The sequence below is a fragment of the Salvia hispanica genome, chromosome 6 (genome assembly GCF_029641045.1).
Source record: "Salvia hispanica isolate PSC_SH4W2 chromosome 6, Shi_PSC_v1, whole genome shotgun sequence".
Classification (NCBI taxonomy): Eukaryota; Viridiplantae; Streptophyta; class Magnoliopsida; order Lamiales; family Lamiaceae; genus Salvia; species Salvia hispanica.
Genome location: NC_142697.1, coordinates 34,467,243 through 34,528,190, shown reverse-complemented (window position 1 = coordinate 34,528,190; position 60,948 = coordinate 34,467,243). Strand labels below are relative to the sequence as shown.

The 60,948-nt window shown below is 36.7% G+C and overlaps 4 protein-coding genes, 2 long non-coding RNA genes, 1 other non-coding gene and 1 pseudogene across 10 annotated transcripts; 3 read left to right on the top strand and 5 right to left on the bottom strand.

Moving 5' to 3' along the window:
- Window positions 1-2,549: 2,549 nt before the first annotated feature.
- On the bottom strand, window positions 2,550-4,264 carry LOC125203381 (uncharacterized). 2 transcript variants are annotated; one of them, XR_007173351.2, is made up of 3 exons: window positions 3,494-4,259; window positions 2,950-3,024; window positions 2,550-2,859 (listed from the first exon to the last, which is right to left on the bottom strand). It is a non-coding gene; the product is annotated as an uncharacterized LOC125203381 (long non-coding RNA). The 2 variants fall into 2 exon arrangements; XR_016132482.1 differs by having other exon boundaries at window positions 2,950-4,264.
- Window positions 4,265-13,695: 9,431 nt separating this feature from the next.
- On the top strand, window positions 13,696-17,605 carry LOC125208399 (uncharacterized). Of its 2 annotated transcripts, none has more exons than XR_016132672.1 (3): window positions 13,696-14,100; window positions 16,696-16,805; window positions 16,984-17,605. It is a non-coding gene; the product is annotated as an uncharacterized LOC125208399 (long non-coding RNA). The 2 variants fall into 2 exon arrangements; XR_007174106.2 differs by lacking the exon at window positions 13,696-14,100 and adding an exon at window positions 16,165-16,544.
- Window positions 17,606-24,892: 7,287 nt separating this feature from the next.
- On the top strand, window positions 24,893-27,527 carry LOC148923681 (uncharacterized). Its single transcript, XM_089061809.1, has 2 exons — window positions 24,893-25,621; window positions 25,949-27,527. The coding sequence occupies exons 1-2, from the start codon at window positions 24,913-24,915 to the stop codon at window positions 27,358-27,360; spliced, it is 2,121 nt and encodes a 706-aa protein (XP_088917935.1). The 5' UTR covers window positions 24,893-24,912; the 3' UTR covers window positions 27,361-27,527.
- Window positions 27,528-27,970: 443 nt separating this feature from the next.
- Window positions 27,971-29,080, top strand: LOC125206687 (F-box protein At3g07870-like). Its single transcript, XM_048105926.2, has one exon. It carries the CDS (start codon window positions 27,971-27,973, stop codon window positions 29,078-29,080), a length of 1,110 nt encoding a protein of 369 aa, XP_047961883.1.
- A 1,571-nt stretch (window positions 29,081-30,651) lies between these two features.
- LOC125203820 (F-box protein CPR1-like) lies at window positions 30,652-33,168 on the bottom strand (annotated as a pseudogene). Its single transcript, XR_016132938.1, has 3 exons — window positions 33,085-33,168; window positions 31,314-32,555; window positions 30,652-31,119 (listed from the first exon to the last, which is right to left on the bottom strand). The product of XR_016132938.1 is annotated as an F-box protein CPR1-like (transcript).
- A 951-nt stretch (window positions 33,169-34,119) lies between these two features.
- On the bottom strand, window positions 34,120-37,656 carry LOC125204183 (Pentatricopeptide repeat (PPR) superfamily protein). Its single transcript, XM_048102755.2, has 2 exons — window positions 34,909-37,656; window positions 34,120-34,567 (listed from the first exon to the last, which is right to left on the bottom strand). Exon 1 carries the CDS (start codon window positions 37,518-37,520, stop codon window positions 35,091-35,093), a length of 2,430 nt encoding a protein of 809 aa, XP_047958712.1. The 5' UTR covers window positions 37,521-37,656; the 3' UTR covers window positions 34,120-34,567; window positions 34,909-35,090.
- A 6,969-nt stretch (window positions 37,657-44,625) lies between these two features.
- LOC125205725 (uncharacterized) lies at window positions 44,626-46,328 on the bottom strand. The gene is made up of 2 exons (XM_048104808.2): window positions 45,533-46,328; window positions 44,626-45,456 (listed from the first exon to the last, which is right to left on the bottom strand). Exons 1-2 carry the CDS (start codon window positions 45,890-45,892, stop codon window positions 44,854-44,856), a joined length of 963 nt encoding a protein of 320 aa, XP_047960765.1. The 5' UTR covers window positions 45,893-46,328; the 3' UTR covers window positions 44,626-44,853.
- A 12,079-nt stretch (window positions 46,329-58,407) lies between these two features.
- On the bottom strand, window positions 58,408-58,480 carry TRNAR-UCU (transfer RNA arginine (anticodon UCU)). The gene has a single exon. It is a non-coding gene; the product is annotated as a tRNA-Arg (tRNA).
- Between the last annotated feature and the right edge of the window lie 2,468 nt (window positions 58,481-60,948).

The window sequence follows — 60,948 nt, the reverse complement described above, 5'->3', positions numbered from 1 at the left end:
GATGATGTGCTCATCTACTCGAAGAACGAGAAGGAACACAAGGAAAATCTGAGGACCACTTTGGAGACGTTAAGAGCCGAAAAGCTTTATGTTAAGTCTAGCAAATGTGAGTTCTGGCTTGACGAAGTGAACTTCCTTGGACACATAGTGACGACAGAAGGGATCCGAGTGGACCCTGCAAAGGTGGAAGCAGTACAACTTTGGCAGTCACCAACGACACCTAATGAAATTCAGAGTTTCTTAGGTTTGGCTGGATACTACCGAAGGTTTATTGAGGAATTTTGTAAAATAGCAAGACCAATTGGACACCGGAATGTGAAGCAAGCTTTCAGCTGTTAAAAGAAAAGTTGACCACCGCACCAGTCCTAGCCGTGCCAGAACCGGGAACATGTTATGTGGTGTATACAGATGCATCAAAGGTCGGACTCGGATGCTTGCTGATGCAGAATGGCAAGGTGATTGCATATGCATCACGCCAGTTGAGGTCGCACGAGTTGAACTACCCAACGCACGACTTGGAATTGGCAGCAGTGGTACATGCCTCGAAGATTTGGAGACATCACCTCTACGGAGTTTGATGTGATATCTTCACGGACCACAAGAGCCTCAAGTACTTCTTCGAGCAGAAAGATTTGAACATGCGGCAACGCAAATGGCTCGAATTAGTAAAGGATTAAGATTGTGGTATAAAGTACCATCTAGGCAAGGCGAATGTAGTGACAGATGCCTTGAGCAGAAAAGCCGCGCCCCAATTGGCCACTTTCCTCACATAGAATGAGGAGCTCATACGTGAGTTTTCTAAGTTGCGATTGGAAGTAGTAAGAGCATCGGAGACGGTGGAAAGTAAGATCGCCACCTTGGTGATCGAACTAGACCTAAGGGCCAGAATCGTTGAGGCTCAAAGGAGTGATGAAGCATTGGAAAAAAAAATCCGTCTTAAAGTGGGGACGGGGAAAGAGGTGAGTTACCGCGAAGAGGCAGATAACGCCCTCACTTTTGAGGGAAGATTGTGTGTGCCCAATGACATGAGGCACTCAGAAATGAAATCATAAGTGAAGCACATGAAACACCATATGCTGCCCACCCTGGAGGCACAAAAATGTACCAAGATATGAAGAAACAATTCTGGTGGGATGGCATGAAGATGAGCATAGCGCCATTGGTAGAAAGATGTCTAGCATGTCAACAAGTGAAGGCTCTATATCAACGAACCTATGGGAAGTTGCAACCCCTAAAGATTCCCGAGTGGAAATGGGAGTACATTGCGATGGATTTCGTGACAGGATTTCTAAAGTCGCAATGAAGAAACACTGCTATTTGGGTGATTATAGATCGCCTCACCAAAAGTGCTCACTTTATAACAGTTCGTATCACTTATGGATCGGACAAGTTGGCTCAAATCTATGTACAAGAGATCATACGCCTACATGGAGTACCAGTGATGTTCACTCCAGCCCGTGGTTCAAAATTCACTTATAGATTTTGGATAAGCCTGCAGCGATGGCTAGGCACTCGATTGGATTTCAGTACCGCTTTCCATCCACAGACTGGTGGGCAGTCTGAAAGGACGATCCAGACCTTGGATGATATCTTAAGACCTGTAGTGCTCAACCGTGGTGGAAGCTGGGAGCCAACGTTACCACTCATAGAATTTTCCTACAACAACAGTTATCACACGACCATAAAAATAGCCCGTATGAAGCATTGTACAGAAAGAAATGTAGATCACCACTTTATTGGGATGAAGTCGGTGAGATAAATATTCTTGGACCGGATTCTGTGGAGGAGATGATAAAGATTGTCCGACAGATCCGTGGGAGAACAAAGAAGCTCAAGATAAACAAAAGTCGTATGCAGGTATTCGCAGAACCGACCTACAGTTCAAGACTAGAGATAAAGTTTTTCTGAAGGTATCCCCATCAAAAGGGATAACAAAGTTCGGTGTTAAAGGCAAGCTAAGGCCACGTTTCATTGGACCTTACGAAATTCTAGAAGAAGTTTGTCATGTAGCTTATAGATTGGCGCTACCACCGAGCTTGGCAATGTACACAATGTTTTTCATGTGTCACAATTAAGGAAGTATGAGTTCGACCCCAAACACGTAGTTCACCAAGAAGAAATGGTGTTAGAACCAGATTTAAGTTATGAAGAAAAGCCAGAAGCAATCTTAGACCGGAAGGTAAAAGAGTTGAGAAATAAATCTATTGTAATGATAAAAGTTCTATGGAAGCATCATGGTCACGAGGAAGCTACATGGGAGAAGGAAGACAAGATGAAGGAAAAGTGTCCCCAGTAATTCGAGTGACATAAGCAAATTTCGGGACGAAATTTTGTAAAAGAGGGAAGAATGTAATACCCGCTCTTTTATTTGCTTAAGTTTTAAGAGTTCTACCGAACATTGGAGAAAAAAAAGTCACTCTCTTGTTACGTTGAAATACATGAGAACTCAGTGCTTTGTGAATACTTAAGTGTTGACAGTTTGCAGAGTAAAAATATAATGAGAGTCGAACGAACCAAAACAATTTCGTATATTTATGAAACATAGCAAACGCCAAGAAAGAATACGAAGATCTCATTCCCAAGCGAGAAAGTGTTCGCATACATCTAAAACAATCCATTAACTTACATGGTTAAATACATGTGGATTTATGAGTTTAAGAAAAAAGGATTTATGGATGCTATTACAAAATTCACAAGTGTGGGCCAAGAGCTTAAGGAATTATATTGCTGTATAGTTGCATTCTTGGGTTTCCTCTTTAGGCCCAAACCCTTAGCTCCCCCTATGTTCAAAATCAGTCAACTTATGAGCAGCTTATGTTCAAAATCAGTCAACTTATGAGCAGCTTTTCTTCCCATCACCTGTAATATGAAAACAAGAGCAATTAAGTCTTTGGAAGTAGTAAAACAAACGAATGCCCTAAGTAAAAGAAAGGGGCAGCAAAACTTTACAAGTTTGATAGAAAGACAGCATGCCAAAAGAGGCAAAGGCAGCCTGCACTCTCCTCTTCCCTCCACAGTCCACACCTGCAAGATCACACAAGGCCCATAAATGCAAGAGTACTTAAGCTCAGGCAACACACCAAATTGCAGTTAAAGTTGCTGCAGGATCAAAAAAAAGGAGGATTTGCTGCAGGAAAATAACAAAGAAATACAGCAGCTCCAATTAAGACTTCATGAGTACACACTCAGCCTATAAATTGCCCTCCACCCCACCTATGAACACTCTCCTACACATCATAAGAAATTTCCAGGAACATAGCAAGATTTAGAGTAAGAGAGCTTGAGTTCTAGGAGCAGAAATCAAAGACAGTAACTACAATCAAGAGGTAACACTCCTTCCTCCATATGATAGAAACATGAAAGCATGAACACTTGAGAATAAGTAGGCACATCATATTAGGATTTCAAAATCATAAGTAGTTCTCACAAAGGGAAAACTCTAAGGAACAGCATGCTAAGTCCTAAATGAGATCAGTAATCACTTCTTCCTCACCTTTCATGTTTTATCCGTAGAAGTATAAAACTTAAACCACAATCTGCCCAAGCATGCTCATTTTAGAATGAAACTTAAAGCTCCCTCAACATCACAACAGATATACCACTGCAACTTTTGACAGCAGACAGTGAGTTCAAAAGAAAGGTGCTAACTTTACATAATAAGCAAACCCCAATCCAAATAAGTGTACTACTGCCTCCCAACTCACCCCTTAACTTAAGAAAATAAAGGAAACTAAGGAAGAGAGGTTAAGCACTTAGCTACTGCCCGACGAAGCGGCGTGGCTCACGAGCGGTGGCGGCATCAAGCACGCCGGCGGAGGCTGCCGGCGAGGTCTCAGCAGCGCGGCAACGGCGGAAAGGGCAACAGTACTGCACCGCTGTGTAGTAGCCGAGAGAGAAAACGGAGGGAGGCGATGCCTCCTTTTTCCGGGCAGCGCTGAATGCGAGGCAACGGTGAGCCGATGAACGGATGAACGGGCCGGCGTCGACCAGACGCCGTGAACCACCGTCGAAGCAGATGTTGCTCCGGTAGTAGGGAGAAAAGGCGGCGGAGCTGGCCGCGTGACAGCGACGACACCAGCTCGTCGTCGTTCCAGAGCTGACGGTTGACTGTTGCGACGGAAGAAATCGGTGAGAGAGAGAAGAGGTGCCGTTGAGTTTAGATTTGAGAATTATGAATTTGAGAAGAAGAAGTGAATTGGGAGTTGGGGATTTGAAATGGAATTGGGGAGTTTGTGAGTTGAATTTGTGAAGAGAAAGAGGGAGATAGACCGATGGAAGTGAGAAGTATATGTTTTGGGCCTTATCCTATAAATTGTATTTGGGCCTCTTAAATTAAGAGTTTGGGTCAAAGAATTAAATGAATGAGTGGGCTGCATTTATCTTAACCCTTGGGCCACATAAGGATTTAACTAAGTAAGAATATGGCCAAATTAATTGATCAGTCAATGATGATTAGGTGAATTAATTGATCAGTCAATGATGATTAGGTGATGGTTCGCTAAGTAATTTCCGAGACGATAGATTAATTTCCGGATTTATCTAATTTCATGAATAATGAATATATGGAGATTAAGGTGTTTTTGAGTTAAGAGAGGAATTTCTTACCCCTCCCTAATAAATTAAATCTTTCAATTTAATTAATGATCAAGGATCCTAGAACTTTTTCTAGAAAAATAAGAAAAATAATAAAATGAGCACGCGCTTATGATGCATTCACGTCTAAGTTTTTCTTGACTTCTTAAAGTCTAATTAAAGTATTACTTTATTTCTAAAGAGACGTCTTCGCACGTCATTTAAGACCAAGTCAAGGAATTTTCCGAAAAAGACTTAAGCTATCGAGGTGGACATTTCTTTCAAAATGTGAACTTGCATTTTAGCATGATTATGTGAAAATTACGCTATTTATGTTTTTGTCATGCCATTTTATGTTTTATGGATTACCTATCTGTTTGGTTATGCCAATTATGTTTAATCGAATTCGGGTTCCAGTAGGGCCAAATCCTACTCGGACTAGTGTACACATATGGGGATCGTGAGCTAGCTTTTAAGTTGGCCGGTCCAGTGACCGTCGTGGAATGTGGCCACATTCCCGGTTCACATACGTTTCAGATATGGTATTTATGTTATGTGATTGCGCAATTAACTTTACGAACAAAAGAAACTTTGGTGACTCGGGCCTTTTAAGTTAAAACTCCGTGTTCACTCAACTGGCTGACAAAACTTTTACGAAAATTATGTTTCGGCAATGTGCCCACTGAGTATATCAAATACTCAGCCCTGCATGTTTCTTTCCTAATGTGCAGGTTGAACGTGAACGAGGAGGCGAAGGTGTTGGGAAATGATCATTAATAAGTAATTAGGTAGCCCAAGATAGTATGTATTCATACATACTATTTTGTCTTGGACTCTTCCCCTACAGTAGAACTATGTTCTAGGAACGTATGAATTCAGTCTTGATACTCTGACTTTCTTTTGACTATGTACCCATTCGCTTTCGAAACTATTACTATGAGTTGAATTATTTCTCTTATGCCTATTTCATGATTGATGAGATTATTTTAGTCGCGAAATAGGTACGCTCACTAGTACTAGGGAGTTGTGGTCGTGACAGAGTGGTATTAGAGCAACGTTCTTTCGCACTGGACCCAAGAACCTTCTTTCAAACCTTAGTCTAGAATGATAGTACTAGACTAGAATATGACTAAAATAGAAAGCTTAAAGGGACCCAACACCTTGACTCGTCACTTTCAACCGCAGCGATGAGGTAAGAAAGAAGTTCTTACAAGAAAATTTTCAGTTATTCATGAAAGAACTTGATAAAAGGAAAAATGATTTCTTTATGAAGATATTTTGAAAATATTCAAGGTTTTCAAGGAAAAGCATGTTAATTCCAATTTTCCTACGAACTATGGAATTCAAGTTTAAAATGTTAAGTATAAGGATGTCTTTTACTAACATTATTTTCTCTATTACTTTACTTCTTTAACATTACTTCTTTAACATTACTTTTGATTCATCGATATTGCAATTATTGTATTTATGGACGATTCCTACATAGGCCAAGCCGCCGCTCTAGCGAGAGTTTTGGATGTCAAAACAGAAACGTCTCATTTAACTTGGGACAAGAGGGTATTTATATGGTATTAAAGTAGAAAACGTACTCTGAAAGATCTTCTAAAAGGAATGATTTAAAAAAGCAACGATAAGAAGGAGGGTCCTCTTATAATCCAAAATTAACACTAAATCATACATCCTTAGCTTTTTAGATACATGGATGAGGTTAAACCTCACGAATTTCAATAAATAGTAGACAAAATATTAATAAAGGGGTAAGATCGTCCTTTAATTATCATATTATAATTTTCGTAGTTTATTTTATATCAACATAGTGTATGACAAATATCAGCACAATGACATGAGTATTTTAACATAAGTACACAAAAATATCAACACATTTTTATTGAGATTTTACATGCATTAAATTGAAATTTTTTAATGCATTTGTTGATGTTCATCAATATATACGAAAACTGAAATAAAAATTACTCCATCCGTCCCACTTTAGGAGTCCCCGTTAAGTTCGGCACGAGTTTTAAGAAATGTAAAGGAAGGTTGGTGAAAAAGATAGTGGAATGTGGTTCCTACTTTTTATATTAATTTTATAATAAAATGTGAGTGGAAAAAGGTTAGTGGAATGTGGGGCCTAATATTATTTATGGAATATTCCTACCGGGACTCCTAAAGTGGGACACCCAAAAATGATAAACCGGGACTCCTAAAGTGGGACGGAGACAGTATCAAATTTCATAATTCGAACGTCTCGAAACATATACAATTGAGATCTCGTTAGTTTCCTTATAAAATTATCTTTAGTTTGAGAAATTTTTATGCAAAAAAATAATTTAAATCGAGAGAGTTACATAAATTTAAAGTTTTGAGATGATTTTGAAGAGAGAGAAAGTAGTTAATTTTAATTGATATTAATATCCTTTAAATTTATTTAACTATTATTTAAATTTATAATATAATCCATTTGACATTATCTCAACCACTAGATCTTAATCTAATGGTTAAGAATTGGTGTTAATTTTGAATCGTTCATTAGTTAGCAATTGATCATAAGGATATATCAAGCTACAAAATCACTTTTATGTTGTGTGTTTTTTAGATTAATTTTTAGGTTTCACGTTATCAATTTTTTATTTTTATTTAAGCTTCTCTTATATATTTTTGCAATTTTATAAATTCCAAATAGTCTCTCTATTTAAAACCCTAATTCTTGTTCACAGAATAAACGCTGCTCTGTCGCTTCTTCTACGTGTGTTTGAGTTCTCAATTAGTGGGGCATGATTTCTTCCAAATTCTGCCATCAGAATTAACAACCGACATCCTCTCCCGACTCCCTCTCCAAAGCGCTGCAGTAAGTAAATGCGTTTGCAAATCATGGCTCAATCTTCTCGATTCCGGTGATTTCGAACTAAAAATAAAACCCCCACCGCCCTAGTTTGCTTGAAGACGGTGGAGACGAACCCAACTCGCTGCACGATTTTCGAACTTGAAGACGAAGTCGATTTGGAGAGCCACACTCTTCACTACGTTCGGCTCACAGATTTCGATATCCCTCACGGAAGAACACCAATAGGATGTACGGCTGCTAATAGATGGCTTCTTCTGTACCCAAGCCCACAGGATCATGAAACTCTGGTTTACATATGCAATCCTCTCACTCGCAAATATATCGTGCTCTCTGATAAAGATGCCGGAGACGATAAAAGAGATAAAAGTAAGTCCCAGGAGGCGGAATCCCGTCGACAACTCAAGCTTTAAACAAAGTATTAAAATAAAACAAAAAGAAACTAAATTCATATATTCATTGATTCGATGAATGAAAGGAATAACAATGACACCTATTTATAATGCTAAATACCCTAACTTAAGTAACAAGAAAATATCCTAAAATTAGCTAATTAATAAAGATATGGGGATCTTCATATAGATATGCACGTATCAACTCCCCCGCGGTTAAAATTCACCTTGTCCTCAAGGTGGATTTATACTAGTACTAACTTAATGACAAGACAACTAAGATATGGAAAAGATATGCAATCCTTAAATTATCTAACTAAATAATGCAACCAAATAATAATAAAATATTTAATGTATCAACTCCCCCACGGTTGAATCCACCTTGTCTCAAGGTGGAAACCAAAAAGGCACGCAAAACGTCGATAACAGAACAGAAGCTTTGCGAGGCATCCCTCCGGGATCAAATGGGCACAGAACAAGTGAATTTATCCCTTTGTACAACTTTGCAACCGAAACGAGTAAATCGAGAGTGAATGGTGAATTACGCCTACCCATATCAGTAACACACTTAAACGTAATATCTGATAACGCAATCAAATCTTCAAGCTAAGGTTCATACAACTCTAAAGAATATATATCCCCTGTTCTTACGGTGTATAACAAGAAACGATCATCTGCCATAGTTGATGACTTTGGCTTCTTGACGTTGATGACTTGACCTTCATCTTTAATCTCGGACTCGCCCACATCAACAACTCCCGAGATTACAACGGAAACATTCGAGCTCCCATCCAAGTTCCATTTGTTATCCAAATTGTTTAATCCAATTCCAATGATATAGGGGTTGCACGGCGGAGAGATCACGGCTGGGGGAGGCGGGACAATAGACAGTGTTGTTGTTGCTGAGAAGGAGGGCTGCTGCGGTGATGGCGGCGGTGCAGCAGCGGCAAGCAGTGGAGCTGCTGAGCATCGGTGACTCTGCAGCGGCGGTATTTGCCGAAAGGGTTGGTATTCCTGTTGCTGACGATATTCGGCATGAGAATTACGTGGCTGAGAGTATGAATCTAATCCATGGTTGATCAGGTGCAGCAAATGGTCGGGGAGCGGCAGCGGACGTAGGGGGCGATATTCCAGTTGCCATAGATGATAATAAGCGTCGGAAAAATGCCGATGTACGTGTTGATCCAGTTGCACTATAAGGTGGGTTCGAGGGCAGGTGGCAGGTGGACTGGAATTGTGGTTGTACGGAGGCGTACAACGAGGTTCCGTCGGGTGGGTCAGGTACTCGGCACAACGGAGGGAGCGTTGCTGCTACCCTGCGCTCATGCTCATCCAATCGGGTCTCCAACCGGGCGAGCCAAGCGTTGATATACTCAAACGTTGCGGCTGTTGACTTCTGTTACAAGCCTTCGGATGCTTGCGATATCTCCGGCCATGAACGAAGATTGACTTCGGCCATGAGTTCGAATATGAAAGCACCAATTTGATAAGGGTATTTCCCTTATCAAGATGCCGAAGACGATAAAAGAGATAAAAGAGAAGTCCCGGGAGGCGGAATCCCGTCGACAACTCAAGCTTTAAACAAAGTACTAAAATAAACCAGAAAGAAACTAAATTCATATATTCATTGATTCGATGAATGAAAGGAATAACAATGACAACTATTTATAATGCTAAATACTCTAACTTAAGTAACAAGAAAATATCCTAAACATATATAGAAAAGATATGATAAATCACTAATTAACTAATTAATAAAGATATGGGGATCTTCATATAGATATGCACGTATCACTCTCTCCTCCCGAGGCATGCACCTTACTTAAATACTGGTTTACCTTTAATTTTTGTGGGAGCAAAATAAGTCGACAGTATAAGGTGGTGTGTATTGGTCGGGCCAATAAATTCCACTCTTTTGAAGTATACACCCTTGGAACAAGAATATGGAGGCGCATTGAAATTGGCGCTGCTTCCGGCTTCAGATATTCTTATAATGTACAAGTTGAATGTAATAACAACCTACATTGAACACTATATAGTTCGGTTAAACCCTACTTTCAGATTTGTGGTTTTGATGTTGAAACTGAATGTTTTAGCATCTTCTCTCCTCCTCCCGCTCTTCTTATAGATAGAATTGACAAGTTCACTGTTTTGAAGGACTGTCTATGTTTTTGTTATACATGGGGCTATGAAATTGTCATGTGGCTTATGACAGAATAGCAAGTTGAGGAATCTTATAGAGTACAAGTTGAGTACAATTGGTTTGGACATGGATAGAGCTTGGGTTTATCCTATCAAAGTTTTTCAAGATGGCAATATTTTGATGTTGATGAAGATATGGCAACATTGGCTCATCTACTATTCCAGCAAGACAAAAACTACTAAACAAGTAGGTATGTTTAAAGATGCAAATGCATGGTGTTACCCTACCTTTGCAATGGTTTTCACTCCTAGCCTTTTATCACTAAAGAGTTTCAGATTCGAGAATGTGAATGAAGGGATGGGGTTTTGCACGTGTGTCATGGGCACGTGTCCCTCCTTTCAACAAGACTTATAGTTTCCCACTTTTGCAACAAATATTACTAAGTATAAGCGGCAAGAGACCATGGACCTACTCGAGATTGTTTCTACCTCACGGGGTTGGTGTTAGCAACCATGCCTTGAGCATTGGAGTATGGAACTACTAGAGTGGGAAACTTAAACTAAACTAAGCAAGCATGAAATGAAATGTAATCCCGACGTCGGAGTTGTCAATTCCTCCGCCGAGACTACAGAGCTAATCTACATGAAAGTAAATAAATCATCAACATGAAAGTAAATCAAAGCAGTAAGAAAGCCAGGATCCACCATCGGAGTCGTCAATTCCTCTGCCGAAACCATTAAATCTAACTAGGAAGCATGGCGCGAGGAAGCTTCTAAGATGGAGGCGTCAATTCCACCGTTGAAACAACCCACTCACCGTAATTCTACACTAGAGTCTGCAAAACAAGAAATGAAAGCGTCATAAAACTAGAAATAAACTGAGATCAACGACGAAGTCTTCAATTCCTCCGATGAAACTTGAGATCTAACTACAACATCTCAAAAGCGGTAAAGAAAGCGAGGATCCGACATCGGAGTCGTCAATTTCTCTGCCGATGCCGTTAAATCTAACTAGAAAGCGAGGTGTGAAAGAGCTTCTAAGATGGAAACGTCAATTCCATCGTCGAATCATCCAACGCACTGTAAACCTGCACTAAAGTATGGAAAACATGAAATTAAATATAATCCCGAAGTCGGAGTCGTCAATTCCACCATCGAAACTACGGAGCTAAACATGGGTCTAACATCTAAACTACCAATTGCGAAAAGCATCCAACAAATATAAGTAAATAGCATCATCAACATGAAAATAAACAAAAGCTTCAATAAATTGGAAATAAACGAGGTCCAACGCCGGAGTCGTCAATTCCTTCGTCGAACCCATTAAATCTAACTACAAAGCGAGGAGGTGAAGGAGCTTCTAAGATGGAGGCGTCAATTCCACCGTCAAAACGACCAACACCCATGTAAATCTACACTAAAGTCTTGAAAACATGAAATTAAATGTAATCCCGACGTCGAAGTCGTCAATTCCTCCGTCGGGACTATGGAACTAAGCTAAACTAAGCTAATAGAGCTTCCTATCTAAACTACTGTAGTGTTGGGCCACCTTTCTTTACTGTAGAAAACTTCTATTTATAGAGCGGCTTCAGTCTTCAACCCTAAGGTAACTTTTCGTCTGATTTGACCATTTTATCCTTGCAGTAATTTAGGCTTGATCAGTTCATGTCTTCATGTGGTGACCTGATCAGCTCATGTCTTTAAGTGTTGGCTTGATTCAGCTCATGCCTTCATTTGATCAACTTATTGGCCGCCTGGTATTGTCAATTCACCTTCGCTCACTTGATCAGCTTGCACCATGTGCTTGATCCAACTTGATCAATTTAGCATGGCTGTCTGGCATTGCCATCCCATCTAGGCTCTCTTGATCAGCGTGTCTCCAACTGATCAATTTGTCCTCATATTTGGCCATTTTTTTCTCCTTTTCCGAGTTGATCAAGTTAATCATGCACTTGTGGCTTTTTTAATTTTTAGCCCCTGCACACTTAAATTCACCACTTTTTTTCACACATTATCAACCCGTTTAGTGTATAAACACCCATAAAACCATGCATGAAACGAGTCTCATTAGTGAACTCATTCTAAATCATAATGTTGTCATTTGTTTGTGTTCACGTACAAGGTTTTTCTACTGTTTGGTTTTTCGGCTTTGGCCTTATCATGTCAGCCCCAGACACACTATATGGCGAGCCTAGCTAGTATATAACTCATTATTTATATTTTACTTCTTCCGTTCCACTCGAAGTGATATATTTTGCTTTTTTGAATGTCTCATACACATTTCCTAAGAAGGAAACATTATTAATTTTCTTACTTTATTATCTTAACACTAAACTCATTAAACAAAATTACATACAATCACGTGCCGAATATGTTTCACTTAAAGTTAGACGGAAGGAGTATGTCATGATGATCCACTTATTTTATCTATCTCACTTAAGTTATTACTTATCGCTTCTACTTCTTGAACCTTGAGGCCTATTCTATTGATGTAGGAGTATTATGTTTCTAATTCTTATTCATAGTCTACTCTCTGAATAACCGTGCAATTTAATGTCAATACAATTTGTGGGATTTTATCTATTTGTCTTCTTAAAGAGGAATTGTTTAATGGACGAATTCAAAATTAGGAAAGTAAATCAACACAAAAATCAACAAGAAATAAATCTTCAAATATGAGAAGTAATCCTGAGATAATTTATATGCTGGTGAAAATAATTTTACGAGATAATGGACTTCCCAATCTTGATCTCTATGAGGATTTTGACTTCAATGTTGTGTTGTGATCTTGTCGATCGGACTAGTATATAGTAGGATGTTATCTATAAATGACAAAACACATCTAGAAGTCCTTGGACTAATATATTTTGTTTCATTGGTCATTCTATTAATTTTTGTTTCATTTCATTATGTCCTTTTACAATTTTTTGTTTCATAAGCCTTTATGCAATACACTTTAATTTAAGAGGTTTTTATACTTTTATATTTAATTTGTTTCAGTCTTTATTTCAGAGACTATAATTTATTAAACTTTTTTGTGTTAATTAAATTATATATTTATTTTTCTCCTATTATTTTGATGATGAAAAGAAATTTAGCTATAGTTCATATGATGATGAAAAGAAATTTAGCTTTTATTTTGTACTTATAGACGTGTTTGCTTTAGAGATAACTCATCCGAAGATGAGATTGCTAACTTGTTGATGAATATATGGAGACGAGAAATCGTAAAGAAAAGAATATGTGATTAGCAAAAGTGAGAATTATAGGACTGAGTTTTATGAAGTAGTTTGACCAATCTGATTTTGGGGTGAGTTCTCTCTCTTTTACTATTCTAGCAAGACGAGAACTATTTTGGGGATCGAAATGTTTTTCAATGCTAATTCAGTCCTTCATACCTCGAGTTTTCCCTCCCTCACGAGTTTTGGAATGGAGAATGTTACCGAATCATGAGTAAGCTTAATTGAAAAAGTGAGTAATTGAACCAAAAACGTCAGCCGTTTTATGGCATCATTGTCCCTGCTGTGTTTCCGCTACAACAGAGATCCACGATAGATGATGACGTGGAGTTTAATTTTTTAAAACTCCACTTATTAAATAGTAATAACATAAAATGACGTCGTTTTAATTTTCACCTAAAAGATAAAGTTTCTTTTTTGCATTTAAGAATTTAAAAATAAAAAATAAGACAGTATAAAAGGTGATGCATAGAACCCTAATTCATCTTCTTCTCCCCTTTGTCTGAACGGCAGAATTCTACAAAAAATGGAGCTTGAATTCTTCACAAATCTATCATCAGATATGCCAATCAACATCCTAAATCTGCCATCAGATATGACAATCAACATCCTATCGCGGCTCTCTACCCGAGAAATCGCAATCAGCAAATGCGTATGCAAACCATGGCTCAATCTGATCGAGTCCAACGACATCGTCAAATCCAAAATCAAAACCGCATCTTCCCTAGTTCATTTCACGGCCTCAGCTCGATGCACAATTTTCGAAATTGAAGATGAAGACGAAGCCGATTTGGATATCCATGATCTTCACTACCATCCGCTCACTGATTTGGTGATCCCTCACGGAAACAGAGAATCAATGGAAGCTACCTATGCTAATGATTGCTTCTTCTCAACCCATCAACAACAAAAGGTATTCCTCTTTACATATGCAATCCGATGACTCGTGAATATGCTGAGCTCTCTTACCCTCTTTATATCCCGGAGCGTGAGTTAAAATTTGGATTCGGTGTGAGCAAAATAAGTGGGGAGTATAAGGTGGTCTGCATCAATGCGGAAATTGGTTTCGACACTCATTATGTATACACCCTCGGAACAGGAAAATGGAGGCGCATTGAAGCCGGGGTTGCTTCTGGTTACCTATTTTGGGCTCAACCTCTTTTATGTAATCACAACCTCCATTGGACGGTAATAGATATGTGGCATAACAATTCTATTTGTGGTTTTGACGTTGAAACAGAACGTTTTAGCATCTTCTCTTTTCCTCCTAATGGGTATGAATTTGGGGATTTGTGTGTTTTGAGCGACCGCCTATGTTATTGTTATAGTGTGGATGAGGATTTCATCATATGGATGATGAAGGAATACCAAGTTGAGGAATCTTGGACCGTAGAGTACAAGTTGAGTCCATATTGTGATTTTGATTGGAATTATATGCTTGTTGAGCCAATCAAACTTTTCAAAGATGGTGACATGTTGATGTTGCTGGAAAAAAGTCGTCTCATCTACTATTCCAACAAGACAGAGATTTTGGAATTTGTGGATATGTTCAAGGATTTAGATGCGAACGATTTAGTCATTCCCCTGATTTTCAATCCTAGCCTTTCCTCACTCAAAAATTTTGGATTTAAGAATGTAATCTCGTTTTAGTTCATAATTCTAGTCTACATTAGTGTGTTTGTGTCTATGGCTTCTTTGTCTTTGTAGTTTAGTGTTTAGGTTTACCCTTATTGTGTCAATCCAACACACACTATGTAGAAATTAGAGAAAAGTATTTGAGCTAAAGTTTCTCTGTCGTTGAGTAAGGACTCAAACTTGGATTGATGGGCCAAGAAGCAAAGGCTTGGCAAATATCAGTTCAAGGTGGTGAATCATATGTCGGCACGTTGTGTTGTGATATCCATTCGAGGTGGTAAATCTCTAAGGTGTGTGATGAATTATAGTCCGCAACCATCCCATCCGTCCGTCGAATCAACAAGAGGTTCGTGGAGGATGAGAAGATCAAGGATGATGAGATTTGCTAGACTCTCATGCTTATTTACTTTTCATTATTAGCTTTGCAGCATCTTTTGTTAAGGGAGTTATAAGGATGATTAGATTTGCAAGACTTTCTTCAATATTTAGTACTATTATTTTTCATTAATATCTTTGCAGTATCTTTTACTCCCCCGTCCGTGAAAAGTATGAACTATTTCCTTTTTAGTCTATTTCTGAAAAGTATGAAATTTCTAACTTTGTATACTTTTTCCTTGAACGAGATGGAACTCATTCTCCACTTACAAAACTTTTAAAACTTTTTCTATCTCTATCTCTATCTCTTTCTTACTTTTCTAATTATACATTCAAATCCGTGCCGAACCAAATATTCATACTTTTCAGGACGGACAGAGTATTAAGTAATAAGGATTCGTTTTGATGGCCTACTTTATTTAAATTATTATGAACACTTCTATAAGGATAGACTCGGAGGTTTGGAGGGGCATTTAGGAAAAGTTCATTTGTAATCAGGGCAAACCGTAGGCCTTAGTGAGAGGATTATTAGGCATTTTCGGAGGATTGTCTTAGGCCTCTCCTATGACTTCTTTTTGAGTTAAATTCTACTCCCTCCGTCCCAACTAAGTTGAGTCGTATTCTTTTTTGGGATATCCCAACTAAGTTGAGTTATTTTCTTTTTAAAAAAAAAAAAACAAAACATCCCATCACTATTACTTTATTCCACCATCTACTTTACTCTCTCTTTATCTTTCCAACTTTATTCCTCTCTCCTACATTTCAACACAATTTCATAATCTCCGTGCCCAAAAGATTTGTCTCTACTTAGTTGGGATGGAGGGAGTAGTTCTTATTTTCCAATTTGCTATGTCTCAGTTAGTTTTGTGTCAACCGCCTTTACTCCATATCAGATCGGGGTTTGGCAGAAGAACTTTATAAGTTTCCAAAAATTGAAGATACAGTTCATGAAATCGAATTACAATTCTTTTTGGAAAGATATCAATTGGTAGAACCCTCAATAAAGGATATGTATGAGTCACTCACATATTCTTTTGAATTATATGTATCCGCGAGCAATCAAAATATTTTCTATCGGCTTGTTTTTCCATATATATGGAATATCAACCTGCCCCCATCTGTCCTCCTCCTCCTGAGGATAGGTTTGGTTTCAATAAAGCCCTATTCACATCATTATGTTCAAGCAATAAAGCGGAACTGTCTGGCGTTGCATATTAGAACTCATTAAAGCCCTATTCGCATCATTATGTTCAGTAAAAGGGATGAGGGAAGCTTCAATAGAAAAATATTGGAAGGGGAAATACTTCGAAGATGAAACGCAACTCCTTTGGAAATATTACCAGAATGGTATTTCTTTCTCGTATTTCAAATACTTCGAATATTGACTACACCCCTAAGTCTGAGCTTCGTGGTACTCTTACCGAGTAACATGTCAGATCCAGGGCATCTTCTTTGAGTTAAATTCTAGTTCTTATTTTCCCATTTTTCTATGTCTCAGTTAGTTTTGTGTCAACCGCCTTTACTCCATATCAGTTGGTGCGGTGAATGTGGATCTAGGCATAATGAACACTCGCAACACCGAACAATGACTCGATGGATGAGATCCAGGTAGTGATCTTCATACTCCCTTGAGATTATTTTCATTATTACGAAGATTGTTGAAGATTACTTTCAATTTGAGGACTCGTTTCCTTATTTATTTTCTTTCCTAGAATGGAGTTCGTAGGAGTCCTATAAATAGCTTCTCTTTTTTTGGGATGATCAGTTAATGAATTTTAATTTGAAGGTCGCGCCACAAAGGACTCGAACCTGCCTCAGACATTAACCTCTCTACCGTTTGGCCAACTCACACACACAATAGCTTCTCTTTATATTAACTAGATACCTCGAAAAATAAAGTGTTTAGTTGCAGTTATTGTGTTCAGTTTTTCTCTATATTCGTTGTTTCTTTTGTTGAATTGTCTTTACTCCATATCAATGCTTACGGTGAGCGATGGATTCTACTCGCTCTTTTGAAACATACTCGAATGACATGCTATTGTGCGTGGAAGGATTGGAGAAGGCAGTGTCGGAGCTAAACGCCAAGTTCTACCATTAATAACAAGTTCAATGCTAGTGTTGGAGATTCGTGCACCACACACTAATATACAACAACATGATCTATTGCATGTGGAGGATGTTCAACATTCATCACAACCCTTCATGCAGGAGATACAAGCAATTCATAAACTATAGGCCTAAGTGGGAGGATTATTAGACCTCTTCGGATGATTATTCATCTTTTAAGTTTGAATTCCAATTGTTTTGTTTTTTGTTTTTTTTTTCATTATTTCATTAGTTGAACTACCTTTACTTCATAGTATCAAGTTTTTATCGTGTCAGACTAGTATGTATATCGTGCAGTTCATGTATGGAAATAAAATTATTTCTACAAACGTACCAAAATAATAAAATGACTATTCTCACTATCTCATATATATATAAAATTGTAGTACTCCCTCCGTCCCACTTAAGATTGACACGTTTTCCTTTTTAGTTTGTCCCAACTAAGATGACACATTTCCTTTTTTGGTAACTTTTTATCTCCAATTAATACACTCAACCACTTTTTCTCACTTCTATTAAAATATTCATCTTTCTTTATCTCTCTACTTTAATACTTACACCAACCTTCTCTCTCCAATTAAACACTTTAACCAATAACTCCTAAAATCTTGTGCCGGCTAAGCAATGTGTCATCTTAGCCGGGACGGAGGGAGTACTACATAATTTTAGATGATATTGGTTAGTTTATTTAATTAAAGAGAAAAAAAAGTTCATTGGATGTACTAATGAAGTTAGATGGAATGAATAGAGAAAATGTGTCGAATGTATTTGTATTAAGTTATTTTATTACTCCCTCCGTCCCACAAAAGATGTCACACTTGTGGGACGGCACGGGATTTAAGGACGTTTTGTTTTGTGTGTTAAATGGAGAGAGAAAATATAATTTTTATATTCATGTGAGAGAACTTTTTTCAAAAATGGAAATGTGACATTTTTTGTGGGACAAACTAAAAAGGAAAGTGTGACATCTTTTGTGGAACGGAAGAAGTACTTTTCAAAAGAGTACATGACATATTCTTAGGCATACTAAAAAAGAAAAACATATTATCTAAAATGTGATCAATGAAATATTCCTTTGGTACAAAGTAGGTATTTTGATGTGAATCAAATTCCAATCGCTGAGTAAATGATGAATCATCTTTTAAAACAAATTATAGGTAGTTTATATTAGTCTTTGCATCCTTTATTAGGAGTTTCGGTTTACCATTTTAGTTCGTCCACAATTAGAAGTTTCAGTACATGATTATTAGACCTCCACATTCCACTAACTAATTTCATTTACATTTTATTATAAAACTACTCTCTCCGTCCCCAAAAAAATATGCACTTTGGGTTCGGCATGAGTTTTAATGCAAAATTAGTAAAGTAAGAGAGATTTGGAGAGAAAAAGTAATTAAAGTAGGAGAGATTTAGAGAAATTGGGTCTCACCTCATTAGAGAGAATAAAGTTTCTAAAATTAGAAAGTATATATTCTCGTGAGATGAGGGAGTATTATATAAAAATGTCCCCATATTCCACAGCAGTGTCGGATCCAGGTGGGGTCGGCCCGCTGTCCCCGGAGAATCGCCGGATTATACCCTCCCTCAGCTGCCGACCCCACGCCGCCAAACTTCCGCCCCAGCTTATAACCAGTCGCCGATTTGTGCAGAGAAGGACGAAAGAAGAGATTCTAATATGGGCTGCCTTTTACTTATTAAACCTACTAGTAATTGAATTGCCCAATAGGAGTACATATTAACCTATTATTCTATTTAATATACCGAGAAGAATGCTGTATGCCCGCATGTACGAATTGTATAACATTAACAGCAATAAAAAAACCATTTATTCCATACCATTAATTTATTTGGAAGAAATTTCAGAGGTTCTGTGCAAGAAGTTCGAAGGAATATTTTAGCAATTGGCAATTTGGTTTGAGGGATTTCATTCAAGTTTTAAGTTAGTCATTTTTTCAGTTTTCTCATTTAAGTAGCAGTTAACACTATTAAATTGATCATCATTTAAGTAGATATTGCAAATTTGCAATTGTTTTGCAGCTTTGCTTAATTAATTGCTTTGGAGTTTTGGTTATTCATTTATTTTGTTTACCTTGTCCAACAATCCGAGATTAGATTAAATTAGATTAGAAAGTTTTTGTAGTATATGAAAAATGATTAAATATAAAGTCTAAATTTGTGTTGCTTCATTCCCAATGAAAAGATTTTGAGCCGTTTTCAGAAAATGGATACTCGAAGAAGCCAACTATCTCGCATAACATAAAATTGTGGTATATATATTTTTATGTATTTTTGTTTAGAAATATTTATTAAAATATTATATTTATAATCTTGTTTGGTTCGACTCCACGATTTTTTATTCTTGGATCCGCCATTGTTCCACAGTTCCTTTCACCCACTTCTATTTGTAATTCTTAAAATTCGTGCCGAATTCAATTGTCTTAATATCAGACGAAGAGAGCATTATATATATACTCCATGTACTTTTTAGATACCCATCTAACTAAATGAATTATAATGCTTGAGCTGAAAAGGTGAGATCATATTTCTCCCAACTTTATCGTGTCAGGCTAGTATGTATATCGTGCAATTTAAAGTTTCATTTGTTTTTCTCCATTTTAAATTAAGGGACTCGTTATTCACCTAATTCATTACACCCATATCCTATTATAAAATCAATATATAAAAGATTTTCACTAAATCATTTTCCACTTTTCTTCACAGAGTTAAACAATTTCCTAAAACCCATATCGAGTTAAAATGGGACTATAAATGGTGGGCGGATGGAGTAGTTCACTTACCATCGAATGGGGTTTCAAATTTTAAAGTATATAAGGGTCCGTTTGTTACACGGAATCAGAATTGAATTGGAACTGGAATTCTATGGAATTGAATTGGTTAATTCCAAATCCTTTGTTTAGCAAAATGAAATAATTGATATGGAATTGAATTTAAAAATTTGCACTCACACACACTACACACATTGCACAATCATTAAATACACACATACACTCACTAAAATCACACTACGCGCGCACTAAATCACATAGATCAATTCAAAAAGATCCTTATCAGAGAATGTGTGTTGTGTGTGTAAGAATGTGCGTGTGCATAATGTGTGTAAGAATGTGTGCAGTGTGTGTAAAAATGTGTGCAGTATATGTGTGCAGAGTGTGTGCAGTGTGGTGTAAGTAGAATGTGTACAGGAAGTGTAGTTTAATAAATATTTGAAATCCCCCTACTTTTGATATGGAATTCAAATTGTGAAATTGGAGAAGAATTTTTATGATACCAAACATTGAATTTGGAATTGGAGGTTCCAATTTCAATTCCCTACGTCTATTTCCATACACCGAACGGAGCCTAAAAGGATTTAAAAAACGAATAAAATAGTGATTAGAAGAAGCCCTAATTCCTAATTCAAAAACACACACAGCTATGCCGCGGCTATCATTCCTTCTTCAATCAGTGATTCAATCCATCAATGGCGCGGCATGATTTCTTCACTAATCTACCATCAGAACTCACCACCAACATACTCTCACGTCTCCCTCTCCGAAGCATTTCAATCAGCAAATGCGTCTGCAAACCATGGCGCAATCTCCTCAGCTCCCTCGATTTCGCCAAATCCCTCCTTTCCAAATCCCAAAACCCACCCCTCCTAGCTTGCTTGATGCCGGCGAGGGCGCACGATAAGTTCGGCTCTACTCGCTGCAGAGTTTTCGAAATTGAAGAGGAATTCCAAGTCGAAGACGAAGAAGACCAATTAAAATCAAATTCAAAATCAAAATCAAAATCTCGACCAAGAGGAACACGACGATGAAGACGATGCCCAATTTCAAAATCAAAATCAAAATTTCCATGAACTTCACTACAATCGCCTCACTGATTTCGATACCCCTCGGAAAATCGGTGCCAGTATCAATGGTAGGTATTCCAGCTAGTGGATTGTTTCTTCTATACTCAGAGTTAGCGCATCCTGACATCCCTCTTTTTATATGGAATCCTCTCACTCGTGAATACATCAACCTCTGCTGCCCCAATCAATCCATTTCGTTTAATTTTATGCTTAGTTTTGGATTTGGTGTGAGCAAAATTAGCGGGCAATATAAGGTCGTTTGCATCAATCGCGACGTCTCTGCTCATCACGTATCCACCCTCGGAACGGGAGCATGGAGGCGTGTTGAAGCCGGCCCTGCCTCTGGTTTCGGATTCAAATGAGATGGACGGGTTGTGTGTAATGGAAACCTCCGTTGGACTGTGTATGATTCCACTCGGCCCTTGTTGATATGTGGTTTCGACGTTGAAACGGAATGTTTTAGCATCTTCTCTGCTCCTGCTGCTGCTGTAGATGAGCGTCTAGCTGTGGAGTTGAGTGTTTTGAGCGACTGTCTGTGTGTTTCTTACGTGTGGGACAATGAAATTGTCATCTGGTCGATGGAGGAATACCGAGTCGAGGAATCTTGGACCATAGAGTATAGGTTGAGTACTAATGGTTTTAATTTTGATTTTGCTATTCGCGATAAAATGGAGTCTGTCTATCCTATCAAAGTTTTCAACGATGGTGACGTTTTGATGTTGATGGTGGCGAGCGATATTAACTTCTACAACAGAAAGAGGCGTCTCATCTACTACTCCAGCAAGACAGGTACTATTCAACAGCTCGGTATGATCAATGAACAGCTCGGTACGATTGGGTCAAACGGTATGGATGTGGAGCAACACCGTACGATCGAGGATGTGTATGTAGGGAATCACCTTACCCGTGCCATGATTTTTACTCCAGCCCTTCTCTCGCTAAAGAGTTTCGGAATTGAGAATGTGATCTCATTCTAGTTCATAATGTTAGTCTAAGTTTGTGTTTTGTCGTTAGCTGGTCGTGTTTGTCTCAAAGGTTTGACTTTACCCGTGCCAACCCAACACGTGCTATATGCCACTGTTAGCTAGTAGTAGTATATAACTTGTACGGTGCTTTCTAACTCTATGTAATCTCTGTAACCTCGTTCTAGTTGATATTAACCAACTTATAATTTTTGTTGTTGTCGTGTCGTGTTAACACAACTTAAATTTCAATGTTATGAGTTCATGTTTGTATTTAATGTTTTCTTATTATATGGTGTTTGGGTTTGATCTTATCATGTTTTGTCGTTAATCCTGTCGCGCCTATAAAAGAAAATGGACTGATTTTATGTGGATGTACCAAATATGAACTGTTGTAGTCTATTGTCTATAATCTCGCTCTAGTTTATATTGTTAAATCGCTTTGTTGTCTTAATTTTACTTGATGCGTTCGTGTTAAAGGTTTTCTTTATTGTGCGGTGCTCGGATTACTGTCTTTGAAAGTTGTCGGACTCAATTTTGTGGATGCACCAAAAATATAGAAGATGAACTATAACTTTTAGAAAGGAAGGACTTGTATAGTAACAAAAAATCCTTATCTTTGCTTAAATGAGTTTCAAGTTTTAGTATTTTAAAAATTGAATACGCTGGTTCGACTAGTTAGATGGCGAACCGGCGCTGTTTGACACGATCATGACATAAAAATTGTTGATTAAGTTATTATATTTTCTCTAAACTAAATCAGTGCTCTAATGTGTTTCTTATATTCCAATAAATTTTAAAATATTTTATTCAAACTAAATAAGTGTACCAATATATTTCTTATATTACAAAATTCTTGTGATAGCAATGTTAAATGTATTTCTTATATTCCAACAAATTTTAAAATATTTTATTCAAACTAAATAAGTGTACCAATATATTTCTTATATTACAAAATTCTTGTGATAAGTTTGCTGTTCACATAATGAAATTTTTTATGTAGATTCATATGTAATTCTTCGACCCCTCGCGGTCTACTTTCTATTAATAACTTTGCGAATCCCATAATGATTATGACCTGGATCAAATCGATTTTTGTTCGAATCCCTCCTTTTATTTTAATGAATTTTTTAATTGTCCAGTAACGAATATAATTCGATGAAAGAAAGTTAAGAAAAAATAATATAAATGGAATCAATAGCTGTAATGAACATCAATCTAAACATTAATATATTTTCGTCAACCTAAAACAAGTGCTTCAATGTATTTTTTATATTCCAACAAACTTTAATATATTGCTCATTTTTTTTGTAATTATATTAAAAGACATAACTAAATTAGTGCTCTAAACATTTCTTATAATACACACCCTTCATCCCCAAAAAATAGACAAAGTTGTATATGGCACGATTTTTAATTAAGAGAGAAATTGAAAAAAGTAAGTAAGAAAGAGGGAAAAGGTAGTAAAAGTAGTGTCGTGGAATGTGGGGTCCACATTATTAATGGTGTGTAATTGGTTAAAAACTTTCTATATTTAGACTTTGTCTAATTTTGGGAAATGGTCCAAAATGATAAGATTAATTAGTCTATATTTTTGGGACGGATAGAGTATTAACTAACACCTGCGGATCCCGGGGGCAAGAGGAGACAACCGCCCCCTTCCCGGCCGTCCGGAAAGCCTAAATATCCCTTATAATCGAGCTGGAAATAGCAAAATCGCCGCTCCGTACATGGAAAAATATGAGTTTTCAACAAATGTTGTACTTCCTCCGTTCCATAGTAATAGAGTCATTTTATCATTTTGGTACGTTCCATAGTAATAGAGTCATTTCCCTTTTTAGTAAAAGTCAACCCATTTTTTCACACCTACTTTACTCTCTCTTACTTTATTCTCCATTCATCTCTCTACCTTTTTCATTTTCCACTTTATTCTCCATTTACTTAACTCACCTAACACAATTTTTCTTAATCTCCGTGCTGAAAAGAAACGCCTCCGTTACTATGGAACAGAGGGAGTATTAAAGTTAGTAGCCTAGGGGTTGTGTTGTTAGACTTTTAACCAGTCGTCCATGGAACAACTCTCATTAAAAGCATTTTTTCTCCTTTTAACCTTTTTTTCTTTATTTTATCAATTCATATGACTTCTTATTGCCAAATCAATTATCAAACCATTGAAATACTTTTTGAATCTATATTTTTATTAGTTTACACATTATTTTGTTATACTATATGTATTACTAGTATAAAGTACTTATTTTATGTAACTTTTATTGCATCTTATTACTTGTATATCAAAATAAACATTTGAAATATTTATGGAGTATAAATATTTGTTATTTAGTGTAGCATTACGTTTTTTTACTTTTATATTTTTAATTAATATATTATTTAAGTTTATTCTTAAAAAATTATATTATTTTTTTAATATTTAATTCCGTCCCTCTATAGTTAGTTTTCGGATCCGCCACTGTTAACTACTAAGTTCTCCATATAGTATTTCCCGTCCTATATTAAGTAAGTGTTTCATATATCTCATTAAAGATTACTATTATTAGTCAAAAAGGTTGCAATTATCAACCCACGGTCTCACACGCATTATACGTGTTTTTTCCCTTTCTAGTTTTGCTGATGTGAAAAACATGGCAGAAAACACATGCTCACACACACCTACTGTTATGAGATTCAAATTATTATAGGGATGGAAATATATATATATACATAATTAATACCCTCCATGGCTTGATTCATTATACCAACAACCTCATCAAAATAGCAATTTAGTAGCATTTTCATGGCCACCTTTTTCTTGTTTCTTTTGCAATTCATGCTTTTAATTACAATAAACATCCTCTTCATGCTCACCTCATCTGCACCACTAACCGATTTCACCACCGATCGAGATGCTCTTCTCGCGTTCAAAAAAGGCATTACTGTCGACACAAGTGGCGTGTTGAGCAAGAAATGGCTCACCAACACTTCCATCTGTCACTGGGCCGGCATCTCGTGTGGAATCAAACACCAAAGAGTCACAGCCCTCGATCTCTCCAACTTCGGCCTCCATGGAAGCCTCCCCCCACATCTCGGAAACCTAACCTTTCTCCAGTCCTTGGACGTCAGCTCCAACAATTTCACAGGCGTCTTACCAGCTGAGCTGTCTAAACTACGCCGTTTGAAGCTAGTAAACGCGACATGTAACAACTTCAGTGGAGAAATACCGAGAGGTATCCTTACAAACATGTCGGTATTGGAATATATTGATCTGAGGTTTAACAACCTATCGGGCGCTCTCCCAAGAGATATATGCAATAACACTCCGAAACTGAAGGGATTATCTCTCATTACGAATCAAATATCTGGAAAAATTCCAAGGAGTATACACAAGTGCAGCAAGATGGAGGAGTTGAGCTTGTCGACGAATATGTTCAACGGAAACATACCAACCGAAGTTGGGAATCTTACCATGCTTACACTTTTATCTATAGATGATAATGATCTCCAAGGTAACTATAATGAAATGGAGCTCTCACATTGATTTAACTATTCTACTAATTAACTTCATTTTTCCATATTTTGATAGGAAGTATTCCGCCTTCTATCTTCAACGTTTCGCGTTTGAAATTCATATATCTCGATGGCAATAAACTGTCTGGAAGCATACCCAAAAATTTGGATAATTTACTCAAACTCCAAGTGTTGTGTCTTAGCAACAACAACTTAACAGGTGCGATCGAGGAACAACTTATATCTATATCTTGATCACACTTAGTTTTCTGTTAAGTCAATATTATCCAACCTTATTCACAGTTATAACATACTATTATTCACAGGCGAAATTCCAACCTCAATCACGAACGCTTCTCAGCTTGTTTTTATACAGATGAGCTGTAACTCATTCGTTGGTACCATCCCCGACTTTGGTAATCTAAGACAGCTGCGATTCCTTAGTCTACGGGAAAATAATCTGACTGGATTGGGATTTCTCTCTTCTTTTACAAACTGCCCTAATTTGAATGTCTTGCATATTACTAACAATCCGATGATGAATAGTACCCTTCCATCTTCCTTCGGAAATTTGTCTACTTCACTTATCAGCTTTTCAGCATCTAACTGCAGCATCAGAGGGAAAATTCCTGCTGCAATTGGAAATTTGAGGAATTTGGTGATTTTGGATTTATCCAACAATCAACTCACAGGATCCATCCCAACTACATTTTCGATACGTTGTAGCCTTCAGTCACTCTACTTAAATGTTAACAAGTTGGAAGGATCATTACCCCGTTCCCTTTCCAATTGTCGATGTCTGCAGCTTCTTAATTTTGGAAACAACAGAATACAAGACACTTTTCCGGTTTGGACGGGAAATCTCACTTATCTTCGAGTCCTCATATTGGCATCCAACAACTTCAGCGGTAACATTTCTCCTCTCGCTCCCAAGGCTACAGTTCCATTCCCTAAGCTGCAAGTTTTTGATATATCTCATAACGCATTCGTTGGCAATCTTCCCCACGGATATATTACGAATTTCAAAGTGATGATGGATGTACAAGAGAATCATCGAGGAGAACAAGTTCAGATTCCGAGTTATACAAAGTCATTCGTGTTGAGAGTGAAAGGTTATGATCGAGAATATACGAAAATTCTGAAAACATTCACAACAATCGACATGTCATTCAACAGATTCTCCGGCAGTATCCCAAACACCATTGGAAATCTGAATTCCTTGATACATCTGAATCTGTGTCACAATTGCCTCACAGGAGGTATACCTGCATCTCTTGGAAACTTGACAGAACTCGAGTCGCTGGACCTGTCTTCAAACCGATTGGAAGGGGAAATTCCAGCGGAGCTAACAAAGCTCACGTTTCTTGCTGTGATGAACCTTTCCATGAATAATCTTTCAGGGATGATACCTCAATCCAATGGCCAGTTTTCCACATTCGAAAATACATCATATGTTGGGAATTCTGGACTATGTGGATTTCCTTTATCACGAAAATGCAAAGGGCCTTCGCCTCCAGTGATGATGGAAGAAGATGATGATGACGACTATGGTATTCTAGAGGGATTCTGTTGGCAGGCTGTTGTTTCCGGATATGGATGTGGATTCGTAATCGGTGCGATTGTTGGTTATCTGATTCTTGGGTATGGAAGGCCTAAATGGTTGTTGGATTGGCTCTATGGATTTTACAAGATAAAGATGAGAAGAAGCCATAGAAGAAATGTGGCACCACAAAGATAACAAGGTTGAGCTTCAAAGTAGTATATATATTTTACATTATTGCTGTTTGCTTAACCTTTCTTTGCATGTTATGTTGAACTTACTAAGTGATGTTGTAGATTTAAGACTATATAGAATATACCAGTTGAGTTTTGCTTCGTTATACTCCATAAATGGACAATTATGTGCTTAATAGTCATGAATTTGAGCACGAAAAATTATTTGTGGATGCACCACACCCTTATTCCTTAGAGCATAACTAAAATATAATCTCATTCCTTGATTAAAATACGAAAAATTATTATTCAATTTAATGGCTATTATTATATGTTCATAATATAATCATCATTTTATGGTAGTCATCAATTTCAATTTTGACTAGATAAGTTATATTAATAAATTTTTTTTAAAAATAAACAACATATTCAATTTGACTAGAAGTGAATATATAGAATATCCTATTTTATATTACAATATAAATCTACCATATAGAATGCTGTAAATAACAATATTTCTAAAAAAATTATTTCACCATAAAATAGAAAATGTAATACAAAAATAAATGGAAAATATAGAAAAAAACAGAAGTCTGTTTGTCGTCTTATTTGAACAGCAGAAACTCTCTTCATTAATGGAGCAAGATTTCTTCACAAATCTACCATTAGATATCAACACTAACATCCTCTCACGTCTCCCTCTTCGAAGCATTGCAATCAGCAAGTGCGTTTGCAAGCCGTGGCTCAATCTGCTCGAGTCCAACGATTTCGAAATCAAAACCCCACCCGCCCTGGCTCGCGTGACGTCGAATAATTGGTTGTCACATTGCATGATTTTCGAAATTGAAGACGAAGAAGAAGCCGATCTGGACAGCCATGACCTTCACTACAATCGGCTCACAGATTCGAAAATATATCACGGGTCATCAATAGCAGGTGTCGCTGCTAATGGATCGCTTCTTCTATTGGTTGTTGTAACCACATACTCAAATCCTACATGTTGTCTTCACATATGCAATCCGATCACTCGTAAATATGTCTACCTCGACTTGCCTGAGGCATACACTTGTTATTTGAGTTTTGGATTTGGTTTGAGCAAAATAAGCGGGCAATATAAGGTGGTATGTATCAATACTTTCTCTGGATCCCATCATGTATACACCCTCGGAACAGGAACGTGGAGGCGCCTGGAAGATGGCGCTCCTTCTGGTTTTAATCTCCCTTCTATTACGGCACAATCTGCATTAAATGGCAACCCACATTGGACCTTACGTGATCCGAAGCAAAGAATGTGGATTTGTGGGTTTGATGTTGAAACGGAATGTTTTAGCATATTCTCTACTCCTCCTCCCATAGATGGACGTGGTCGTCTAAACGGGAAGTTGGCTGCTTTGAGGGACTGCCTCTGTTATTCATACACATGGGACGATGAAATTGTCATCTGGTTGATGAAGGAATACCAAGTCGAGGAATCTTGGACCATAGAGTACAAGTTGAGTACTACTAGGTTTGGTTTTGATAAGACTAAAATTCTTTATGTTATTCCTATCAAAATTTTCAAAGATGGTGACATTTTGATGTTGATGAATAGCAACCAGCTCATCTACTACTCCAACAAGACGAGAACTACTCAAAAGATTGATATGTTTAAGGATGCATCTAAAAAGTGTACCTTCGCCCTGATTTTCACTCCTAGCCTTTTATCACTCGAGAGTTTTGGGATCAAGAATGTGTTGTCGTTCTAGTTTATAATATGAGTCTACATTTGTGTGTTCGTGTTTATACATTGTGGTCATATCTAAGGCTTCATTATTTGTAGTGTTCGGGTTTGTCCTTATCGTGTAGACCAGACACTAGCTAGCATATATATTTTGGGATGTCATCTATGATTTCGTTCTAGTTCATAATGTAGTCTACATTTGTGCTTTATTATTATTTGGTCGTATTTGTGTCAAATTTATGTCTTGGTGTTCGGGTTTGGCCTTATATCCAACATTCATGATATGTCAAGGCTATCGTGGATTGTTGTCTATAAATTCGTGCTTCATAATGTTAACCTGCATTTTGTCGGTACTAAAATCGTGTCAACCCGAATTAAATTGTATTGTTATCATGTCAATGTTTGTATGAAACGTATTACTCCCTCCGTCCCATAAGAGTTGAGACAAAACTTTTGGGCACGGAGGTTAAGAATTTATATTAAATAAATAGGAGAGATCGAAAAAAGTAGACTAGATAAGAGAGAGTAAAGTAAATGATGAAATAAAAAAAGAGTGATTAGATGTTTTGTCTTTTGTTAAAAAAGGAAATGACTCAACTTTGTTGGGACGGACTAAAAAGGAATACGACTCAACTTTGTTGGGACGGAGGGAATAATATTTTTTTTCCGATTGTTAACGATTTTGAACCAAAATCACCAATTCATAATTCGAGAACAATGGCACCCGAACTTTATCACCTGAAACACAGGTCAGGCCCGATAGCCCATTTATGACATTTCCAGTTTCAAAACCTGAGTCGTGGATTGTTTCTGGGCCAAATTTACAGGAACTTTCAGGCTGGCTTCAAATGTTTCTTCTTTAACTTTAGATAAATTCTTGGAAAAGTGGTCATTTAACTCGCATTAGTTTTGGTTATCTTCGGTCTTCAAGTCAATTTTATTACTTTAAACCACAAATGCGAAATGCACAAAAGTTAAAGGTTCAATCTCGTGGTCATTTCACAATTGTCCCATTACAGTTAAAATTCTTATAAAATTTGTTAAATCTCGTGGTCATTTCACAATCGTCCCATTACAATTAAAATTCTTATAAAATTTGTTATGACTTTTGTAACTTTCGTCATTATATCTTCCCAACATGCATAATAATTACTCTCTCCGTCTCTGAAAATTCATCACTTATTTCCTTTTTCGTTCATCCCTAAATATTTGTCACCTTTCACTTTTACTATTTTTGGTAGTAGACTCTACATTCCACTAACTCATTCAACTCATAATTTATTATAAAACTAATATATAAAAATAGAACCCACGTGTCATCAACTTTTTCAACTCACTTTCTATTACATTTCTTAAAACCCGTACTAGGTCAAATGGTGTTGAATTATTAGGGACGGAGGGAGTAATAAACATCTAGAAATCAATCATTATGATGTAGAAGAATGTTAAATCAGCTCAGAAGTCAACAAAAATTATGATATCAATAACAAATTTCGTGGAATTTTAATGGTATGAAACAATTACAAAATGTACAAAAATTATAAATTAATTCGCTACTTTTAAAAGTTACGAGGTTGCCCAGAAGTCAACCAAAAGTTATAACTCAAATGGCAATTTTCCCTTAATGCATTGACCTCGTTAATTATTAATAAAAAAAATGTTATAGTTCAAATAGGAAACATGCTTCTAAATCGATTTATATATTGACAGTTTGACACCATTATCATACTCTTTTTTCTATACAACGATTGCTATATCAGAGAGAGCAAATATATATTTAGAGAGAGTCACACTAGGTTGAAATTGGCCCCAAAGTGCAAAGCAAAGACCTATTATAAGCCATTGGATCAGAAAATGGAGGGCCTAGATCGGATTATAAATGTATTATCATGGTCATTAACTCATTATGCAATGTCATTATAAGGGTGTTCATCTCAAACCATAATCTCAAGAATATTATGTACTTACCATCAGAGATTCAAACTTGAGCAGATGCTCCATGGCTCTTGTATCCATAAATCACAGATGCTTTAGCTTCAAATATTCCTAGACCAATTTCCTGCACTAAAAATATAATTGTCAGCCCGGAGCCATGGCATCCAAAGTGTATGAAACGATGTCGTTGGAATCAAATGGACGAAAAAGATATGAACTTCCATCTTATTGCAACGACATCGTCTCTTGAAGACAGTTTCTGTGTCATAATAGTAAACAAGGCTTCATAATTACATCGTATTAGAACATATAGGCATACATACCTAGATTAAGTTAAAAGCTCATAGTGATCCTCGGTGAAGGTTGGTTCTAGCTCCTTTCCAAAATTTCTCAGTGATAGAAAGCTTGGGGTGTGGAGAATTGCATTCACACGAAAATGATTTCCACTACAAGCTTCAAACATGACATCTCAATCTTCCTAATAGTTTTCGTCTTGTCAGAGTAGTAGAACAGCAGGTCTTCTTCATATTCCATCAGAATGTCACCATCTTCGAAAATTTTGATAGGCGAAACAAGCATATAGTCTCTACAAACGTCGCGGTCTTTTTTAATGACATATTCCTTTGTCCAAGATGTCTCATCCCCATACTCCCCCAAAACCCAGATGATGATTTTTTCTTCGGATGAATTATCACAAAGGCATAGGCTACCCGCCAAAGCTGACAAGCTCCCGACAGACCCTCCATTCACCAGAGAGGGATGAAAGAAGGTGCTGAAAAGCTCTGTTTCGAGATCAAAGCAAGAAATTTGTGGTGGCGTGCTTGGATCTGCCACCAACCAGTGAAGATTTCCGTTAAGAAATATCCCAATTCTGTCAAACAGTATCAGGGCAACGGGTATGACGCTTCTCCATGTTCGAGTTCCAAGAGTGTACACCTCGCAACGAGATTCGGTAAGCCTAATATTAGGCGAATCCTTTGTTTCGAATTTGTAGTCGTAGACAATCCTAACCACCTTATGTTGGCCAGTCGTTTTGGTCACTCCAAATCCATACGCGACTTTATCAGATGAAGAGCGGGGAGAGTCTATATTCGGACGAAGCTTGATAAATCGTCGTGTTATAGGGTTGCATACATAAAGTTCACAAGGTCGCTTGCCGGTCAGAAAAAGCAACCCATTAGCTGAACCCCGTATCAGTGCAGCGCGAGGGAAAACAAACTTGGTGACCGAGCTGTAGCGGAGATGATGGCGTTCAAGATCAAGCTTGTCTTCAAATTCAAAGATTTCGTACGAGTTCGTCTCCACATTAGACCGAACAACAGCCATCCCCGGGACTGACTTAGAAAGATGTAACTTGACAAACTCGCGAGTGTCGAGTAGCTTAAGCCATGATTTGCAAACACACTTGCAACGAATAACAGTTCTAGGGGGGAGCCATGACAGGATATTGATAGCGATTTCTAACAGTAAATTCACGAAGAATCCTCTCGCCATTTCAAGATTGTTCAGAGTTTAAATAGTCAGAATATCCAGATTATTGCAGTCTGCAAAATTCATCCCAATTTCTTCACCATTTCCCAAGCCGTATCAGAATGTTAATCGAGTAAATTCAACATTATGAAATCAATCTTTTACTAATGAATTTCTAGTAATTTCATCGAATCAATTTCAAACTCCAAAATCTTTGTAGCTAGGATAGGGCTTTCACTAGATATGAGATCAAAATTTGGGGGTAACATTTCTTCATTATTTAGAAGGAATTTCCAGAGTTTAGATGGTTAGAGTATCAGATTATTGCATTCTGCAAAATTTATCCCAATTTCTTCACTATTTCTCAAGCCGTATGAAATCAATTTCTGTACAGTTAAAACCTATTACTAATGAATTTCTAGTAGTTTCATCGTAGCAATTTCTAATCCAAAAGCTTTCTAGCTAGCTAGGATAGGGCTTTCAATAGATATGAAATCAACAATTTGGGGGTAACATTTGTGCACAGTCATCTTCTCACAAAACCAAAAAGAAAAAGGCAATCGACTAAAAGAATCTAAACATACAGAATCCAGAGCTGAAATGTAAGTAGCCGAGCAAATTTACCTGCTATGCCGTGAATTCAGATGGCCGATGAGTTACGGTATCGCCGATGATGTGTGACTGCTGAGTGAGTGGAAATGTCTACTTTTTCTCTTTCAGAAAAAGAAATAGGGACGTATTCAAATCCTTTTCATATCTTTTGTCCTTTTTTCTTCTTAATTCTAGCCCTACGATTTTATCATCTAACGGTTAGATTAATGTCACGTGTCATTTAATAATGCACATTTTCATTCTAATAATGCACAGCGGCTAATAATACAACATTATAGACTAATAATGCACATTTTCATTCTAATAATGCACAACGGCAAATAATGCAACATTATAGTCTAATAATGCATTGATCACAACCATCCAATTCAAGGATCCAACGACTGAGATTAAGAAGGAAATAGGACACTTAGGGTGCAAAGGAGCCTAACACACCCCAAAAGAAATATTTACAAATTAAATTAAATAATTAATAAAATACAATTTCAAAACAAAATAAAAAATAGAATAATCTCTTCATCACACCATAAGAGCATCCCAACGGGAGCAGATGGGAAGAGCACGCTCGTGCCAACGGAAGAGCTTCGTCTGCTCTAACGGACGCACATGCTTGGGCGACTGGGCTTTATTATAGCTGTTGGAAAAATGATTTTCTTAAAAAATAATTTGAGAAAATTTGGGAGAATTCAAAATATATACTGTACTATTTTTTTTACTTTCCCAAAAAATGTATCCGTTTCTTCCTACTTTAAATTTATTTTTTCATTTTTATTATCCCAAAATTTACATTTTTCATCTATAAATACCACTATTTTCACCCAATAAAATGGTAGTACAATTTAAACGATGATATGTTTGAGTAAACGCCCCGAACAAAATTGGGTTGTGATGGACGTACACCATATCAATCAAAAGCAACATCCCAGTGGCATAGAATCTTTTTAAAATTAAATTTGGAACATAAAATATGGACGGACACCATATCAATCAAAAGCACCATATCATTTTTTAAATTAAATTTGGAACATAAAATCTTTTTTGCTTCAATTGATAAAAATTTTAAACTATATATAGAAAATAAAGTTGAGCATAGCTTCAATTGGAGTAGAGACAGAGCAACTGAACCCAGTGGCATATTCATAGCAACATCCCATACAAATCAAGAAAATCTCTCACCTCTCATCATCAATCGGAATAGGAGACAAAATTTGGAGGACTCGTCCCTATGCATATTTAAAAACACACGATCCGATTGATCGTTGCGTCTTGTCTGCTTCCTTTTTTTTTTACCTTTCGCGTGCCTCATTCGTCGTTGCAAGTGCCTCCAAGCGACATTGCTCTTTCAACTTCGCTGCATCTTCCTCTCGTCTCGTTTCTTCTGCTTCCCTTATTGATTCGATCTCATCCCCTTGATTAATAGGCTCCTCATCGCCACAGAGCTCAGGTTGTGTATTCCACAGTTGCATAAAACATTGCACTTGAAGAAGTATTTGCTCTGCAATTTCAGTTACTCAATTACAATGAGGCAATTTATCATTATTTTCCTCCAAAAAGAAGAACTAAAGAAGGTAGTCTATTTAGACAAACTTCTCCTTGACATAGTTTGGCAAGAAATTATGCAACTAGCTATGCATTTCTCAGTTTCATGATCATTTAATCTATTTTATTACCGAATCGACACAATATATATTGGGATGTATTCAAATCCGAACACATCTTTGTTGCATTTCAGATCTAAGAACAATTATTAAGCCATTGGATTTGAAGATCTAATGGATACATTTTTATTGCAATTCATTCATTCTACAAAAATGCAGTTATCAGGAGTTGTTGTACCTGATGCCACGGAACATGGACGTTCGATCGCGACCAGAAGATTAGATCAACTCTGCAAGTCAAGAACTTCACTAAAAGGAGCAATGCAACAAGTAGTCTTGCTTTAGGGAATACGAGAGTTAAGGAGGTGGCAGCAATTCCTGAGATCGAGGATGGCTCGATTGCTCACCGACACATTTCCTTCACCAGTAATCACCACATGAGCATTCGCCATCCTTAAAATGATGAAACCTTTTTACATCTCTAACAATAATCTCTCTACTCTCAGCTTTCGACATGAACTTGATTGCATTGTGGCAGTCCCCACAAATACGCAGGTTCTTGAAGACTCTAATGGTGGCTTCACGAGGAAGCTTCAGGAGTCCATAAACGACCGCCAACTTCTCACTGTGAGTGGATAACGACTGCTCCTTTTGTTCCGGCACTATATCGTGCAATACATACTTAGTATCCGGAACGTATCCCAATTCCCTTAACCTCAAAACGAACTCCTCCAAATATCTATACACTTGATGAATCTCAGGGTGCACAGCATCGTCAACCAAAAACACGTGAACCTTCTTCTCAACCTCGAGCCAGCTACACCCCGGCTCCTTCTTCACTCCTCGATCCCTCATAAATTTACGGACTGTGGCAACACTATCCCACCGCCCTGCAGCAGCAAACATATTAGCCAAAAGGATATACGTGCCATCATGCTTCGGAATCATGTCAAAGAGATTTTCAGCAGCACGGACGCCTAAGTCCATGTTTCCATGAAGACGGCAGCCAGAAAGTAAAGCCTCCCAAATTTGTGACCCGGCCTCAAAAGGCATGGTCTGGATCACATTTTGAGCTTCGGTTAATCGCCCAGCTCGAGCCAACAAATCAACGAGTCGTGCATAATGATCTTCACAGGGAGTTATTCCATATACTTCCTTCATGGATTCGAAGTATTTCTTTCCTTCATCAACTAAACCGGCATGACTACAAGCAGAGAGGACCGTGAGGAACGTTATCCTATCAGGCAAAATGCGTTCTTCCAGCATCTCTTCGTATAACTCCGTTGCTTTGGCCCCATGCCCGTGTTGCCCAAGTGCTGCTATCATTGCATTCCACGACACAGAGTCGAGACACGGCATTGTGAGAAAAGCCTTGTATGCGGCATCAAGAGCACCGCATCTTGCATACATTGTTATAAGAGCATTTCCTGCTGAAAGGCTCGAGTCAAAGCCAAGTCGGATAAGCTGGCCGTGGAGCTGACGCCCTTGTTCCAAAGACGCAAGCACAGCGCAAGAGGTAATAGCGCCTGAAAATGCATAGTCGCACGGCTCAAGCCCGCAAGACTTCATCCTATTGAAAAGTTTCAAAGCTTCTTCGCCTAAGCCGTGTTGTGCTAACCCTGATATCATAACTGTCCACGCTAAAACGTTTTTCTCATACATCTCATCAAAAATGGCTTTCGCCTTGTCAATTTCCCCCACACTCACATAAGCTGACAACATCGCGTTCCATGAAACAAGATCCTTGGTGCAAGCGGCATCAAAAATGTTTCTTGCTTGGTGAACTTTACCACACTTCCAATATAAAGTGATCAAGGCATTGGTCACCGAAACCATGAAATCCGTTGGGGGTTTTGCCTCTATCCGAAGAATGTACGCATGAATCTGCTTACCATGAAGAATCAAGCTCGAATCAGCACAAGCGCTCAACACATTGGTGTAGGTAAAATCATCGTATTTAACCCCTAAAGACTGCATTTTTCTGAACATCTCAAAGACTTTCACAACCAACCCCTCTTGTACATATCCCGAAATCATAGAATTCCACGCCACCACCAAATCTTGATCCATCGAGTCAAAAAATTCTCTAGCAGCATCAAGATCTTTGTTTCTCACATACCCTGTGATCATCGTTGTCCACGACAGCTCATCCTTTACCGGCATCTCATCAAACAGTTTCCTCGCAGAGGCAAAAAGCGAAGAAGAAGACACGAAGGGAGAAAACGCACACTTGACATAAGCAGATAAGAGTGCATTTAAAACAGAAGTAACCAAACCGCAGCCGGATTTAAGCACAACGCAATGCATCTGATCGCATTGCTCCTCGCGAGTGGCTACAAGCGCCAAAGCTGCAAGCGTGCTTGTGAAAGTGAAACAGTCGGGTTCAAACCTCTTCCGCCTCATCTCACTGAAGAGACGAACGGCAGCATGGCCGTCGTTGCTATGGCAATAGCAAGCGATCATGGCATTGTAGCAGACCGTGTCTCGGATTCTCAGCGGGGTTTTCTCGAATATCTGTTTGGCCAAATTGGGGCTCCCAGAAGCAGAATATGATGCGATCATAGTGGTTCTTGCAACAATGTCTGGTTCGGGAATTTCATCGAACAGTTTCTCTGCGTAGCCCAAACGAGAGGATTTGCTGTAAATGTCAATCAAACGGTTACGAATGTGGCCGCGTGGAACGAAACCGGATGCAATCATGTGGGCATGGATTCCGGCGGCGATATGGTGGCCGGAAGGGCCGCGTTGGTGGCATAGATGAAGCTTGGCGGCGTAATTATTGGCCAAGGCACTGATATCCACCGTTTGCCGGAGTATTTGAATGGGATATACAGCTTTTGCGGCGGACATCAGTATAGCCGAAATTCTTGGAGATTCAAACGCTCAAAATCATGAATCCGGCGGCAAGGCAGCGGCGTGGTGGCTTGGTTAATAAATTTTGGAATAAATATAATTTTCAAAATTTATACACCTAAAATAAATAAAAAAAAACATAGTAACTTATTTTATTGTCAATGCAGAATATAAAGACTTTATGAATCATCTGAACTTAAATACTCATTCCATTTCTTAAAAATAAAATTTTGACAGTTTTTAAAAATAGAAATTTTTTGTTTATTAGACTATTTTTCGAAAATAGAAACACTCTATTTTTATTTTTCAATACAATTTCTAAATATTCATGTCCAAAAATTTTAACTCAATTTAATTGGGATGAAGGTAGTAATAAAACTCATGTAATATTTTATTTTCAAATAATGAAGGTAAAAATGTCAGTAATTATTCATCACTAAATTTTAGAATAAATTCTAATTCTGCTTTATTGAAAATGAAAAATACTGTACTAGACTACTAGTAGTGTACTTTCACGTTGGGCCTTTAATTTAAGTGGATTGGACCTTGACATAATTAAATAATGAATTTTCATTATAGGCTTCAATATTAATTTAAAATGGGCCAAAAACTAATTCTTTTGGGGCCAATTCTTTTTGGGCTCTCATTTAATTTATCTAGCGGACCAGTACTCTCTCACTTCTATGAAATATTGTCCAATTTTTCTATTTTAAGTACGTCTACAAAATATTGTCCATTTTATATTTTTTCATTTTTGGTAAATATATCACATTTTTTATTAACTCATACACTCATATTTTATTATAAAATTAATATATAAATATCATAATTACATTCCACTAACTTTTTCAACTCATCTCTTGCAAGTCATGGATAACATCTCGAGGGAGCAATTAAATTTAAAAAATAGGAGTATTAAATTAAATCGCAGCAGGCATAGTGTGCTTTTTATATTTAACACTTCTTCACCGACTCTATTTCACCCATCCCTCTCTCCTCTCTCTCTCTCAACAGAGCATCGAAATGGAAGTTCAATCGGGCGGCCGGAATTCATCATCGGCTCCGTCGAATAATGGAGATCGACGGAATCGGATTCGGTATGCTCACTGCAGCTGCTTCAGGCGGTGTTGTCGCTGTTTTTGCTGCTTCTATTCCTATCCTTAATCTCTGTTTTTCATGATCATCGTTCATCAGCTGTTGCTGAGATGTAAATCTTAACTCTGTAGTATTATTATGTATTTGGAGACTATTTTCTTTTGTTGGATTTGTGTGCTTCTCTCCTCTTTAAACCTTTATCTATCTATCATTAAATTGGACTTAATGGAACTGTAAAATAAATTTTAATAGAAGTGATTAATGTATTTGGAAAAAATGTTTTACCTATAAATATTGCTAATAATAATTAATTAATATTTTGATGATATTCAATTGATTTAATTATTAAAAAAATAATAATTAATTAATAGTATATTGTACTATATGGAGAAATTTTAAATTATATTAAAATAAAATTGTAAATTACTATAAGATACTCCTTCCGTCCTCAAAGAATATGCACTTTGGGATCGACATAGGTTTTAATACAAAATTGATAAAGTAAGAGAGAGATAAAGAAAAAAAGTAAATAAAGTATTGTTGGTGAAGAATGTGTCTCACGTTATTAAAGAGAACAGAGTTTCAAAATTAGAAAGTGCATACTTTTATAGAACGGACTAAAAAGAAAAAAGTGCATGTTCTTATGGGACGGACTAAAAAGGAAAGAGCGCATCCACGGAGGAAGTAATATTTTGTCCGCTAAAAAAAGATTAACATAAAGAAACTATGATTTAGGCATATGATATATTTACGTGGCAACAAAATTTGACTTAAATTGATTGCGTAACGTAAAGAAGTACTAGTAGACAAGTAGTAATAATTTTGTAAGTGTTGATTAATTTTATGATGTTTACCGATGATTTTACTTACTAGAGTGTTGATTAATTTTGTGATGTTTAATAATTATTTTACTTACCTAGAGTGTTGATTAATTTTGTGATGTTTATCAATTATTTTACTTACTAGAGTGATGATTGATTATGATATTTTAATTTTGAAAAATATCGAATGTCTAGAAAAGGACCTAAACTTAGTTGCCTCCAATCTTTTCTAGAAATCACTAGGGCCATCAAAGCCCACCTGCAGCAACCAGCCGATGGATAGGATACGGTTGAAACCGACGAATTTCCGTACAAAGGGAGTAGGAGATTTGTTTTGAGTTATAAGGAAGAATGGAAGATGAGAGATTAATGTGACGCAGATGTCTATGATTCAAATCAATACTCATCTATAAACTTCAGAAGGCCGAGCTATGTGTTGTGGTAATAGCCCTCGGGTCCTTCAATAATTTTAATCTTTTAGAAATTTAAGTTAGAATTCTAATTTTATAAACCGCGCACGAATAGGAATTCCATTTTTCTATTTTAGTCAGTCTGCAAAGAAGAGTTCCGGTTCACTTTTATCATAAATATATTCCCTTTGGCCCAACTGAGTTGAGTTACTTCTTTTTTATACTCGTTTTGAAAAAATCATGGTAGTAAATAGTTAAAGTGGATAAATAGTAAAATAAAAGCAAGAATGATGTAGATAAGACTCTTATACATGGTTCTCGCTTTTAACTTTACTATATATCCACTTTAACTATTTATTGGAGTACGATTTTTTTCAAAACGAGTGCAAAAAAAATGACTCAACTTAGTTTGGACGGGGAGTAATATGGTCTCATATTTCACTCACTCGTTTCACTCCATTTCATTTCAAACTATTATATATAAGTGAGACCCATTCCACTCATATTTCAATTAAAACTATTATATATAAGTGAGACTCATTTCAAGAAATGGGACTTCTAATGGTTAGAGAGAATATTATTTCAATAATTAAATTTGAGGATAATCACTTTGTAGCATATCATTTCTTTGGTTCTATATTAGTTCTTTAATGCTATAACTTATTGATTTTATATCAATGTTATTTCTCTTAATTTATTGTAAGATTATCAAAAAAATCATTGAAATTTTAATTTTTTTAAAAAAATTGTTAAATTTTGTTAGTTGATTTTAGTTTTTGTTTTGATTTCAAGAGAAAATGTAGATAAGTAGATTATGAAATGTCTTCTAGGTTTTATCAACATAAGAGCATCCACGATAGAAATCGGCCAGCCATAGGCCAACCGCAATAAAAATAATTCAAAACAACTACATTTACGAAATTAAATTTACGATTAAATTGCGGAATTAAATTTACGAGACATATACGGAAAAATTCATTCATATCATTAAAAAAAAAGGTACATAGATAAAAAAAAATACATTATTTTTTTCAAAAAAAGGGCTTCCACACACGAGCCCGCCACTCTCTACTCCTCGTCGTCGCCGCCGCCACCCGGGGTATCTGAGCCCGCGTCTAAACCCCCCACCAGTGCCCTCGAAGCATCCAAATCCACCCGCATGTTCTCGAGCATCAAGTAGAGGAACCTCTTCTCCGTGGGGTGGTTGCAGCCTTCCACTCTTGGAAGACCGCGAACATCCGTTCCTCCGTTTTTGCACGCGAGAATAAGGTTACGCGCGTGGGGGGGGCGGGTGCCGAGATGACCTCCTGGGGCGATAGGGGGGATCCTCCCCTCGCTGCCCGTTGCGCCCGCTTTTGGCCAACCGGGCGAGGGCGACGAGCAGAGGATGGAGGGGACGGAAACTCCTCAGCATCTGGGGGAAGGTCGTGGGATCCGCTGCTGCTGCCGCTGTAGTCGCCGGAATAGTTCAACCTCTGCTTCTACGGCCACCCAGCGTCGCACCCCGCCTGGAACTTCTCGGAGTCCTTCAACAACACATAGCATTCCCAGAAGAGGAACTCCTTATACTTCCCCGGAAAGGGGAATTGACTCTCTGCTATCCTCCGGGCGTCTTCCTCATTCTGCCCACTAGTAAGCTGGCGAAGGGCGTTGGCGTACAACCCCGAAAATCGGCCGACCGCGGCCCTGATCCGTTCCCACTCCTTCCGGCACTCCTCCCCGTTGTAGTCCTTCCCATGCGGGCAATTCCTCCTGTAGGCTGCTCTAATCTTCGCCCACATGTTGACGACCCGCTAGTTGTTCGCAACCAGCGGATCGTCGCAAACCGACAACCACGCCTTGGCCACGCCGGCGTACTCATCCTCCGTCCACTTCCTCCGCGTTGGGTGTCGTGAACAGCGGGCTGCGACGACTCGCCGACCACCTTGCCCTTCCCCTGGCCTTCTTCTTCTTCGGCGCAGCCCGACCCGCTGGAACGGGAGTGCCCGGGTCCCCGAGATCAATCCTCATCTCATGCAATGACAAAAGGTCATCGCCAGTGAACGTCTCCACTTGGGTCGACGTGTGAGGCGAAGCCATCAAAAAATCAAGAGAGGGACGATAGACCGTGTCCCCCCACCCACCCCGTTGACCCCTGCATCCCGGGATGTATACCGGGCTGCATCCCTCCCTGCCATACCGGCATCATCCCCATCATCTGCTGCTGCATCTAGGGCATACCTCCCCACCACGGCGTTACCTGCCCGCCGCTCGCCTGCACCCCGCCCGGCATCCCCCCTCCCCCCCCCCCCCCGGTTCCCCCCTGCATCCCCCCGGCGCTCCAGCCATCATCCCCATCAACTGTTGCCAAGGGACATTAAACCCTAGGCCCATCTGGCCTCATCTAGATCCCACGGGTACCGTGGGAGTATGAGAGCCGCTCGTCGCCGGACTGGACTCGTTGTTGTTGTCCATCACTCGATGTTGCTCTTGTACAGAAATTTAGAGAGAGAGAAAACTCGTTAAAACAAGTGGTGCAAATGAAAATGAAACTAAAATCGCGTATATATAGGTATTCAAAAATTTTTTTTAAAAAAAACGAAAATTGGCGCTGGCCGATCGGCACGCCACAATGGCGGCTAGCGCACCCGAATCGGCCAGCCCACGCCGATTTTCTCGCCAATTCTCGGCTGGCCGATTGCAATGGTTCGGCTAGCCGATCGGCTAGCGACGCGAATCGGCTAGCCGCTATTATGGATGCTCTAAAAATGACCGGCTCCGTTCTCCTCTAATTCCACATGCACTTTGAACAATTTAATTTAGAGGAAACCGAATGAATTCAAACTCATGTTTTTTTTTCAATTGCTTCGAAGTCGATTCCACCAATCAACTAAGTCACTATACGAGACGTAAATACTGAGCTTACCTAAGTAAAGGATAGCTAAGGAATCCTTAAGTGATGTGGATTGTGAATATCCTAAAGTCACCTATTACCGTGCACTTTTTATCATGTTCATCTTAACTCCATCCCTACAAAATGAACTAAAAATTGAGATCAAAGCCGTGGCAAAGCAAATTATTATAAAAACACAATCAAGATAAAGATTAAAGGGTTAGTTAGATTATGGAGTAATTTATAAACATGGTTTGATTGGTTTCCAAACCACCAACACAACATTGCAGTTATGATCCACAGTTGCCATGTTTTGACTCCACAATTATACCCATTTTTTTAAATAAAAATTAAGCAATGATTTAAAAAAGATTAAAACATTAATTCAAGTAGTGCATGAATTTCCGGCTAAGGGACAAAAAGCATGAGATCCGGTTTAGCAGGTGAAGAAAGTGACTCACAAAAAATCTTTTTTCATACAATACTATAATGCTGCCCTCCACAATCCCACCCCAAAAAAAGGAAGAAATTTGAAACATGACAACAAAAAAAATAGTCTTGGAATTGATGTGTGTTTCTTGTCTCTGTGTGTTTGAGAGAGAGGAATTTCATCATCAAATCCATTTAGACAAAAGCTTCACAGAGTGCAAAAAAATGAAAAATTGAATCTGATTATTTATCCCTACTGTCGAAACTCCACTTTCATCATTTTTATTCTACTGGAATTATCAGTGAATGTCACACCTACCTAAGTGTAGTAAATTGATTTTAATTTATTTTTTGAAAAAAAAAAAAGACAGCTACTTGTGGTAAAATAATGATCAAGATTTGACCTTTTTTGTCCCCTCTCCCTTGTTTGTGTAATAAGAAGCTTCCATTCCACTTTTATCACTGCTCTCTCTTTTATGGGAAACAGAAACATAAACAGAGAAGAAGCTGCTTTTTGCTTGGTTCAAATCTGCTCTCGGTTTTGTGGGCATTTCCAGCTCAACTTTCTTTCAAATTAAATTGGGAAAATTGAAGCCTCATTCTTGAATATTTAAAAATGTTGTTTATTTTTTTTGTGCAGATTTCTTAATAAGTTTTTTTCCTTTTTGGGGATGTCAATAGAAAAGGCCTATTTAGGCTTCAATCAAATCCTCTTGATTTGCACTTGGCATGGGAAATCGCACTATCGGGTCGTTTTTATGTCGACAAGCTCTAAGTCGAACACAACTTATTAACGAAATCCTTGACACAAATGTGGTTTGCTTCATTTAAACAAGAGCTATAAAAGAACATGTTAACGATATGCTAGCATCCGATACTAAGATAACGTGATAAAAATCCAACTTCACAATACACTTTACTCTCACAAGTCTACTTCTCTAAGTTTAAAAACTAATACTCAAATAAATCAAAACTAGTAGTACTAAAATCTAATATTATTATTAATTAATAAAAATAATACTTCATTCATCTATCAAAAATTAATTGATTCAACACAAGTTTAATGCAAAATAAAATATGAGAGAGATATATCAAAAAAGTATGCAAAATAGTAGGTATTGGTTAAATGTGACACGTGTATATAATTTGGAAAATAAATTCATTTTTTGTATGAAATTAATTTTGGCAGGCAGATGAATTAAAAACATGCAATTATTTTTTATGACCGAATATAGTACTAATATTAATAATAACGGACCACGAGAACTCATCGTGAAATGATCATACTAAAATAACAAGTACTATACGATAAACTTGAGACTAATCATTTACTTTTATGCATTCTATATCATGTTTTATTGTCGTATTTAAAATTGTCAGTCATTCATTGTACTCTATCAAAGCAAAAACTCCATAAAAACCAAATATTCTTGGCAAAATTTAGTAGAAATCCAAAATTTCTACTTTCAAAATAATTTTTCAACATCTTACGATATATACTAAAATACAATAAGAAACAACATAGGGGAAAATGGGTAAAAAACTAGACAAACATAAATTACAACAAGAAGCTACTAATCTAACCTACTCTTACATTTTTCATTTTCTCCTTTTCTTCTTCCCATTTCTTCAAATTAAAAATAAAAAATAAAAAAAACTACCCCTTTTCTTCACCAGATTTTTTTTCTCCTGATTTTTTTTCTCTACCTATGGCTGCATAAATCCAAGAGCTTCTTCCTCCCTTCAACAATATCATCGAAGAAATCATCAAGCTGCCCAACGATATTCTCCGTCCCACTTCTCAAATTCCCAAAATACCCCTTCAGATTCTCCACTCTCTCCCTAACCCCGATTTCCGATTCCCACTCCACGATTATCCCCTGCGCGCTCCGCTTCTCCAGCTCCGCCCTCAGCTCCTCCATCGCCGCCTTCGAGCGGCGGAATTCGTACATCAGGACCCCCGCCCGCGCCGCCGTGTTACCGATCTCCGCCGCCACCCGCCGCTGCAGCCGCGCCGTCGACACCGTGAGGCTCGATCCGAACAGGACGTCGTCGTAGCCGCTGCAATTGGGGGAATTCGATTCCGGCCAGAAATAGACCAATCCGTTGAAGAGAATCGTCAGTAGGAGCGAGCTCACATTCCTCATCGCGTAGAGGACGCCGCGGAATCCGTTGAATCCGTGCAGCCGCGGCTCGCTCGCGTCGAATTTGAGGGATAGAGGCTCGATTCGCGTCTCCGTTAGTGACCGGTTTTCCTCCTGAATCCCTACCGCCTCTCTCCTGCATCCTGAAATCGCGCGGATCAACTGTTCGACGAAATGCCGCAGTTAATAAAAATCCAATCTGTATCCATGATTTGGGTTTTTAGGGGCTGTGGATTACCTGGCGGGAGAGCTGGGGGCTCAAATGGCGATGGCTGTCGAGGGAGGAGATGATGTTTAGGCCGGCGGAGTAGTAGTTTTCCATGCCAGAAATCCCTGTTTTGAGGATTTGGCAAACCTCCCAAAGCTTGGAGCTTTCATCCATGTATTCATCAAGCCATTTCTCACCCACTGGTAAGTGGAGTTTTTGGACCAAAATGGTGAGCTGATTGTGGGAGGATCTTAGGAGGGAGAGGACTCTTTGGAGGAATTGTATTGACATGAAGTTGCTCGATAGAAAAGCTCGTTCGAGATCGTCTATGCCTCGAGTGAGGAAGTTGTAGAAGCCATTGACAGAGTTGGTTGAAGAAGCATCCATCATAGAAGGAGGGATGAAAGAAGAGGTTAGAATTTAAAAGGGGATGGAGGAGGAGAATAGTTGCAAAGATTGTGGTATTTAAATTGGTGGAGGATGAGAGAGAGAGGAGGAATGGAAGGAAGGAAAATCAAATCTTGGAAGCTCACAGGTTTCTAAGGTTGAAAAGGATTGTTGGGAGCAATGATGAGTGTTTCCTATAGAGGGGAAAGGATGATTAGTAATCTGCCATTTTCATAGTTTAATGGGAAGGAAAAAAGAAGAAAAGGGAAACTTGAGGGAGATGAAATTGTCTTTTGGAGAGAGAGGGAGAAGAAGGGCTTTGTTTTATGCAACAAAGTGGTTTATCATTATTGATTATGTGGAGATGGGAGGAAACAAAAAGGAAAAAGAAGATAAAAATTGCTAAAGTTGTGTATGTGACATTTATTTATATCTTGGCCCTTTTTTTCTAATCTTATTTATGATGTTAGATTGAGTTCATTGTGTGGTAATACCAGGTTGACTTGAATTGAAAACATTGATTAATTAGTAGTAGTACTTTAGTTAAGTAGTACTAACCTCACCTTATATTGTATTTTCTTATGTTTTACTACAAGATTTTAGTTCCCTTTTTTTCTTCCTCGAGCAACTGGAATTGTTCCTTCAATCCCCTCTATTTTCATTGAAATTTGTGGATTTTTGTTTCCTCCTAGATATAGTAGTCTTTGCCTTGTCTTTAGTTTAATTTCTTGTGTTCTTTTAAAGGGGATTTTGGAATGATGGGATTCTTTGTATTAGCATTTTGCACCTTTCTACTATGCAAGAAATCAGTCTTTTTAGGCCACCCAAACTCATTCTTACTTTCTTTTTTTAATTTGAGTTTCTTTATTTTTATTTTATTTTCATCTTCATCATATGATTCTCTCATTTTTTGGTCGTACAATGTATAATGCTCCCCCTAGAGCTTACAATGAACAAACCCACATGATTCTTGAAGCACTCCATTTGATGAGTGGCCCCCTTCACCCTTCAATCATCTTTTATGGAGGCCTATACCACCCCTTATTGCTAATGGAATTTTCACTTGATTTACATAGTAAAAGGAAAGGCATTCCCATGATATGTATATATGAGTATGCTTCTTTTTGTTAGTGTTGATAATTATACAAAGATCAATAGTGTAAGATTGATAAACATATTGGAATGAGCTACTAACTAGTGACCATCTTTGCCATACAATTGAATGTGGTGTGGAATAAAAATAGCAATATATGTGTTAGAGCACCTATTCAGATTAGCATTCAAAGATTTTTGTCAAGTTACACATAACTCGTCCTACATAAAAAAAAATATATATAATTAAAAAGAAATTAACTTTAATACTCTACTCTGTAAGCCACTACCCATATCACCAACTGATTTTGACAGAAAATTTCACTAGAGGTTGGATTTTATTCATGTATCAAGTACGTTTCAATTATTAGGACTGTACCTAATCTTCATAAAATCTAATGCAATTTAACCTAGAATCATAATTTCTAACATGATATCAGAGCAAGGCACATGCCCAAGTTGAATGTGTCATTAAAAGTGACATATATGAGAGATCGTGTTAAGATATTATCAAATAAATGACTCACATGTGAGGGAACGAGTTGAGAATTGAGATATTCACATGTAGATTGTCTCACTTTGAATATATGAAAGAAAAAGTGACCATGGTCATGGGAAACAACATTTTTCTTCCAACTTCTAGATCAAGGGTTCGAGTAACTATGGACACAAGTAAATAGCAATTGGTTAGTCTCCCCTCTAAGTATGTTTTAATAAATGGGATTTACATTTTTAACTCGGGTAAATTCTAACCAAAATTGCAATTGGTTAGTCTCCCCTCTAAGTATGTTTTAATAAATGGGATTTACACTTTTAACTCGGGTAAATTCTAACCAAAATTGCAATTGGTTAGTCTCCCCTCTAAGTATGTTTTAATAAATGGGATTTACACTTTTAACTCGGGTAAATTCTAACCAAAATTATTGTTCCGATGCTTATTCTAGCCTAGATGTCTAAGTGGGAAGTTGAGGGGAACGAGAATTCTTGAAATTTTATATGGTTGGTTTTTATTTAATTAAGAAAAATGTGACTTTTGAGAAGAGGGTGGTCGTGGGTTTTTGGAGAATGGGACATTAGAGAGGATGTTGGTCCTTTGAGATTTTGTTGGAAAGTGTATTAGTGAGAATGGTCCAATATTTAAGGCCGTTGATTTGGGTGCCCCTTTTCCTTTGCTGCCCACATCACCTGCATCTAATTATAGGATGAATCTTCTTTTAAGCCACACATGTGATGGAAGCTATAGTGAGGAATTTACATAAGTATCAAGAATAAATAAAATTTATCACAATTTTTAAGTAGTCTAGCATTTAATATATGTAATTATAGAGAAATTTTATGTTAAATACTTATTGTATTATGTTTTGTTTTATGCATCTATTCTAGTCTTTATTTCAAAATTATCCTTGATGTCATTAATTCAATAAATTATTTAAAAATTAATGCTCGATTTATTCATTTTCTCTATTATTTAAAATAAATAAATAAATAAAACAAAAATAAGCTATGATTTCTATATAATTTATAACATTAATAATGTCAATAACAGTTTTTACTTTGTTATAATAAAAGTAAAGTGTATAAATAATGCTAAACACATACTTAAAGAAAGTGATTCTTTCATAAATTATGTGACATAACATCCCTCTAAATAAATATATTAAAATTCTAATCTATTGTTAAAAGTTAAACAAGAAATATACACATATTTGGAAAAAGTACATACTTTCTAACAGTAGTAATTTATCTAATTTAAATTTTTCTCTCACTACCCCAATCAATCGAGGAGTTGGAGCATGCTTTTGGGAACAATTTTGTAATAATTCACTTTTTATTTTAAATCAATCCCATCTTCTATGTCAGACTATAAATGCATCTAGGAGTATATGATACCAAATAAACGTACAAATTATGATCTATAAAAGTTAATTTATGTTCTGAAATTAGGTGGAAGAAAAAAACTGGCCACCATCATTTTCCATCCTAATAAAGTTGCCATGCTCTATAAATTTCTTCAACAAGAATGTTTCATTTTCTTCTTAATGAACCCTAGATGGATCCAACTGTATGGTCCATATCCCCCTCATCAATGAAAATGATCTCATGCATATATATTGGATTTAATAATTGGAAAATAACATCTCATCAAAGTTACATAAGAATGTATGAATAATGCATCCAATTACTCCAACATCATATGGCTTCCATATATATTCAATTTATTTAGGTGTTCACTCTTGTGTGTGTGTAATGTACTAGCAATAACATTAAAATTCTCTCCATTGTTCAACTATCATATGGTTGTTTCAGATACCATCAGAATTCATAATTTATCAGTCATAAAATCGTCGCTCTATCAATTATGTCGGATTATGAGAAATTGTGCTCATATATTTATTATCTGTTAATATGAAAATTGCTTCTAGGGGCCACATTTATAGTGTAGATAATCATGGGAATAAAGAAATTGATTAAAATCTACTTTTTCTAAGATGATATCTCATGCGCGTGGATTAATGGGTCATGCACTATGTTTAACTACTTAAGAATAATAAAAATTCACTGATTCAGGTACATGTGTATACTAATACAAGTGCAACAAAATTTTACTGACTTATATATTACATAAATGTGTTATCTATATATGTTACATTAAACCCAATTAATTGTATTGAACAAAATGGATACGATTAAACCAAATTTCTTTTTGCACGGTACAAAAAGATCGATTGAAAAAGATGTTTTTCTAGTTTAATTTCAATTTCAGATTATTGGCATAATTGTTGCCAAGTGCCAACTAAATCAAGTGGAAGATTTTTCTAGGTTGATTTGGGGCCTCTACTTATATTTCCACACCCACTTTCTGGTCAAAAACAAGATTAAAGAGTCATCATAATGAGACAATTGTTAAAACATCATTGGCATAATTCTTTGGTATTATTCAATCATAATCACCTTTTTCTGTACTAAATTGTGCTTAATAAAATTTGCACGCCTAGTGAAAAATTATTTCATGTTTAATTTGCTGTAAAGGGCGAGTACGATGAGACATATACAGGGCTCGCGCTTGAGCATCCATAATGGTAAATAAGCCAGCCTATTTCTCCTCCTGCCACATTATCCAGCACTAAAATTCCTCATGCCACATCATCAGGACAAGCAATAGGCTAGTCATAGACTAGCCACATCATCAGCACTATTAAAAAAAATAACTAAATTTACGGAATTAAAAAAAAATACGGAATTAAATTTATGACACATAAATTCATTAATTTCTTTTTAAAAAAGTACATTAATTATAAAAAAATACATAAAACAAAAAAAACTATCGTCGTGCAGTCCTCCGCGCCCACAACTCTTCAATTAAATCCTTTTGGAGTTTAATATGAGCATCCACTTGGCGCATGTCGTCGTGTGCCTGGAGGCGGCCGATTTCATCGTGAGGTACCCCCTTCGTACGTTGGGGGTGGCCACACCGTGGCTTGGACCGGCTTCATCGTCATTGGCCCAACTAATCAGTTGTACACATTCATCTTCGACTATCATGTTGTGCATGATAATACAGACGTACATTATGAAGCAATGCAGTCGACATGCCACAAACGCGCTGGACCCCTAATTGCCGCCCATCGGGACTGGAACACACCAAATGCGCGCTCCACGTCCTTGCGCGCCGACTCCTGCCGTTCCGCAAAGTAGGCCTTCCTGTCCTCATTTGCGCATGTAATCATCTTCACAAAGACGGGCCACCTAGGGTATATCTCATCCGCCAAGTAGTAGCCCGTATCATGTCGGTTGCCGTTGGCGACAAAACTGATGGCCGGACTGACGCCCTGGCACTGCTCGTTGAAAAGGGGCGACGAGTTGAGAACGTTGAGGTCGTTGTTCGACCCGGCTACCCCAAAATACGCATGCCAAATCCACAGCCGATAATCAGCTACGGCCTCGAGGATCATAGTGGGATTCTTTCCCTTGTAGTCGGTGGTGTAGAACCCCTTCCAGGCAGCGGGACAGTTCTTCCACTCCCAATGTATACAATCTATGCTGCCTAACATCCGTGGGAACCCATGCTTCTCCCCGTGCATCTGCATCAGATCTTGACAGTCTGTCGGGGTAGGGCTTCGAAGATACGCTCCTTGAATATTTCAACGACGCCCTCACAGAAATGCTTCAGACACTTCTGGGCAGACGTCTCACCGATGTGGAGGTACTCGTCCCACATGTCTACCGCGCCTCCGTAGGCCAACTGCCTGATTGCCGATGTGCACTTTTGAATAGGGGTGTGGCCGGGTCTGTCAGCCGCATCGTTCTTGAAGCGAAAGCACTTATATCGACGCTCCAAAGCGTCAACGATACGCATAAACAACTCCCTGCGCATCCTAAAACGCCGCCTGAACAGGTTGGCGTTAAACCGCGGTTGCTCTGCGAAGTAGTCATCATATAACCGCTGATGTGCAGCTACGTGATCCCGAGCAATCACTGCTCGGCGGTGGACAACGGGTCTAGGTCGAGGTACCGCCGGCTGCATAGCCCTTTGTAGCAGCCGGTCTATCTCACTGGACGTATAGGCCTCCAATGCTTCGTCCATTTGCCGTTCGTACTCCTCATCACTACTACCACTACTACCACCCGCGTTACTCATTTCGCATTGTTGCTCTTGTATAGAAATTAAGAGAGAGAGAAAACTCGTTAAAACAAGTGGTGCAAATGAAAATGACATGAAAATCGCGTATATATAGTGTTTCAAAAATTTAATTAAAAAAAATGCGCTGGCCGATCGCTCGCCGATCGCCAGCCTACAATGGCGGCGAGCGGATCGGCCAGCGCTCGCCGAAATTTTCGCCGAAATGGCGCTCTCCGATTGCAATGGTTCGGCGAGCGGACCGGCTAGCGCCGAGAATCGGCTAGCCGGTCGCTCGCCGACCATTATGGATGCTCTTATTTTTATTAAAAAAAAATTACAGCCTATTTTTTTCATGTCTACATGCGACATAATTTATACAACCATAAACAAATGTGCATATACTTTTAGATCATCTATTAAATTCTCATCTAAATATTCCTTTTTTTTAGTAATTATCAAAGGTATTTACTAGCTGCCCAGTGACTATTTACAGCCTACTTTTTTCATGTCTACATGCAACATAATTTATACAACCATAAACAAATGTGCATATATTTTTAGATCATCTATTAAATTCTCATCTAAATATATTACACAAGTGAAGAGAAGAATACTCCTTTTCTTTTTGGTAATTACCAAGAATATTCACTGACGGCGTAGCTATTTCCCACGCTCATTTCATAGTGTTTTTCGCTTGGAAGTTGCGTTGGAGTACATTTATTTTATTGTATTTATTTTCTACCATATATCAATATGATTGTAATCAAAACTGAACCAAATTTAAATATATGACCAAGATCCTAGATGAAAAATCAACAAAATCCTTATTTTTTCCACAAATATATTTTTATTTATAAATTAAAAAATACATAATCTGTGCCCGAAATAAAGACTCATTTTACATTTAATGGGTGTTAGCAATTAAAATTTTCATATCACTTTGTTTTCTATTTTGGTATGTGGGTCCGCATTCCGATAAATCACTATGCTCATACAAACATTTCATTATAAAATTGATACTCGGTTTGTTCATCATTAGTAGTATGTAGATGACACATATTTTAATATTAGTATCAAATGAGTAAACTATAAGAAATATCAGAGAAAAAGTGATTTGTGTATTGTTAGCGAAGAATGCAGATCAAAGAACCTTTTACTAAATATAGGTGACTACTTTTTTTTATGGATAACCTCAAATAGATGAGACTAATTAATTTTCTCATTAACTTTTAATTTCTTCATATTTTAAAAAATGTGAGTCGAATCAAAGTGAGACTTTTTCTCATACAATGGTGGATGAGTATATATTCCAGGGTGAAGAAAAGGCATAATGAACAATGAGTGGCAGATCGTACTTGGTGTTTCTGCAATTGTCGTTTCAAGCAATAGTAATTTTATTCTAAAGGCTGTTACTCTCATAATACACATTGTCCATTTTGGGCATGCAATTATAGCCAAATAAAACACTTAACCATGCTTTGTTCTTGTTTCGACTCACCAAATTTTGTCACTCATGCATAAGAGAGATGTCACTAATTAACAATTGATGTAAGTATGCATATTTTGAAACTAATGATGAATCTCAATAACTAATTATATAATTATTCAAACTAAATAGAGTATCAGATCTTATGTACTACTCCATTTGTCCCAACTAAATTTAGTGATACAGACCAAACAGGAGAACTCATTCCAAAAGACTAGCCTGTTAGCAAAGAGAGTCCATTTAACCTATATAGCCCACACCAATTGCTCTCACAACTGATGTGAGAATTGAGTCCGTAACATTCGACCCTCCTTTAAGGGCCAACGTCCTCGTTGGTCACGGCTGGTTCTTTGCCAGACCACCACTCCAAGTTCTCGTTGGTCACGGCGGATTCTTTGCCCGGCCACCACTCCGTTGGTCACCACTCCGAGTCGGCCCCAAACGCACTCGTTGGTCACGGCGAGTTCGCTGCCCGACCACCACTCCGAGCCGTTTGGGCTCTCAATGAAAGCACCAATTGATACAGACCAAACAGGAGAACTCATCCCAAAAGACTAGCATGTTAGGGAAGAGAGCTCATTTAGCCTATATACCCCACACCAATTGCTCTCACAACTGATGTGGGAATTGAGTCCGTAATATTTAGTCACTTCTTTTTTGCATTCATTTTTAAAAAATCATATATGGTAAAAATATAAGCGAGAATAATGTAGATAAAACTCTTCTCTGCATTATTCTCACTTTTATTTTATATATATTCACTTTAACTACTTATTACAATTTTTTCAAAACGAACTTTCTTGGGACAGAGGGGGACAGAGGGAGTATGTTTTATCATCATAAACCCTAATCTTCTTCAACTCTTTGTTAACTTTAAGTTATTTTTATTAATTCATTTATTTCAGGTTTAAAAGTAATTTGTCAATGAGTTTTTAAGTTTTGAAGATAGCAAAGAATTTCGTTTCCGTAAATTAAAGAGCTTTTGTGTAACGAGGTATAGACGAGAGGGCTACAATTAAACAACGAGCTTAGATGAATTAATATTTTGTGGCAACATAAATTACATAAAAATTGTCCCTTTCAGTCTTTTCTAGCAAATAATTGAAAATATTGCATGGCAAAACCAATCATTGTGAGAGTGAAAAAAATGTGCAGCCTTATTCAAAGATATAATGACACAAATAGAATTTTCAATTATTTAAGCTTTATATTCATAAATGTGTAATAATTTTTATTTCTAATTGAATAGGAGTATTAAAACGTAAAATGTTATATAGCTTGATTTTACTAAGTTGGTTCATTGTTCTTTTTTTAATTTTGTACTATTACTCTGATTCTAGTTATCTTTTTGGCAATGTACATACAAAAAATTCTTATTATCATGATTGGTTTAAATCCATATTAAATAGAGGCCATGAGACCAATTGTATTTTATTGATATAAATAAATTAGTTATTATCAATAATTTATATACTGTGGAATGCAAGTTTCTAGGAAACTTGATATTGACGGAAGAATATATAGAGATTGATTCAAGGACAAGACATCATTATAAATACGTATGGAATAAAAATAATAAAAGTGCTCTCAAGAAATTATTACAATTATAAACCCAAAGAAAAGATAAGAGATATAATGATGAATTGTCAAGAGGAAAAAAAAGTAGAGCTAGAAGAATAACATTCCCATAAATTTATAAGTTCTTTTACATTTGGGCCATGATATATTTCCCCCTTTTAGGCTAGCATTAGGGTGAGTTCTTCACAATAGTCTTTTTCTAACCTTAGTTAATTAGTTAATTAGGTCCACTTTGAGATTCCTTCCCTTTATTTGTTATAATAGTATAAAATACAATCAATTTCGAATAACATCTTAGTGTATAACTAAGAGCAAATGTCACCATTTTGAAAATAAAACGGTTGTGACTAATTCTAAATGTTGCAATTGAATATAACAACTGGGGGTGATTTTGTTCATTAGTGAAATTGATTTTGTGTCATGCCAAATTCATCAATCTTGTCATGGATTGATTTTATTTTATTAATTACTATCATATTCATATGTGTCGTGACCACTTTCGTTACGTGTATAAATGAGATGCAACAAAATATAAATTAAATCAGAAGAGAATTAATAGGGTAGGCTATATAAAGGCTATAGTTCTAAAACATTAACATAAATGCATAAAAGACTTAACAAAATGCCTTGAGTAACAAGCATTTATATAATCTAGTACCACAAGTGGTTGAAGGTTTTAATGCTCTATTTAACAACTTTGAGATTCCTTTTCCATGGCGTCAAATTATTCTTGTGTATGTGGTGCACAAAATGAAATTGATGTTTCTGCAACGTCCAGGGACGGAGTTAGAAATTTATCTTAGTGGAATCAAAATTGGAAATTAGAAAATTTGAGGTCGGGCATTTGCCCTCATATCGATGAGTCGATGACAAAACTACGCACTTGAACGTAACACACTAAAAAATTAATCTTTACCGACTGATTACAACATACTACCTCCGTTCCCCAAAATTTGCTACACTTTGATCCGACACGGATTTTAAGAAATGTAATGGAAAGTGACTTGAAAAAGTTGGTAGGATGTGGGTCCTACTTTTAAAGTATTAGTTTTATAATAAAATGTGAATAGGAATGAGTTAGTGGAATATGAGATCCACTACCAAAAATGGTAAAAGTGAAGTGTATCAAATTTTCAGGGACGGACCAAAATAGTAAACTGTATCAAATTTTTAGGGACGGAGGCTGTAAAATTTAAATGTGATAGATTATTTACTCAGTTGGTAATTAAAACGTTTCAATCTAGCATATAGGTGGAGATGTCTAAATCTAGAAAAACACGCTACTATTAATGAGTATGTACGTGTTTAATAGTATATTGGATCAAAGGGGGCTCATATGATGACCACCACATATTTTTTACTTTTAGTATTTTATGAGTTATTTTTTGCAGCATAAAAATTTTATAGGCATATATGTGAAATTAGAGGGAAAAAATGAACAAATCAAGTTTTAGTGTACATATGATATGTAAATTTGAATGATAGTCATACAATTATGAGGCATTAATTAAAATAGTATTTAAAAATTATTGATGCAGTGTAAATGCCAATATAATATTGAAAATGCACACCAATAATGAGCAATATATCAATTGTCTCGAATTAAAATATTGACCGGATATAATATCTACAAAATGGAGAGGTGAAATGTCACATATATATAGGGAGGGCACTGTATCAATTTTGGCAATTTACATATGTTGATTTGATAGGGTAATGTATATGTCACAGTTTCATGAAATGATATGTCTCCAACCAATTGAATGTTGAATTTCTCCTCTCTTTAGTGGTATGGCATATGAGACGAGTCACATCCACATTATAATTACCATATATTGTATCTTGATCTACATTTTTTTACAATTATTCATTTTGGTCAATAATACAAAATCTTGGAAGGGGGCCTTTCACATTAAATTCATTATTCACTTGTTCCATGGATGTATCTTAATCCCCCCTATCTTAGAAGAATGTCGACACACGTGTGCTTAGATGGTTTGTGGCCATGACTTGTCCTTGAATTGATCACATCAAGAACAAGAAATAAGAGTCTAAAAAACAAAAATAAAAAAGTGAAGGAATAATTATATTAGTTCATTTTCTAATTCCCACATTTTTGTTGAGTTTGGGTTTATTTAAAATAAAATCTTGAGTAAATACAATGAGATGATCTTGCACAATGCCATTGATGTGTTGATGAGTGTGCTACGCAACTCTGAACTTGTTTTCGATTTCATGTGTTGATGAATTTGCTCAATATATAATGCATTGCCTGGTTTGTGGTTTGTTTATATTTTTGATGAATGTGTTTTAGTTTGTGGTTAAATAAAAATAAAATTTTTATTTTTTACCTTATTTTTGAACATTGATCTAAATTATCTTACATTGTGTTTCTTTATTTATGTATTGATGAAATATCTCAAATGGAATAGAATGGTTAATCACACTACTACAAATCTTGTACTTACTTCAAAAAAGTATAATGTGACTAGCTATCGAGCACCTTAAATGATGTCATTGTTATTTTATATACGTTATTCGCGTGTATTTCTTTCATTGGCCATTGCTAACTTTAATTTAGCTAAACACATATCCATATGATAAATCGTACACATATTATATCAATCATTTTATTTGAAAATTTAAAAGTCGATTGTAAACCATAACTCATGAGTAAAACAATGGTACTAGCCACTAGGAGTACTATTGAGTGAAATTAGATGTTTTTAATTACATTTTATTTTTATCTCTTTCAGGTTAGAACAAACTGCAAATAATATGACATGAAAGGCCGAGTAAAAATAATAAATTCATAAGTTTGTTATATGTGGTTGCAATGCTGATCAAAGCCCATGATATTTATAACTCATAGATCATGTGATTGCAATTTGATCAAGTAAATTATTGTTTTCCCAAAATTTATTAACTTTGGATTATGTGGTCCCAATATGAGTTGAATTTTTCTGCATGAATAATGGGATTTGGCCCCAAAAGGCCAAAATAATTGAACCTATTTAATAAATATGATATAAATACTATAGTAGTTAGTTATGGGCATTTCCTTCTCAAAAGTACGATATGAGCAGTTTGCCAGTAACTCGAAAGGGCCTTCTCAAAGGCTATCAAGTGTTTGTTGAAACCACAAGTTAATTTTCAATAATCATTGATGATAATTTTATTTTATTTTTACTTGAATTTTTTTTCATTTAATGCCAATCTCAGAGCTGCGTGACTATTTATTTGTCGGTGGATATTTTTATTTTTTCCTGTTACTAAATCAGTATTTTAACTAATCTATCACAGATTGAAGAAACACTACATATAATAAAATGTAGGAAGTTTAAAAATTACTCATATATAGAGAGAGGAATATATCCTATATTACTTAGGTAAACATCATATGCTATCACTTATGCTTAATCAACATTTAACATTATCTATTTTGTTTTATATATTCAGTTCAAGGATTATGTTTTCACTAACGATTTCTCATGTTCTTGTATAATCGGTTCAAACCATAATCAATATATAGTATGTTTGAACTTAAATAAAGAAAGAAGTAGATGTTCAAACGGAAAATTTCTCAAGGCCTATCGTACTTTGTCGTTACCACTATGTGCCCGCGGGTCAAATGAGAGGTATATACTGAAATAGTAAATTACCATACTATTACTAATAAAGAAAAAGAAAAATAATTCAATTTTATATTTATTGCCCATAGAATTAAAATTAATAAAAAAACACGCCCAGTGGGACTCGAACCCACAATCGCCTGATTAGAAGTCAGACGCCTTATCCATTAGGCCATGGGCGCTTTTTGTTTTCTTCCTCTTGTTTTTATTATATACTACTCCCTCAATTCCATAGTAATAGAGTCATTTTCCTATTTCGGTACATTCCATAATAATGGAGACATTTCCCTTTTTAGTAAAAGTCAACACATTTTTTCTCACTTATTTTACTCTCTCTTACTTTATTCTCTCTACATCTCTCTAACATTTTCATTTCCTACTTTACTCTTCCATTACTTAACTCACATAGCACAATTTTTCTTAATCTTCGTGCCGAAAAGAATTGTCTCCATTACTATGGAACGAAGGGAGTATATATTATTCCCTCCGTCCCACTTTAAGAGTCTCATCTGAATTCAAAAAGAAATGTAAAGAAAAGTTGATGAAAAAAATAATCCCTTCGTCCCATTAAAGATGATTCACTTTCCTTTTTAGTTTGTCCCAACTAAGATGACCGATTACTAAAAATGGAAACATCTTTCTCTCTACTTTATTCCCTATCTCTTACTTACTCTCTCCACTTCACACAAAAAATAAAGTTGCATAAATTCTCATGCCGCCCAAGAAATAGGTCATCTTCCTTGGGACGGGGGAAGTAGTAGAACTGTGGGTCATACTTTTATATATTAGTTTTATAATAAAATGTGTGAAAAAAAGATTAGCGGAATGTTGTGTCTATCACCATTTATGCATTCCAATCGGGACTCCTAAACTGGAATACCCAAATATGATAAACTGGGACTGCTAAAATAGGACGGAAGGAATATATCATATTCATAACTTCTATTTCATTTAGTTAATTATAAAGAAAATACGTTTAATACGGAGTATAAATTTAAAATAAGAATTAGATGAGAAATGTGAACTCAAACAACAACACAAATAATAAGAAGAGTAAAACGTGAAACAATTTAAGCACAAGAAAATTATGAAATGTGGACTATTAGTGAGACGTAGAGGACCACGTCTTTCGATCTGAATTTGTAATCATCAACTAGAAAGAAATAAAGATCTAAAACACCTCTCTTTTTCCAATACATATTTTAAATATTATATCAACCTTTTTTTGTTTGTGATGGAGATAACGCCAACATTTGTCGACGAAAAAAATTACTTTTGAAAGTTCACACAATACAAAAGAATAAAAGAGAAAGGAAAAATCATCAATTATCCAATAACAATGACCATGCAAGCCCAACATAGAACAAAAGCATGAGCTCATGAATGACTTGCACTTTTCATTTAATTTTGAATTAATTTAGTTACACTTTTAACATGCCCAATTTTGTCTTAAAAGTTTATTGGCCCAATAATAGAGTTACATTAAACCCAGGCCCAATATTCAATTAGAATATCAGTGAGATTACTAAGATGAAAATTTCCTATATATATATTTTAATATTAGGCTATTAATATCTTAAAAAAGTGAAAGACTAATTATATAAATATAATACTAGTAAATATATACAAATTGTTAATATTTTTTAAATAGTTCAAAATATTTGAAGCAAGAGTGTTGGCAATTGAAACATAAAATGAATGTAAAAAATATCCCACATCGGTGTACTAAAAGAGCTTAATCCACTATATAAGTCTTATGGGCTCCTCCTTCTATCACCAATTGGTTTTAGGATTGAACCCATAGATTTCTATCATGGTATCAAAGCGGGTCGCCGACTGTGGGTCAAATTTAACGGACCCAGCAGTATATCTGGGGCGAAACTAAAAAAATGACTGACCCAGCAGTATATCTGGACTTAAAAATTTGGGCCAAGTGGTTCAACCGATCGAAAAAAAAAATTGGACCGATTGGCCAATCGATTAGAAAAAAGTCCAACCCCTCCAAGATTCACCTTGAAGGGTTTGAGGGAGGGTGTTGGCAATTGAAACATAAAATGAATGTAAAAAATATCCCACATAGGCGTACTAAAAGAGCTTAATCTACTATATAAGTCTCATGGCCCCTTCTTTTATCACCAAATGGTTTTAGGATGGAACCCATAGATTTTTATACGATGATGCTACTTGCTTGTTTGTTTGGTTTGAGCTTTTCCTTAGCATAAGAAATGGACTTAATATTTATGTGAATAAAAAAAGGCAATACATAAATAAACACATTAAAAAAGGGTTTGGAGAATCATGAAAGTGACAAGAAAGTAAATTATCCTTAATCTGGTTTAGGTTTTGCAATTTTCTTTAGCTCAGTTAGCGATTGGACAAATTATGGGCAGTTTATGTTTTGTTTATATGCAAGTTGCAGTGCTGATGAACATATCAAGATTAGGCAGTTGGAACATAATATTAATAAATTAACTATAAACGAATATTAATTGACCTTTGGCCTAATTCAATCTTTGAATACATCAAAATGAAATGAAATATGTTTGAGATGGTCCATTTGCCAAATCCTATATTGGGGTTTGTTATGATTTATAAATTTATTTTATCTCACTTTTATATATATACTTGCATAATTTAATGCTTGAAACAT

Bases quoted from the DNA above. Each gene is read 5' to 3' on its own strand.
- LOC125204183 (XM_048102755.2), bottom strand. From the start codon at position 37,520: ATGTCCGCCGCAAAAGCTGTATATCCCATTCAAATACTCCGGCAAACG.
- LOC148923681 (XM_089061809.1), top strand. From the start codon at position 24,913: ATGGCCACCTTTTTCTTGTTTCTTTTGCAATTCATGCTTTTAATTACA. The intron at 25,622-25,948 runs GTAACTATAATG...TATTATTCACAG, and splicing joins AGATGATAATGATCTCCAAG to GCGAAATTCCAACCTCAATC.
- LOC125206687 (XM_048105926.2), top strand. From the start codon at position 27,971: ATGGAGCAAGATTTCTTCACAAATCTACCATTAGATATCAACACTAAC.
- LOC125205725 (XM_048104808.2), bottom strand. From the start codon at position 45,892: ATGATGGATGCTTCTTCAACCAACTCTGTCAATGGCTTCTACAACTTC. The intron at 45,457-45,532 runs GTAATCCACAGC...TTCGTCGAACAG, and splicing joins GCCCCCAGCTCTCCCGCCAG to TTGATCCGCGCGATTTCAGG.